Raw genomic sequence first — 68,238 nt, 5'->3', positions numbered from 1 at the left:
CAAAGGTTGATATGCCCCTTTGGCGATGGTCAAGCTGAGACTTCCTGTCTGGTCTGTCCCTGGGAGATCGCAGTTCCTTCGCCTGTCTTCAGCTTCTCTTGTAAATCTGTCCTCTAGGCAGCATTCAAGTAGCCATCCCAGAAGTGACCTTGCCAAAAGACGCTCAAGATCCTCAGATGGCTCTTGGAGCCTCAAGTCCCATTTCCTTAGTCTCCGAGTCCTCTACAGCTGGGCCTCCGCCTTTCAGCCTCTTTTTCAGTGCCCAACCCTCACCCTCCAAACCCTTGTTACAAACCCTCAGATGCCCCTGTCCTTTCACAATTGCTTTTGATCCTGCTCTATGTTCTGCTAGAAAACCCATAGCCTCCTCGACCTGTCCAGCTAGCATCCTCTCAGCTTGTCCGCCGTCTATCCCTCTTGACCTTCTGACCTCTCTGCAGCCTCCTGACCCCTGGGCAGAATCCTCCTGTGTGGCTGCCATCAGCCTGACTTGAGGGTCAGTCATGTGCCCACTCTGTGCCCCCCACTAGGCTTTGGATTCTGAAGAACAGGAACCTGGTTTTTAATAGCAGGACTCGGGGGGTGGGAGAGATGATGCCTGGAGAAAAAAATTAAGCATCTGCAACTCTGCGGGACAACAAAAACTCAAAAGAGTCTCTATCAGGAGGGGCTCTTGATAGACCATCCACAAATCTTATCTTGCACAGAGCAAACACTTCCAAAAACCCAGAATGTCCTCCCAATTTGTCTGTGTCTCCACCTCACCACACCTGGCTAGGTGCCCTCTGTACCCAAAAGGGCACATAGTAACCCTTGGAGGAATAAAGCTGAGGTGTTCCTTAGGCTGAGGCTCAAGGTGATCAAAGTGAGTACAGTAAATCATGGAGGAATAGATGTGAATGGCCACAAACCCAGTCGTTTTACAGATAATTCCAACTCTGGCAGCCTCTGTGGATTTGTTCTCCAATCAAACACTGAAGAAGTGGCCCCTGACTCTTCCTAACTCTTGGAATGATTGGATTTCTTTCTCTCACTAGATGTGCTGTTTTCCCTGAGAAAGCTGTCTTTGAGCTCCAAGGGCCAATCCAAGTGAAAGTAAAGTCTTTGCCAGGTACTTCAGTCATGTTGGACTCTTTTTGACCCTATGGGCTGTAGCCCACCAGGCTCCTCTGTCCATGGGAGTTTCCAGGCAAGAATACCAAAGTGGGTTGCCATTTCCTCCTCCAGGGGGATGTTCCCGACCCAGGGATCAAACCTGTGTCTCTTACAGTCTTCTGTTGGCAGGTAGGTTCTTTACCACTAACCCCACCTGGGAACCCCAGGTACTTCAATAGTGATCTTTTAAAGCAGTGCATTAGTTACAAAGGGGCTTCCCAGGTGGTGCTAGTGGTAAAGAACCCATTTCCCAGTGCAAGAGAAGTACAGGATGTGGGTTTGATCCCTGGGTGGGGAAGATCCCCTGGAGGAGGGCATGGCAAACCACTCCAGTATTCTTGCCTGGAGAATCCCATGGACAGGGGAGCCTGGTGATTTATAGGCCATAGGGTCGCAAAGAGTCGGACACAACTGAAGCGACTTTGCTAGCAAGCATGCATGCACATTAGTTGCAAAGCTATTGAAAGAACTAGAATTACAAGCAGGAGAAGGTGAGGCAACCCCGATATCAGCAATTGCTAAGTCCATCTCCTCCCCTGGGGCTGGAGAGACTTAAGGGAGGAAGCTGCCAGGACCATGAAAAGGCTTGTCCAGTGGGAGCTGGAGCCATGAAGGAAGTGTAACTATTGCTGGAGATGATTCCCAAGCAGACAGAGGGGAAGAAATCCCCTGAGGGTGGGACAGGACAGGGTCACAACCTCTCCAATAACAGATCATAACAGTGAAGTCAGAATGGCTCTGAGAGTGCTCTGGACTTGGGTGCCTCAGTTGGTTACCTCTAAGACTCTTCCTGTGGGCATTGGGTTCTGACCCAGGCAGTGCAGACTTTTTCTTTCCAAGCCCCAGAACTCTTTCTTTTTCTATTTGTCCTTTGGCTTCCAGGTCTCCTTCTGTCCTCTTCTCTACCATGACTCCCGTATGCTTCCTTTGTTTTGCTTACTTCTCTATCTCTGGCTCATATGTTTCTCCTTGTGTCCCCATAAACCTCCTCCTGACCTCTCTATTTCCCACTGAGCCTCTTCCCACCTCTGCCTGCCCTACTCTTTCCTGGGCAGGAGGGCAGCCTTCTTCTGCTTGAAGGAGATGAGCAGGTTCCTCTGTAGGTGATGCAATTCAGAACTATTATATTGTTGCTTCTCTAGACACTATGCTAGATACTTCACCTATGTTATCTCATTTAATCCTTACCTCACACCTACCTGCTGGGCACCACTTAATGGGACTTTGGTGGCTTCATAATTGCCCATCTGAGGAAAGGGTTTTGTGGTACAAGTCACCAGTGATACTGCTAATGGTCCTCTTAACCTTCCTCATCTTCAAGTGTCTCCCTCCACCCTTTTTTCTCCTTATCCTACATCTTTCCTTTTCAATAACACAAATATTTTTCCTAGATCTCAACCCTCAACAGTTTAATACATCTCCACTCTAAATCTCCAAAGATTGAAAATGGATATTTGAAGAAGGTTGCATTTCAGTTGGCTTTTGAAAGCTGGACAGGATTTCAATAGATGAAGATTGAGGAAGGACATTCTTGGTGGAACAGTGAACCATATGGTCCAAATTGACTTAAACACAGAGATAGCTATGAGATAAGGTCAGATTTCATAAATTTGTCTTTAGAGCTCAGTACTGTAAGACCACTCAGATATATCATATAATTCATGTAAATAGAATCATAACATTCTAAAGCCAGAAAGCAATCTAGACATTGTCTGACCCAAGATGTCCATTTTTAAGCAAACTGAGCCTTCAAAGACTTAGGTAAATGAAGTAGTTAAACATGGGCATTCGAGTCGACCACCTGTATTCAAATCCCTGCTTCGACAAATGTTAGGTAATATGATCTTGAACTTATCTGTGTTCCTCCTGTTATAAAATAGGAAACTTGACAGAACCTACCTCAGTCGTTTGTTGTAAGAATTAAATGTTTTTACAAGTAAACACATAGTACAGTATCTGTCATACAGTCTGTCTTAAGTAAATATAGGTGAGTATTATAATGTTTTCCTATGGTTATTCACTAGCAAATACCGAAGCCAGAACTGGTCCGCCAAATCTTTTAAGCCGTGGTTGAGTACCCTCTCCATTGCTAGATGTTGTCTCAGGGTGCTTGCTGAATGCCATCTATGGGGCTGTGGTATTGCCCTAGTCTGCTGTCTGTAGAAGTTCTCAGTTATCTTTCTAGCTCACATTCCTCTGCATTTCTACCAGCCTCAGCAATCTCACTGCGCAGTCAATCCTGTATATGTGAAGTTCCTGGAGAGGAGAGGGACATGAAAATTAGCAATGGGCATGTATTTCATAGTCAACAATACAGTTGAGAACTTTTTATATCAGCAGATTTTACTAATTTAAACTTCAAAGGGCCAAAAAATTGTTGAATTTAAAGGAGTGGGAGTGATCTGTTATTCTTCAGCCTGTAGAGTGTCAAACCTACCAGTTTAAATTTTGGTAGTTCCTTAGGAGAACCCACTGGGATCAAGAAAAAGCCTTCCTTGAATTTGAGTGTCCAATCCTTCAACAAAATTGTGATGGTAGAGAATCTCTTTTGTCCCTCCACCTTTGCTTTCTGAGTCCCTGGTCCCGCTTTTCAAAACTCCCTAGCTCTATGAACTGCATGCTGTCCACTCTGGACTGTAAGCATCTTGAAGTGATGAACCATAATTTACTCACCTTTTCATCTCTGGAATGTAGCTCGAGATAACAGGTCCACACATTGTTGAACTGACTGATGTGAGCAATGCCACACACACCAAGAGGATCCCTTCTGCCTCCTCTTCCAAAACTTTGTCTCCTCGGTTGGTTTGTCCTTAGCTGGTTGTCAGCCTGCTACACTAACTCACCAGAGAAAGCATGAGAACAGCTAAATGTGAAATAAATGTTCATTTTATAACACAAACTGCATTCAAAGGTGTTTTAATAGTAGAAACCCAGGCAGTATTTATGAGGGTCAGAACAGTATCTGGGGGGCAGCTGGACTTCCCTAAAACCTTCATATCACACCGCACAAACTGAAGCTTATCTCTTCTATAAATAAAGGCTACTTGACTTTGATTGTTACACATTTTAATTTAGATTTATTAGGTTAATTTGGAGATAGCCTCCATTCTACATATTCATTATCCCACCTAAGTAATTTCTTAAAAGGCACAGCTTTCTTTAATCTTAAAAATGTCAATCATTGTCTCATTTTCCTCTTTTATATCAAAGCCAGGCTGATGACCCAATACCTTGAGCACTCACTGACTCTTTAAGCCCTCATATCTTTCTCCATTTCCTGTACTTCATTCACATGCTTCCTCTAGGAAGCTGGAAGGAATCCAAAGGGTTAATTCTAGATCAACTCCTCATTTTGTAGGAGAAGAAACTGAGGCACGGAGACGTCAGTGACAGAATCTTGAATTCCCAGTCATCATTCCATGCTCTGTCCATCTAAAAGTAAACTATGCATTACCAACTGCCTTCCTGACTTCTACCTGTCACCATGGTCCTTTGAGCCCCTTAGGATTAAAATGGGTGTTTTTTTGACTCTTCTTTTTCTTCAGGCTTCCCCTTCCACATCAGGATATCTCTGACTTGTCTTTCTAGTCTGAGCTGCCCCATGACTCAGGGCTTTTTCTTTTTACAACTGTATTACTACAATAAGTTGTTAAATGGTTTCATTGTCTCTCTCCAATTTCCTCCTCCTATACAGAGTCAACCTAGTAGAACCATCTTAATATAACTCAAGTTTTTAAAAAATTAATTTAATTTGAGGATAATTGCTTTACAATATAGGGCTTCCCAGGTGGCACTAGTGGTAGAGAACCCACCTGCCAATGCGGGAGATGTAAGAGAGGCAGGTTCGATCCCTGGGTTGGGACGATCCCCTGGAGAAGGGCACAGCAACTCACTCCAGTATTCTTGCCAGGAGAAATCACGTGGAGAGAGGAGCCTGGTGGGAGTCCATGGGGTCACACAGAGTCGGACACGACTGAAGTGATTTAGCATGCACGCACTTTACAATATTGTGATGGTTTTGGCTATACATCAACATGAATCGGCCACAGGTATACATATGTCCCCCACATCCTGAACCTCCCTCCCACTTTCCTCCGGACCCTATCCCTCTGAGTTGTCCCAGAGAACCAACTTTGGGTGCCCTGCTTCATGCATCGAACTTGCACTGGTCATCTGTTTTACATGTGGTAATGTACGTATTTCAATGCTGTTCTCTCAAATCATCCCACCCTCACCTTCTCCCACTGAATCCAAAAGTCTCCTCTTTACATCTGTGTCTCCTTTGGTGCCCTGCATGTACGATCATCAGTACTGTCTTTCTAAATTCCATATATACGTGGTTTTTAATAGTTATAATAAAATGGTGACATTTTGCCATGTAAAGTCAAATTCAACAGGCATTTAGACTGTCCATGAGCAAGTTTATTATTGTCAAGTCTTTCCAGTTCTGAAACCTATGCTAGTAACTAGCCGTGCAACCTTAGGTAACTTCTATGAACTGTCATGTCCTCGGTGTGTTAAGTGGTGATAGTATCAGTACATGTGCCTAACTCATAGGTTTGCTTGAGAGTTAGGTGAAATAATAAATGCAAAATGATTAGTAACAGTAGTTGTCATAGGTAATATTTGTTGAGTCCATAATGCCTATGGAGCAGGCATTATCCTAAGCTTTTTAAATGAATTGTATCATATTGACCCTTTAACATAGATCCATTATTATTTCTAGATGAGAAAAGTAAGGTCCAAAGGAGTTCAGAAACTTTCCAAAGATTAGCAAGCCAAGAAGTGACTGAACCAAGATTCAGAACTGGGCAGTCAAACCTGGACAAACCTGTATACCACAGACTGGTAATTGGAAGCACTTAGTAAATGGTAATTATTTTATTGTTGTTTTTATTATGAGTATTATTACTTTAAAGGGAGGAGAAATCCTTTTTTCTGCCTTCCTTCCCAATTTCTTTCAGAAGCTGAGCCTTAGCATCACAGTGGGAATCCATGTTGCTGGGTACCACGTATTTCTGCTTCCCAAAGAGAGGATGGAAGGATGATCAGGGATTCTTGTACTGCTGGGGCCCTGTAATCACCCTGGTCCTCCCCATCCGAGTAATATTCTTGATAAAATGGGACTTCTGCGGGCACTCTCTAGCTCAGGAAGAGTTCACAGAGACAGGTCAAAGATTTGTTCTCTGATGGTGCTAGAGTTCCTTTAGGGCTTTCTCATGGTTGGGACCAGAACATTCTCTCTATCTAGCGCTGCTTGTTTTTCCACCTCAGAAGACAATTTAGGGAAGAGAATTTCCCCAGTGGCTTCCCAGCAAATAATTCTTTTGGTCTATATTATAGTATTTCATTTCCTTCCCTTAGGGCACCTTTTGCATCAAATGGTCTGATTTAAGTCTTCTTCCCTTTGATGATGCTAAAAACCAAACAAGCCCCCTCATTACTGGTTTTGCTGTTCCTTCCCAGGTACTCCTTGCGTTCTTCTTTGGCCCACTCAATTTCTGCACTGGGTTGACACACCAGGCCTTTCCTGCTCCCTTGCTTTCCTCAAGTGTCACTGCCCCCTAAGCATCTGGCTGTTTATATTTGAACATCTGGTCTTTCTGATTCATAGCATTTGACCTTGGCCTTCCAATAATGAGATTTTCATAGATCCTGGAATCATACAATGTTAAAGCCAGAAGGACTTTTGTAGATAACAGATGCCATGTGAATCCTTTTACAGTGAAGAATCAAGACCCAGGGAAGCCAAGTGTTGGATGTGCAACTACACAGCCTATGATGGGGGAAGCTAGAACCAGACCCGAGACTTGCACTTCATTTATTTTCTGTGAGTTAGATTATGATGCCTGGAAATAATAATATAAGGAATTTACAAGTGTCTTCTCCCAAAATGTTTAGCTTTTCATATCAGTGGTTTTCCTAATACATTTCCAGGAGGCTCAAAGACAAGGAATTCCACGACTGAAAAAAAACGCAGCCATAAGAAGACATGAAGGACTTCCCTAGCGGTACAGTGGATAAGAATCCAGCTGCCAACGCAGGGGACACGGGTTCCATCCCTTGTCTGGGAAGATTCCACATGCTGCAGAGCAACTAAAGCCCATGCACTTTAACTATCGGATCCTGCACACTCTTTTAAGGGCCCACAAGCTATAAGTACTGAGACCGCACACCACTACTACTGAGTCCATGTGCTCCAACTACTGAAGCCTGTGTGCCTAGAGCCTGTGCCCCTCAACAAGAGAAGCCACTGCAGTGAGGAGCCTGTTCATTGCAACAAAGAGTAGCCCCCATTCACTACAACTGGAGAAAGCCCTCATCCAGCAACAAAGACCCAGCATAGCCAAAGATAAACAAATAAATAATTTTTAAGAATAACGAAGACATGAGTTACAGAGCTGGGAACCTGTCCCAAAATGATCATCTTTCTTTTCTAGTGTACTTCGTACAGTGTACACAGCAAATCCTCAACAGTGATGATGATGAATGAGGACCAGGTCTCATGTTTCTCAGCTTTCAATTCTTTTTTTTTTTTTTTTTTTTTACCATTTTGATCTCTATGTGTGTGTGTGCTCAATTGTTCAGTTGTGTCTGACTCTTTGCAACCCCCTGGACTGTAGCCCACAAGGCCCCTCTGTCCATGGAATCGTTCAGGCAAGAATATTGGAATGGGTTGCCATTTTCTACTTTAGGGGATCTTCCAGACCCAGGAATTGAACCTGGGTCTGCTGCATTGCAAGCAGATTCTTTACCATCCAGGGAATATAGCCCAGCTATTTCTGGGTTTCCAGACTTTTGGAAACCTGACTCATTCAGTTTAGAGTTCTTATGATGAGTGGGTATTCAGTAGCTGCCTTTCAATAGTGATGATAACTTCAAAGGGTTAGAGATCTACCCCGAAGCACACATAGGTATTTTGAAACTTTTCTAAATTTGAGGAAGTGTGCTCTCAAAATAATACCAACTACTGCATAAAAGAAGCATTCTCTGGTCAGGTAGTTTGGAAAATACTGGATGAAACAGAATTAAATTGTTGGGTTGACTTGTTTTGTTTGTACTGGATCTTTAAAGCACTCTGTGAATCCTAAATTCCTAAAGGAGGACAGTAAAATATGTAGAATTTCCCAGACATATTTGACTGTCAAATCATTTATTCCTTGAACATCTTTCTCATGTCGGGTGATGTAACATGGAACAAACTTTGGGAAATGTTAAATATCCTTTGGGTTTCAATTAGAGTATACAGTGCTCCATTTGTTCTAAAACTGTTTCAGACGTTCAGATACCTTTCCTGAGGGTTGTTATCTTAGATATAATGACTTAGTCTGTGCTGCTGCTTCTCATATCATTTCAGGACTTAGACGCTGTTATTTTTCAGCCTGAATTTCTCCAGACAGAGAATCGTAGCTTATTTAACTCTAAATTCATATGTGAACTGCCCAATTTCCAAGATTGTTCCAACTGTCCTGCTGTAATCTACAGTTTTCAAGGTGCAGGGTCAAAAAGTCAATGATAACTATAGTATTGACAGCCAGCATTTTTCAGTATGTATGATAGGCCACTTATTGTGCTAACAGCTTTACATGTAACAGCCTGTCACCAAAATTCTATGAGGCAGATTCTTTTTCCATCTTACACTTGAGGAAACTGAAGTCAGCTTATGTAACTTACTTTTCCCAAGAAGATCCCAGGTAAGGAGGGAATGCTGAGATTTCAACCTGATTGTGTTCAGCTTTTAAGGATTACTGTCCACTGCCCTTCCCATGTTACTTTTTTTTTTTAATTGAAGGATAATTGCTTTACAGAATTTTGTTGTTTTCTGTCAAACCTCAACATGAATCAGCCATAGGTATGCATATATCCCCTCCCTTTTGAACCTCCCTCCTATCTCCCTCCCCATTTCACCCCTCTAGGTTGAGACAGAGCCCTGTTTGAATTTCCTGTGTTACTTCTATTTTTAAATATATGCACTGCCTTTTCAACCAGAATCCTTTAAGAGCAGAGACCACATGGTCCAGACCTCAGTACAGTCTCCTGTCTGACAGCTCCTGGCATGCTATAGCCACTCCTCCTTTGGATATAAAGCTTATGCAACTGGCCTAAGCCACTGGGCTAGTGAGGTGGGCCTGAGATTTGGAAACTTCCTCCCCCAACCCCCTCCCCCGCTGCCCCCACATTGCAGGCATTGCATTTCATGAATTTCTCACCAGACCACTCAGGGTGCATCAAGAGAGCCTTCTCCTTCCAGGGCACCCTTGCCAGGCTTTCCAGCATCCCATACAAGCTTTGGGCCCCACAGCCTCCAACGCATTCATTCTGCTTTCCCGCCCCCCCCCCCGCCCCCCCAACAGACACCGGTCCTACATTTGGTGAACTATTTAATAAATTTACCCTTAAGCCTAATACCATGCGAAGCAAGTTATTGTGTGCTGAGTTTGTTGGTGGTGTTTGACCCCCGTTGAATTCCTTGGTTGGGAAGATGCCCTGGAGAAGGGATAGGCTACCCACTCCAGTACTGGTGGACTTACCCTGTGGTTCAGCTGGTAAAGAATCCCCCTGCAATGAGGAAGACCTGGGTTCGATCCCTGGGTTGGGAAGCTCCCCTGGAGAAGGGAAAGGCTACCCACTCTAGTATTCTGGTCTGGAGAATTCCATGGACTGTGTAGTCCATGGTGTCACAAAGAGTCGGACACGACTGAGCGACTTTCACTTTCACTTTCTTTCTCAACCGTTTGGAATCCTTTCCAGACACTGAACTCTTTCAATGTGAAATGCAAACGCAGTGCTCCCCAGGGAGCGCTGGGCTGGTTTGTGGTGAGCCTCCTCCAGGGCTCCCGTCCCCCAGGAATCCCATCTCCCATCCCCATGCCTTCCATTCCCAATGTCTGTTCTGCGGGAGCGGTGCCCCCCACCGTACCCCCACCAGCAAGGATTCTGATGCCCCACCTGAGAGCAGCAGAAATCCCAGCCGCCTGCCAGGAGGTGGATGGCTGGACACTGCCTGGCAAAGGCTTTAGCCCCAGCGTTTCTCTTTGTGGCCTTGGCCTCTGCGGCACTCAGGCCCAGCAGCTGCCCCATCTCAGCTGCCTGGAGCACATTTTCCTCACACGGGTTTCCTCCGAATTTCATCATGTCAGTTTCAAACAGCACTGCTTAAAAGCGCCACAAGAAGGCCGGGATGTCACCATACCCGGGCTCTCAAGTGGAGCGAAGCCAGGTTCCCAACGAGAAGGTGAGCTGGCTGGTTGAGTGGCCAGAGGACAAGCCTGTCCAGTACACTTCTGGCTCAGTCTTGGCTGACCAAAGTGGGCAGACCCTCTTTTGGGTGAAAGAAACTTCTCTCCCAAATTTAACGAAAAGGATGGGCCTGTTGAGAGAAGGAGCCAGAACAGTTGGTATGAGGTTGAACACGGTAGACCTAGAAATCCTGCAGGTCGGACAGGGCTGGCTGGCCGAGGGCTTTGGGGCGCTGGGGCCCCAGTCATGCTGCAGATCCCACCTTAACCAGGTGAAAAAAAGGATAGCAAGGGAAAGAAAGTAACCCATCCTGTTTCTGGGAGAAATATCCTGCAGTTTGTAGCCATCAAAAGGAAGGACTGTGGGGAATGGGCCATCCCAGGGGGAATGGTGGATCCAGGAGAGAAGTTTAGTGCTGCACTGAAGAGAGAATTTGGTGAGGAAGCCATGAACTCCTTATAGAAGTCCGGAGCAGACACACAGGAGCTGGAGAAACAGTTGCACAAACTATTCAGCCAGGAACGCTTTGTGGTCTACAAAGGCTACGTGGATGATCCCCGGAACACAGATAACGCATGGATGGAGACAGAGGCTGTGAACTATCATGATGAAACAGGGGAGGTCATGGATCTTCTTCCCCTGGAAGCTGGCAATGATGCCGAGAAAGTGGGATGGGTGGATATCAATGATAAACTCAAGCTTTATGCCAGCCACTCCCAATTTATTCAACTTGTGGCTGAGAAACGAGGTGCCCACTGGAGTGAACACTACCATGAGTAATGGCGTGGAGTCTCCTGTAAGCCAGAAGCCTTCGGATGAATACAGGTAGATAAGAAGCAAACAGCCCAGAACTCACCTTCAACAGGACAGGGAGGATCATTCCTTTTGGCGATGATTTCCCAAACTGTTCACAGGCTGGAGGCTTTGTATCAGATAACAATACTAGACACATATGGAAAAGTGGAATCACAAGTGTTGGCTTTCCAATTGGAAGAAGAAGAATGTAGTCACCTGTTGTATATGTTACATATATGACTTTAACCAAATTATACAACTAATGCTCTTTGAAGAATTACAGGTAAAACAAAGATAAATTTTTATCCACCATATCCTCTACTTTTCATCCAGCTTGCATTTGTCAGTTCTTTCTCTTGATGTATTAGACTGTGGTTTAACTTTAATGTACAATCTGAGTTTTAGAATAACATTTATTTATCAAATTTAGCTTTATGTGAGCTTACATTCACTGCTTTCAAGTACAGAAGTGCTCTGGTTATTCTTGTTTTTAGAACCTTCAGTTTTATGGGAAAATTCCATCCCTATTTTAGTCCATAAGGATCAAGTACTTATGATGAACCAGAAGCAAAAATGCAGTGACAAAATGAGTTTAATATCCAGCCTTCTCTCTGGTTATCACAGCTGTTTATTCTGAACAGAGTGGACTAAGCTAAAGACATTTGTTTCATCTCAGAAGACCTTACAAATGCCAATTCCTGTCAGGAAAGAGTCTATCAGGAGATGTACGTAATCGCAGCTTAATAAAAATTACAATTTACATCTACCTTTCTCCATTAAAAAAAAACCCAATATATAAATAGAGAAAGTGTTTATAGTTAGTTTGCAAACGGAGATACCCCCTGATAATCACCAGTGAAGGGATCTCAGTAGCAACAATAGGCCAGAAATACATTTCTTCCCTCTCTTGTCACCTAAAACAAGCCAGTTTTAACTTTATTTGTATGCAATACAATATATGGAAAATTAACTCAAACTACTGTGATGAGACTTTTATAGCTAAAGGAGAAAACTATTTGTAGTTTTTTAGGCATTGATAATCTCATAAGAAAACACTATTGTAGGCATTGATAATCTCATAAGAAAATACTTCCATAATCATAGCTAACACTTATATTCCACTTACCATGTGCACATACTCTTGTAAGTGCCTTGTTATAGTGATTTACTTATTCCTAAGGATTCCCCTAAGAGGAGGAGGGTACTCTTTTTCTTCTATAATATCTTTTATTATTTTTAAAAATTTATTTATTTTAATTGGAGGCTAATTACTTTACAATATTGTAGTGTAGTGATTTTTGCCATATATTGACATGAATCAGCCATGGGTATACATGTGTTACCCATCCAGAACCCCCTCCCACTTCCCTCCCCATCCCATCCCTCAGGGTCATCCCAGTGCACCAGTCCTGAGCTTCCTGTCTCATGCATCAAACCTGGACTGGCGATCTGTTTCACATATGGTAATGTACATGTTTCAATGCTATTCTCTCAAATCATCCCCCCTCGCCTTTGCCCACAGAGTCCAAAAGTCTGTTCTTTACGTCTGTGTCTCTTTTGCTGTCTCGCATATAGGGTCATTGTTACCATCTTTCTAAATTCCATATATATGTGTTAATATACTGTATTGGTGTTTTTCTTTTTTACTTACTTCACTCTGTATGATAGGCTCCAGTTTCATCCACCTCATTAGAACTGATTCAAAGGCATTGTTTTTAATGGCTGAGTAATATTCCATTGTGTATATGCACCACAGTTTTTTTTATCCATTCGTCTGCTGATGGACATCTAGGTTGCTCCCATGTCCTGGCTATTGTAAACAGTGCTGTGATGAACATTGGGGTGCACGTGTCTCTTTCAATTCTGGTTGGAGGAAGGTACTCTTACCTCACAGGCTGGGCTCTCTAGGGAGCAGACTCTGAGATGGTGATTGACATTGTAAGAATGTTTCTCAGGGAGAGGTCTTGGGATCCACTCTTGGGGAAGGGAGGAGAAAGAAGCAGGGTTGGGTGGGGTGAGAAGTTGAGGCGGAAGCCTGGTGAAGCCCTCAGTCCACCCCATAGGGAGCTCTGGAGCTGGGAAGGCTCTACCAGCTGCCCTGAATTAGGGCGAAGGTTCAGGCCTTGATACTCTTTGTTGATCAGTCACTGGATGTGGGCTGCCCAGGGAAGGGGATGTGCCCTAAGGAGAGACCATTTCCTCAGCCAAGGCCATACCCAGAGAGGGCTCCCAGATGAATGACATCTCTTGGTAACTCCCCAGCAACTGAGAAGGGGAATCTGTGGAAGGCAAGGGTTAGGCCCCACAGGGTCCACTACATATTGTCCCCCTGGTTTACAGATGATATGCCTGAGGCACAGAGAAGTCACGGAACTCACAAGTTATACCACCAGTGAGTGCTGGACGTGGGATTAAAACACAGATTTGGGGGCTCAGCCGCCCATCCCCTTGACCACAATACCACAGCCCCTCCAATCTGGAGGGTAAAGAATCCGCCTGCAATGCAGGAGACCCCGGTTTGGTCCCTGGGGTGGTAAGATCCCTTGGAGAAGAATATGGCAACCCACTCCAGTATTCTTGCTCAGAGAATCCCATGGACAGAGGAACCTGGTGGGCTACAGTCCATGGGGTCGCAGAGTTGGACATGACTGTGTGACTAACACTTGAAGTCCCCCGGTGCCCTGTGTTCCTTTAAAACAGAAAAGAAAAAGAAATCACCACGACATCTCTTTCTACAAGCACATTTGGTCAGAAATCCTTTTTCTAAACCTGAAGGTCATGTGCATGGTTTTATTTATTTTCCTCTTGAAGGATGTTGCATTTACACGGAATGTGACAACTGTAAAAACATTCACCCCTGGATGCCCACCATTGTTCACGCTCAGGAAAAAATTTAATACATTGCTTTTCTTTGTGGATTCTATAACTGCTTGTTTTAAGGATGGAATCATCTGTCCTATATATTAGTCTCAACTCAGTAACTTTTCCAGGTGAGATATGCTCCCAGTCTTTATCTGAATAATTGGGGCACCTGGTTGGTCTAACATTATTTTGAATGTTCCTAAGTCTACATCTTTATTTTTTTTTCAAAATGTAATAAGCTTATAAAAAAATAAATATACTTACACACACACCCACACACTGTAATCATTGCAAAGACCTGAAATGATGAAGGTCCAATGTCTTAAACTTAATGTATCCAGGACAGAATTTTTTATTTTTTTTCCCCAGGAAAACTATTCTTGCATTACTCTTCTGAGGTAATTGGCACTAAAATCCACCCAAGTTGCACAAGAAAACAAGGAATTAGATTTCTTGCTTTCTTTCACCTCCCATATTCAATCCATCTGCAAAATTTAGCTCGACCTTCAACACAGTGTATCTGGGATCATTCACTGCTTTCCACCTTCACCAACCATCCTAATCAAGCCATCACCCTCCTTCTCTAGACTATCCTATTTGCCGCCTAACAGGCTCTCCTCCTCCCATGCTTGACCTCCTACAGTTCTTTCTTCACAAAAAATGAAATGACCTTTTTAAGAATGTCAAGTCGTATGTCCCACCCATCTTGAAAGGATCCAGTTGGTTCCTTTTTTACATAAAACCCAAACTGTTTACCCAGGCCTACCTCTTACAGGTGATGCCTACACTCTAGTCTGACTGAGTCACATTCCACCCTGCCTCGTCAAGCCTGTCTCTTCCTGGCATTCTTCATATTTGCCCTGGTTCGTCCCTGCCTAGAATATCCCTTCCATATCTTCACAAAGCTGGTTCCTTGGGTCAGTCAGATCTCATTCAAACAACACTTCCCAGAAGAGTTTTTCCAGTCACATAATCTGAAGTAGCTTGTCCAATCCATTTTACTCCTTCACCCTGTTTTATTTTCCACATAGTATTTAGCACCAGCTGAAATTATCCCGTATATTTCTGTCAATTTACATGAGAGTCTAGAGATTTTTCTGTCTTGTTGACTAGCATACCACCAATGTCTAGAATAGTGCCTGGCATGTCAACACATTATTTGCTGGTTTTTTAAAAAACGTGTATGTGTGTGTCTATGTATGTATGGGTGTGTGTGTGTGTGTGTGTGTGTGTGTGTATACATATATTGGCTGCACTGGTCTTTGTTGCTGCAGACAGGCTTTCTCTAGTTGCAGGGAGTGGGGACTATTTGTTGCAGTGTGCAGGCTTCTCATTGCCATGGCCTCTCTTGTTGCAGAGCATAGGCTCCAGGTGCCTGGGCCTCAGCAGTTGCAGCATACAGGCTCAGGAGCTGTGGCTCTCGAGTTCCAGAGCACCGGCTCAGCACATGGAATCCTCCAGGACCAGGGATCGAACTCATGTCCTGTGTGTTGGCAGGCAGATTCTTATCCACTGCACCACTGGGGAAGTCCCAAGAGTGTTTTATATACTCTTCTCTCTTTAAATAAAAATTATAAATGTGATCACTGTACCCTTGGCCTATCTTTTTTATTTAAAAAGATTTTTATCATGAAATAATTTTAGACTTAGAAAAACACTGCAGAAGTATACATAGAGTTCCCATATAACCCTTCACCCAGCTTCTACAAATATTAAGAACTTATTTATAGAGTACAATTATTGAAACCTAAAATTAGCATTGATTTAATATTTTTACTACTAACTACAGATCTTATTCAAACTTTGCTAATTGTTCCACTAATGTACCTTTTTTGTTCTAGAACCCAAATTCCATTTAATTGTCATGTCTCTTTTATTTCTTCCAATCTTGTAAAGTGAAGTGAAGTCGCTCAGTCATGTCCAACTCTTTGCTACCACTTGGACTGTAGCCTACCAGCCTCCTCCGTCCATGGGATTTTCCAGGCAAGAGTACCAGAGTGGGTTGCCATTTCCTTCTCCAGGGGATCTTCCTGACCCAGGGATCAAGCCCTGGTCTCCTGCATTCAGGCAGATGCTTTACCATCTAAGCCAGTCTTGTAAAGTAGCTCAATTTTTTTTGTCTTTCATGACCTTGACACTTTTCTAGGTACTGGCTGGTTTTTTTGTTCTGTTTTGTTTTTTAACTAGAATGTTCCACAATTCCACAATTTGGATTACTCTGACATTTTATTATGCATTGATCAAGGTAATGCATTTTTGTATGAATACCATATCTGTGATGTTGTTTAGCTAAAATTTTATATTAAAAAATTGGGGTAAAATTCTCAGTGTAATCACTACCAGATAGTAATCAGTATATGCTCTATTTTAAAATGTCACTGTGGAATTTCCAACCACCTTGTATTACTTTTGGCCTGTATTTTTATATTTTTATGTGTTTTTGTGCACATGCATGCACAATCAAATACATGTATGCTAACCCACCCCTCCTCTGAGGAGAAGTAACTAGGAAGCTCTGAATTTCATTCATTATCTTCTCTATCATCTTCCTTCAAGTTCCAGGGGTAACAATCAAATACTGTGTATCCCACTGTTACCTATTTCTACAAAAAAAAAAACGGAAAAAAAAAGGAGCCCTGCAAACCATTCCAAAACACAGTGGTTTAAAACAAAAATATCAAGTTTGTAAGTTTGAAGGTGGACCACAAGGGCAGGACTTGACTGCGTGGTTTTTCTGGTCATGTCTGAGAGTTGGCTGTCTTTTGCCTAATCTAGGATGAACTTGGAATGATGAAAGAGACTCTGCTCTGCACCATAGGTCTTTCATCTCTTATTAGGCTAGTCTAAGCATGTTCTCATGGCAATGGCCATGGAGCAGAATTCAAATGGAAACATGCAAGGGTTCTTGAGTCCCAGACTCAGGACTGGCACCAAATCATTTCCCTGCATTCTATTAGAAACAGCAGGTCATAAGGTGAACCCAGATTTGATGGGTAGGAAAATGACTCTATCTCTTCAGTGAGAGGAAGTGAAAGGCCACGTGGCAAAGGGCATGGACACAGGTGTGAAGTATTGAGGCCACGTGAGCACTCAGGAGTCCAACATCTACTGTGTCTTTTAGCAGTTTCATTGAAATAAAACTCACACACCATACAGCTCACTCATTTAAAACGCACCATTCTGGTTTTAACTATATTCACAAGATTGTGCAACCACCACAGTCACCTTTAGAACATTTTCACCATCCCATCAAGAAGCTGCATGGTCACAGAACTCTATCACAATTTCTTCTTCTTTTTTTTTTTCTGAAGCCAAAGACTGTGTCTTAATCATTTTTACATCCCCAGTGTCTAGTACAGGGTTTCTTCCACAGTGGTAGTGCTAAGTCAATTCAGTCCTGTCCAACTCTTTGTGACCCTATGGACTGTAGCCTGCCAGGCTCCTCTGTCCATGGGATTCTCCAGGCAAGAACACTGGAGTGGGTTGCCATGCCCTTCTCCAGGATGTTCCACAGTAGGTGCTCAATAAATGTCTGCCAAAAAAGAATCGAAGAACTAGCAGGTTTTGCCTGCTCAACCCCGAAGTTTACCTACTAACATTTCTCAGGATTCTAGTGTCAATCCTGAAGTGTTTGTTTCGGTGCAACTTTCTGCCACTTCCTCCCCCTGGCAAGGGTTGGGCAATTGTTCCCTTTGATGAATCATTTCCAGTTACTCTCAGAATGCTGCCGAATGCTCTTTTTTTCTTTTTATCAGGGTTTTTATCAAACAGGATGACAAACGGTGAAAGTAGAATTATAAGTAATTACGAAGTCATTGGGCGGTGAGGTTTGCTTCATCCTTTGCTTAAAGTTTGGTACATACTGTCTCTGGGAGCCTCCCTTGTCCTTTCTGTATGGTAATAGCAGGTAACAGGTACATTTACTCTGTGCCAGGCACTTTGCCTGTATTATCATTGATGCTTTCTTATCAGAGCCAAATGAAACATTTCCAGACAGCCTTCTATTGAGCCAAGACAAATTTATCTGTGCCACTTCAAACTAGCAGCTTTTTGAGAGCTTTCCTTCTTTTTTCATCATCTCCTATGGCTGCATGTGTATTTAATAAGCTCCTGAGTATAAGAGCTAAACACCATTTTCTCCTTTCTTATTTAAAAAATTTAGAGTGAAGGAGTCAAATACAATAAAGCCATTTGATTCAGCTCTGATAAGTTTCATAATGCTAAAGTTCACATATGGCAGGTCACTTTCTAGGTAAGAATATTTTTCCCTTTTGGGAGTTCTTGAAAGGTTTTGATAGTATACGCTTTAAAAGTGGAAGATCGTCAAGACTTTCCTATATGTTATGCGAGTGTGAAAATCACATTTCGGTGTGGGAAGTTTTGTTCTTGAATTTGTCACAAGCTAGCTGTAAGAACTTGGACAAATCACATCACCTATCCAAGTTTCCTTGTAGCTTATAATTCTTTAAGTGTTAAATTGACAGATACTTGCAATACTTTTACATGTACACTATTGGAAAGAGTATGTAGACTTACACATTTATAAATATTATATATTTGTAAAAAAGTAAAATTATCAGAACAGGAATGGGAATTTATATACAGGAGAAATCTGAATCCTGTTATGACTGTATTTTCTTTTAAGAAAATAGTTTAAGAAAATTGGTGTATTAGTTATCTATTTCTACTTAGCAATATTATCTCAAGTATACTTAAAACGACATATCACAGTTTCTGTGGGTCAGGAGTCTGAGCTCGGCTTAGCTGCCTTAGAATATCAAATGGCCACAGTCAGGTGTTGACTGGGGCTGCTGTCTTATTGGAGGCTTGACTAGGGAAGCATCTGCTTCCAAACTCATGTAGTCATTGGCACCATTTAATTCATTTCAGGTTGTTGCACTGAGGGCCTCTTTCCTGCTAGCTCTTTTTTTTTAATTCCCATTTTTATTGTTTTTGATTAGAGGATAATTGCTTTACAGTATTGTATGAGTTTCTGCCATACATCAATATGAATCAGCTATAAGTATATATATGTTTCCTCCCTCTTTAACCTTCCTACCGCCCACCCCATCCCACCCCTTCAGGTTGTCACAGAGCCCTGGTTTGAGTTCCCTGAGTCATACATCAAAGACTGCCCTTAGTTGCTGCCACTCGGCTGTCTTCATGGGCTAGCTCATAATAAATAGCTTACTTCTCCAAAGCCAATGAGAGAGGAGAGTTTCCTAGGGAAAAAAAAAATAGGTTGCAACATTATGTAATAGAATCATGAACGTGTGTTCACGTACATTCTGTTGCATTTGCTACTTTCCACTGGTTAGAAGTACATCACAGATCACAGGTATCAATACACAGGGGGAAAGGATGACGCAAAGCATGAGCACCAGGAAGCTGGGATCGTGGGGACCACCCTAGAGTCTGCTGGCCACAACTGGAAAATTACAAAATGTGAGTAAGCAGTAGAGTAGGATTAAATTCTAGGAGTGACTCCCTCGCCAAAACATGCATCCTGCTTCTCTCTTATTCTCCATTTCAGAAAATGCTGCCAGCCCTAGCTCAGTCCTCAAACTAGGAGCTGTCTTTGACACTTTGCTCTCTCTTGCCAGCCCAACCCTCAATTCAACCCATCATAAGATACCAAACATGACCCTTCATTTCCACTACTTCGCCAACATTCCTGGTTACCACTGTCTTTTCCCCAACGTTGACTGCACCTCTCAACTGGCCTGGATCCCACTCTTGCTCTCCTTTGTGATCCACTCTTCAAATGTTAACCAGAGTGTTTTTCTTAAAACATAAATCAGATTGTGTTACTCTCCTGCTTAAAATCTTCCACTGACTTCCTACTGAATGTGTCAAGTCCAAACTCCTTTATCTGATTCATAAGACCGACATAAACTGACCTCTACCTGTTTCTTTAACTCCATCATTTCTATAACATTTCTTTTTGTGCATATCTGCATACTTAATTTGTGATAATAACAAACTTTTTATTTCATAACCTAAAAATAAGTTGTAGTAAATAAAATTAGTGCTTTTAAATAATTTAACAAAGAATATAACTTGAACAGGGTAAAGTAAGTTTTAATAAAGCTAATCATTTCAAGCTAACTTTTTTTTTTGAAAGACGAAAAAATTATTTAGCAATTTTTATGAGTGATCCCAATGTATCATCCATTTGTGGGTAATCCACTGCCTCATGTATCAGATAATTTGATTCAAAATGAGATATCCTAAAATAGATGAACTTCTGAAGCAACATGAAATTCAAACTTAAACTACTAATATACACTGAGACTAAAATAAGACAGCAGGTTTATCCACAAAGTGATGAGTTTTATTTTTGGGGGAGAGGGGCAAGCAAAAATTTATTATATAGGCAGCTTATTATTTGAGCTTGATCAAAATATGAAGTTACAAAATCATGTCTATAATAAAATCTAAAAGTAGGATTACACATTTATACAAGGCAATTTTCTTATATTTCTTATCAGTTAAAACCAGGAAAATTCACTTTCTAATTATCTGGGCCCAAATTATTCATTTATCATAGACTGCAAAGCCACGTGGGTATGTTCACTCAGATAAGATACAGTAGGAGAGCAGCCTTTAGAGACAGACTGACTGGAATTGAATCCTGTAGCTCAGTAGCTAAATGACCTCATTCAGTATATTCAAACCTTCCTAAGCCTCAGTTTCCTCATAAGTAAACAGGGATAACAATGCCCACCTCTCAGAGTTATTTTAAGGATTATGGTGGTGATTTCACTAAGTTGTGTCTGACTCTTGTGACCCCATGGATTGTAGTCTACCAGGCTCCTCTGTCCATAGGATTTCCCAGGCAAGAATACTGCAGTGAGTTGCCGTTTCCTACTCCAGGGGATCTTCTTGACCCAGCGATTGAACCTGTGTCTCCTGCATTGCAGGCAGATTCTTTACTCACTCAGTACATGACATTTTTTTTTTTCTTTCTTTTTCCATCACTGCTTGGCTAACAAACCTAAAAGTACTGTAAATGGATCCACTTTCTATTTCTATTCCCATTATGTTAGACCTAGGATCAACTTGGGCAGAGAATTAGGAAAGTATCATAAGGACAGACTGTTCAAGACTTGTCTGACATAAAGGGAGAATGAGGCAGAAGCCACATGTGAGACTAAGATTTCAGCTGAAATGATAAGTTACATAGGAATGCTGAGGGAGTTTGTGTTTGTTTTTGGCTGGGCAAATCATGGACATCTTCAGGACACTTTTTGGTTAATGATATTATTTACTTACCGAATAAGTTATGCTGCTATTCCCCCCACCCCCACACATTTTGAATATAATGAATATTAGTATGAAACGGAAAACCTGTGTGGCTGTATTTTAGAAAAACTGTTGACTCAAACGTAAATTCATTACTTATATTTCTCACCAGAAGTAGTTGTTTTGTTAGATGAATATTCTTTCACTATTATTTCATTTCCAGAGCAACAGGACCCTTGATTTTTTCAGATTACTTTTGGGAGAAAAGACATTGCGGTGACTTGTAATTTAATGAAGAAAATTCTTTTATGGCTTCTCACTTTGGGATGCTGTTAGATTGTGTTGGCATGGTGTAGGGAGAATCTTACATTTATAAGTTCTGCAAACTCTTGGTGGTTTTAATGTTATTATAGATTCTACAATATCACTGTATAATTTGTGTCATGGAGAGGCACTGTTTCATTAAGTAAGCTTGATTTGGTTAATAACCTACCAAAGCAAACTCAATGAAAAATTTCACTTTGTTTTTAAATCCTGAATGTAGCAGTTTATTCCTTTGTTAACCACGGTGGGAGATAATAGAAAATATGTATCGATTTCTGCCCTCAGTTCCTGGCACAGAGTTCCTAAAACCTTCCTAATTCTCTTAGTAATTAGAGGACTAGAAGCACCTTTTTTTTCTAATGGGATCACTCTAAGTGGGCTCCTGGATGGCTCTTGGACAGAGACTGGTCACCAGAAAGACCAAGCTGTAATTTGGGATTTTCAGATCCATTCCTCATTCTATAGAGAAGAAAGATGAGCTGCAAATGGAATTAATAATCAATCATACCTGCTCGAGGGAGCCTCCATAAAATTCCAATAACATGGGGTTTGGGCAGCTTCCAGGTGGGTGAATATATCCACATTGGGAGAGAGATGTACCCCACCTCCATGAAGACAAAAGCTCCTGTGATCAGGACCCTCTCAGACCTCACCCTATGTATCTCTTCATCTGTATCCTCTATCACATCCTATCATATGATATGATATCATATGATAATCATATCACATGAGTTCTCTGAGCCACTCTAGCAGCTTAATCAAACCCAGAGAGAGTTATTGGAACATCCAACCTATAGCTGGTTGGTCAAAAGCGCAGGTGATAGCCTGGCTTTCAACTGGCCTCTGAAGTGTGAGGGGGTTAGGGGTGGGGGAAGCGGCAGGGACAGACTTGTGGGACTGAGCCCTTAACCTATGGGATCTGTAGATATTGCCAGATATCCTATGGGATCCCAGTAGATATTGCCAGAATTGAGTTAAATTGTAGGACATCCACCTGGTGTTGAAGAGAATTGTTCTGTGTGGCGGGGGGAAACCTCCACATATTTGGTGACCACAAGTGAAGTGTTTTGTGTCAAAAACAAACAAAAATCACCGGGAGTAAGTACACAGTACAAAGGAAATAGACTAAACTGAATTTTTCAATATATGGAAACACTCAAATTCTCTCTTCCACTTGGGTTTATTGATAACTAGGGTGACCAAATATCCCAGTTTGCTCGGGACTGTCCTGGTTTTCGCATTGAAAGTTCCATGTCCTCAGAAGCCTCTCAGCCCCAGGCACACCAGGATGGTTGGTCACTCTATCAGGTTTGCTAGGCAAAAATATTTATTGAGTACCTACTTTGTGCCAGGCATTAGTGTTACAATGGTGGGCAAGACATGCAACAGTCCCTGCCCTCATGGATCATAAAAACATACAACTAGTTCACCCACATCACATGGTCAGGATTCCTATTTGCATGGGAGACTTGATTCCTGGGATAAATGTTGAAGGGATATTGAAGCTAATAGTGAGATTCTAGGATTCCTTGGGTCATATAGCTCAACAGAGAGGAGATAGAGTTTCCCAACCTCTGGGGTCACTCTGCCTCCAGAAAGGCAGAACATTTACTACATGTGGAAAAAAATACACTTATGAGTGCTCAATGCATATGATGATGACTCTCAGGTCATCTTTCCCACCTCCATCCCCACTCTGCAGAACTTGATCCAAGTCCCTCTCCTGGGGGTTTTAAGCAAGAGATAGGCCACTGTAAGTGCTTGAAAAGAAATGTAATTGACTACTTTTTCAGACCTCAAAGACTAGATAAAAATATTATCCCAGATTCTAGAACTTCATCAATGATCACAATTAGGGCAGTAAAGCCCAGCACCAAATGTACTGGAAAGCATGGTCACACTATTAGGGTGCAGTGGGGCTCTGGGTGTGTGTTAGAAGAAGCAGTACAGAATGACAATAGCTGAAGAACCCATCAGAAGGGTGTACTTGGGGAAGTATAGGGTGTCAAATATGGCCTTTTGAAGTGGACGGACACAAATGCCCTTGCACTTATCATCAGAGCCTTCTAAATGCCAGGACGGATATAACTCAGGGAAGCAAAATCTATACAAAGAGTTTAATAGAGACCCTCAGGACTTCCGTTGTGGTCCAATGGCTAAGACTCTGTGCTCCTAATGCAGGGGGCCTGAGTTCCATTCCTGGTCAGGGAACTAGATTCCACCTATCACAACTATTAATGAGTTTAAATACTGCAACTAAGAGTTTGCATGCTGCAACTAAAGATCCTGCATGCTGCAACAAAGATAAAAAAGTCTCATGTGACACAACCAAGACCCGGCACAGCCAAATAAATGTTTTTTTAAAAGACCTTGAAGGCACAGTTAGCTTCTGTAAGCCAGCAATGGTACCGTGGTTCCTGCCAGTCTCCTTTGTGCTCCCAAAGCAGTGTGCTAGTCCCCACGGGAGTTGCTCATGTCAGCCTTGGTCTCCCCCATCAGAATGGACTCCTGGAAGATCAGATTCCAATGTGCACCTAGGCTTTTATATCATCTTTCATATTTGTGTCCCCAGAGTATTAATACTTATTCCAGTGTGTGTTAAACACATATTTATTGGACTGAATGATGATTGTGAGCTATTATTTGGAGTAAGAAGGGAAGCTACAAAATTCAACCAGATGATAATAACCAGGGATCGACCATCAAAAAGGCTTTTACTCACATTGTAGCAATTCTTCCTGAATCAGAACCAGATATAGAAATAAAGTGTGGAATAATACAAATTCTTTCTTTAAGTTAGTCTTGAAATCCACAGGAAAGAAATATATTGTGTTTTGTCCTGAGTGGTGATCAGGAATAGCTACAGAAAGTAGCTGTGGGTGAACTGTTATATAACAGTGACAACATGATTGAATTCAGGATCTAGAGAGAGGAAAAGGAAGGAAAAAAATCCATTAAGATGTTTAATTTTAAAAAGGAAATAAGACCAAATTGCTAGATTGAAATAAATACCTGTAGTTCATTTTTTAAATATTACAAAGAATTTAAAAATACCTTCTTAAGAAATGACTATCACCAATTTTACAAGTTAGATGCTGCAGGAAAAATCCTATGTTGTTCACTAGAGCAGTAAATGAAAGCTTACTCTAGGGGTAAAGGGTTTCATGGGAGAAGGGAAACATTCCACAGATGACAGAAACAGGAAAGCATTTTACTTCTGTCAGATGAAATTCACATCAAAAATTAGTCAGAAATTCAAGGATCACATAGAACAAGGAACACTGTTTTCACATGAACCATCTCTGAGTGACTAGGCCTCTGAAATCACTCAAGCTGCAAGATCAAGGACTCCTGAATCAAGCATAAACTATTTGGGGAAATTGTTCTGTAAGGAGAAAGTATGCCCTAGGTATTTTCCATACCCTAGGAATCCCCCATGGGGTCACATGTATCTATTTGAGAATGGGGTCTCCGTGGACGTGGTCAATATTGACAATGATTAGCTTTTCTCTAGATTGCATACCATAGACAATCCTGATGCTAAGATTTCATGAAATGTTTAGTCAAGGGCATATGTCTTTGAGACATTACCTTTCAAAAGTAATAAGTACAGAGGGATATTCTTCTCAATATTTTTATGAATGACCTGGAAGGGCAAAACCTTCAAATTTTCAAGAAACACTAAGCTCCTCTGAGAAGTGGATTGAAGATACTCTTCAGTTATGCCTCTGAGCCATCATAAATGCCACCATAAACACCACTAGGAGCCTTACCCTAGTAGGTAAGGGTCAGATGTAGGTAAGGGTCAGATCAGCCACATGGATTAAAAATAATCTGGTTTATACTTTAAAGATGTTGGGTTTATATGTTAAAGATGTTATGCCCTTCTGGTAAGTTATGGTCAAAGAAGACCTGCAAATTGAGTTATCCTAGACTCAAACCTTTGGCTCCCAGAACCAAAAAATTAAAATTTATTGAGGACTCCAAAGAGCTATTTGTTAGTTTATTTTTAAATTACAATAAACCCATCACAAGTTAACATAAATAAAAATCTTTAACTATTTTTTTCCAAATTAAAAAATTAGTGAGAAGAATGGTATTTTATATTTTTAGAAATCTTTTTAATATATGATTTAGGAGAACAGAGTGGATGATTATATTTGCTTCTGTATTCAACTATTGCAATGCAGTTTTGATTGAAGTAGATGAAGCAAATATGACCTCAGAGAGATATATATTTAGAAGGGGAGTATATTTGCATAGCCTTTTTAAGGTAATTGTGGATATTCTCTGATACTACACTAAAACTCACTAAGTGATGACATTTTACAGGTTAGTTGCAATGTGGAATCTGAAACCATATTAACTATCTTATGATGTTAGGTTAAAATCCATTGACTTACTTTACACGTTGATTTAAAAAAAAATGAAACCCATGCATAATTTGTATAAATAGTGAATTATTTATGTGGAAATTATTGATAGACTGAGTTCTGTAGATCCTCCAAATGTTGATGGTTTATTCTACAATATAAACACCTACATGAATCAATATCAGCATGAATATCATCAGAAAAGTCCTTCTTAGGCATTGAGAAGCTGTCCAATTCTTGTTGAAGGATACATGTTTTCTAAAACTCTAATTTTTGCTTGAAAACGCCAATTTTATCACTGGTAACAAATATTGTTTAAGCTGGTTTTAGAAAAGGCAGAGGAACCAGAGATCAAATTGCCAACATCTGCTGCATCATCGAAAAAGCAAGAGAGTTCCAGAAAAACATCTATTTCTGCTTTATTGACTATGCCAAAGCCTTCGACTGTGTGAATCACAATAAACTGTAGAAAATTCTAAAAGAGATGGGAATATCAGACCACCTGACCTGCCTCTTGAGAAACCTGTATGCAGGTCAGGAAGCAACAGTTAGAACTGGACATGGAACAACAGACTGGTTCCAAATAGGAAAAGGAGTATGTCAAGGCTGTATATTGTCACCCTGCTTATTTAACTTCTATGCAGAGTACATCATGAGAAATGCTGGGCTGGAAGAATCACAAGCTGGACTCAAGATTGCCGGGAGAAATATCAATAACCTCAGATATGCAGATGACACCCTTATGGCAGAAAGTGAAGAGGAACTAAAAAGCCTCTTGATGAAAGTGAAAGAGGAGAGTGAAAAAGTTGGCTTAAAGCTCAACATTCAGAAAACTAAGATCATGGCATCTGGTCCCATCACTTCATGGCAAATAGATGGGGAAACAGTGGAAACAGTGTCAGACTTAATTTTTTTGGTCTCCAAAATCACTGAAGATGGTGATTGCAGCCATGAAATTAAAAGATGCTTACTCTTTGGAAAGAAAGTTATGACCAACCTAGATAGCATATTAAAAAGCAGAGACATTACTTTGCCAACAAAGGTCCATCTAGTCAAGGCTATGGTTTTTCCAGTGGTCAGGTATGGATGTGAGAGTTGGACTGTGAAGAAAGCTGAGTGCCAAAGAATTGATGCTTTTGAACTCTGGTGTGGGAGAAGACTCTTAAGAGTCCCTTGGACTGCAAGGAAATCCAGCCAGTCCATCCTAAAGGAGATCAGTCCTGGGTGTTCACTGGAAGGACTCATGCTGAAGCTGAAACTCCAATACTTTGGTCACCTCATGAGAAGAGTTGACTCATTGGAAAAGACCCTGATGCTGGGAGGGATTGGGGGCAGGAGGAGAAGGGGAAGACAGAGGATGAGATGGCTGGAGGGCATCACCGACTCGATGGACATGAGTTTGAGTAATCTCTGGGAGTTGGTGATGGACAGGAAGGCCTGGTGAGCTGTGATTCATGGGGTTACAAAGAGTCAGACATGACTGAGAGCCTGAACTGAACTGAACTGAACTTAACAAATATTATCTGTTTTATTTCTCTGAAGGGACAGGCTTACTTCATCCATTTTGGAGAAAGTATCTGCCAGAGACTGTAGCTGTATTTGGTCAAGCATCCTTCAAGTAAAAGAGGTGTCCCATGAAAAAGTACCAAGAGTAGCTCATAGTTTGATCACATGAGTGCTCTTCCTCAAGACAACTTTCATTTTTATAATGCAGCAGAAGTTACATAGTTTTCATTTTGTCATACAAGTTAGTAAAAAGACATGTTCTCAAAGGTTAAAACTGAATACAGCTAATAGTTTTTACTGCATTATCAAGGACATTCTTAAGTGAAATTGGCTTTCTTTTTTTAAAAACACGAGTGCATGGTGATGAGGAAGACAATGACCACAGAGCTGAGGAGATGGCAGTTTTACGCACCATTGTTTTTGCATAATCAGTACTAATCCAGCACAGTGACACATGCAAATAATTTCCCGGTATTATTATGAAAATAATTTTTGCCTTGCTGACCCTCTGAGAGGGTCTCAGGGACACCTAGGGCTTGTATACCACACTTTGAAAACCGTATTCTCAGGCCAATTCCTGAATACATTGTCTCACCTTAGAAGGCCAAGAAGATGCTGTGTCTGACCAGCCTAAATTTGGAAATTAAATACAAAGTATTTCATTAAAAAAAAAATACCTGTGTCCCATATGGAAGCAACCTAAATATCTATTGACAGGAATGGATAAAGAAGATGTGGTACATATATACAATGGAATATTACTCAGCCACGAAGGAATGAAATAGTGACATTTGTGGTGATGTGGATGAACCTAGAGACTGTAATACTGAATGGAGTAAGTCAAATGGAGAAAGACAAATATCATATGATATCACTTACATGTGGAATCTAAAAAAATGGTGCCAATGAACCTATTTACAAAACATAAATAGAGTCACAGATGTAGAAAACATACTTTTGGTTCCCAAGGGGGAGAGTGGGGGAGGAGGGACAAATTGGAGGATTGGAATTGATATACATGCACTACTGTATACAAGATGGTTAATTAATAAGAACCTGCCGTAGAGTACAGGGAACTCTACTCAATACTCTGTAATGACCTATATGGAAACAGACTCTATAAAAGAGTGGATTTATGCTATGACAGGGAGACTTCTGGAGCTCTTAACCAGTGTCTGATCCTTGGTGTTTCTGGCATCTAGGGCATTTGTAGGACTGTACTTCAGAAGCTGCTTGAGGAGACACTCTTCCTTTCTTTTGTGAAAACCTGAACATTTAAACAGAGGATTATGCCGAGTGGCCTGGGTAGTGTTCTAGATCAAATGCTTGTGTTTCCCTAAATTTTGTAAGTGGAACCCTAACCTGCAATGTGATGGCACTTGGAGGTGAGGCTTTGGGTGATTAGGTTATGAGGCTGGGGCCTGCATGAAGGGGATTAGTGCTCTTATAAAAGCTATCCCTGAAGAGCTCCCTTGGCAGAGCTCTGTTCTACAGCGTGAGGACACAGAGAAAAGATGAACATCTATAAATCAGAACAGACTCTTGCCAGACACTGAATCTGTTGGTGCCTTTATATGGACATCTTAGCCCCCAGAACTATCAGAAATATGTGTTTTTTTAAGTCACCCAGCTTATGATATCCATTACAGCAGCACAAATGGACTAATATGTGCAGGAAGCGAGAAGCCAAAGCAGGTGAAAAGAAGTGATTTCTGAAGATGGGGTTGAAGTTGGTGAGGAAGAGCTGGGGACATATTAATACACGGTGGGACCCCAAGGCGGGGGTGGTTCTGGGCCACCTCAGGAGGTGTCTTTGGGCTTTTAGCTAACATTTATATAGCTACCACAGCATGCCAGGTACTGTGTAGAGAGGACGTTAACAACAAGGACGTAACTCCAGTGAAGAACAGTTCACTTCATGAACTGGGTCTGAGTTCTGTTGTTTAACTTCCTCACCTCACTACACATGTCTTTTCTTAAAACCTACAACTTGCTAGACAGCACTTTGTTAGCAATCCACCTCCTCCACAATGCTTATACCACATTCTTCACCTAGATGGCAATCCCCATGTTGCTTTCCAAAATAGCTTTGTTTTGGGACTTCCCTAAGGTCCAGTGGCTAAGACTGAATTCTCAATGCAGTGGGCCCACACTGGTCTTTGGTCATGGAACTAGAGCCCACATTCTACAACTAAGAGTTCACATACAGCAACTAAAGCTCCTGTGTGCTGCAACAAAGACTGAAAATCCCTCGTGCTGCAACTAAGACCAGGTGCAGCTAAATGAATAAATAAAATAAATATTTTTAAAAAATAAAATAAAGTTAACTTAAATTCATACTCTAAATGCATTTAGAGTTACAAGAAAAGAACCTAAGATTCCTCTGAGGTGATCCTGAGGTCAACCGGGAAGGTTTGCAGGAGATACAGTCTAATGGTCCTAGTGTTGAACACAAAGGAGAGAGGAAACAGAACGTATTTGCACACAGGTACTTTCCCAAGTGGGATGCTCTGATAAGGTCCAAGTCACAGCAGGTCTAGAGGCTGTGGAACAGCAAGCGCGTGAAAGCTCGATTAAAAATTCCCATCACGGTTTCAGTTGAACGCCTGCTTTGTTTATCAATGTGATCAGAAAATGTCTTAGGCCAGGTTGCCCTGGGTTTGCTGTGGTCTGTAAATAGTGCCACCCTGATGAGAACGAAGGAGAGAGGAGGAGAGGGAAAGAGGAAAGAAAAGAACTGAAACTGAAAGGTCTAGGGGAGAGGTGGTTTTCCAGTGTGTATGTGGAAGTGAAACTGAACCCTACTTTTTACTCCATGCCCCCCAGCACCCTGCAGGTCTTGTGTCTGCTAATCAGCCCCGCTGAGGAGCTGGAAGCTCACTCTATCGGCTAACTCCATTCACTAACTCTGTTCCTGGCTCCTTTGGCCTCTTCATGGTGATGCAATTTAAAGAACTAAGGGCCTTGCCTAAGAAACTACGATTCGTATCTTTCTGGGCATGTTTGGAAATGGTTGAGCCTACTGGGGGTCTATTTATGTGAGTGTCTCTAGCCAGATAGAAAGGAATTTTTCCCAAGAAAAGAGGTGAGGTATGCAAACTTGGTTCAAGGATGAGGGGTAGAGGCCAAATTTATATTCATTTTGAATATAATGAAGGGTATACCAGGGTGACTTTAGGGAAACTTAAGGTGGCAAGTGTAAAAAAATGATTCACTAACAAGGAGAAGACATTTTTTCCCCTTTGACTGCACTGCACGGCATGTGGGGTCTTAGTTCCCTGACTAGGAATTGAACCCACATCCTCTCCATTGGAAATGCAGAGTTTTAACCACTGGACTGCCAGGACATTTGCAATACATTCAAGTAATAAGTGACAGTATTCCAAGTGAATAAATACTTCGCTCTCTTTTTCTTTTTAGTTTCACAAATAGCCGAATACCATATACAAAGCCTGTGTGTGCCCAGCAAGGGGGTAAGGTAAAGGCTGTATCCAAGGATTAAAAATAAAAGTGGATAAGATACCATGAAATGAAAAGGAGAAAAGGGCAGTGGTGGACACCTGGGTGTCCCAGTCATCGGGGCAATGAGCCTCCTTTGGGGCAGCACTAAGGTACAGAGATTGTCCAGGGGGATTTCTTCCATGAACCTGTGAGGGGTCTCATCCTCTGACTTGCTGACCTCAGCGGAACAGAGCTGAGAGGGAAGTGAACAGATGAGGCCTGAGGATGACTGCCAGGACCCAGCTGTGAATGTGGTGAGGACCTCAGAATGAGAGAACCCTGGAGAGGCAAGAAGATGGATGTAAACAAGAGATGAGCAGATGCATAGAGCAATGCGAGTATGTATCAGTCAGCAACCCAGCAGGAGACAGAGGGCACACCCAAGCCGGGTCATTAAGAAGAGTCTAAGAATCACTGCAGATGGTGGTGATTGCAGCCATGAAATTAAAAGATGCTTACTCCTTGGAAGCAAAGTTATGACCAACCTAGATAGCATATTAAAAAGCAGAGACATTACTTTGCCAACAAAGGTCCATCTAGTCAAGGCTATGGTTTTTCCAGTGGTCGTGTATGGATGTGAGAGTTGGACTGTGAAGAAAGCTGAGCACCAAAGAACTGATGCTTTTAAACTATGGTGTTGGAGAAGACTCCTGAGAGTCCCTTGGACTGCAAGGAGATCCAACCAGTCCATCCCAGAGGAGATCAGTCCTGGGTGTTCATTGGAAGGACTGATGTTGGAGTTGAAACTGCAGTACTTTGGCCACCTCATGCGAAGAGTTGACTCATTGGAAAAGACCCTGATACTGGGAGGGATTGTGGGCAGGAAGAGAAGGGGATGACAGAGGATGAGATGGTTGGATGGCATCACCGACTCGATGGACATGGGTTTGAGTAAACTCCAGGAGTTGGTGATAGACATGGAGGCCTGGTGAACTGTGATTCATGGGGTTGCAAAGAGTCAGACACGACTGAGCGACTGAACTGAACTGAAGAATACAAAGGAACTTATCTTTGAAACAGAAACAAACTCACAGAGAACAGACTTGTGGTTGCCAAGGGAGAGGGGCAGTGGGGGAGGGATTGACTGAGAGTTTGGGTTAGTACATGCAAACTATTACATCAGTTCAGTTCAGTTTCTCAGTTGTGTCCGACTCTTTGCAACCCCATGGACTGCAGCACGCCAGGCTTCCATATCCATGACCAACTCCCAGAGCTTGCTCAAACTAATGTCCATCGAGTCAATTATGCCATCCAACCACCTCATCCTCTGTGGTCCCCTTCTCTTCCTGCCTTCAATCTTTCCAAGCATCAGGGTCTTTTCCAAGAAGTCAGTTCTTCGCATCAGGTGGCCAAAGGATTGGAGTTTCAGCTTCAGCATCAGTCCTTCCAATAAATATTCAGGAATAATTTCCTTTAGGATGGACTGGTTGGATCTCCTTGCAGTCCAAGGGACTCTCAAGAGTCTTCTCCAACACCATAGTTCAAAAGCATCAGTTCTTTGGTGCTCAGCTTTCTTTACAGTCTAAGTCTCACATCCACACATGACTACTGGAAAAACCACAGCTTCGACTAGATGGACCTTTGTTGGCAAAGTAATATCTCTGCTTTTTAATATGCTCTTTAGGTTTGTCATAGCTTTTCTTCCAAGGAGCAAGTGTCTTTTAATTTCATGGCTGCAATCACCATCTGCAGTGATTTTGGAGCCCAAGAAAATAAAGTCTGTCACTGTTTCCACTGTTTCCCCATCTATTTGCCATGAAGTGATGGGACCGGATGCCATGATCTTAATTTTTTGAATGTTGAGTTTGAAGCCAGCCAACTTTTTACATACAGAATGGATAAACAACAAGGTCCTGCTGTATAGTTAAAGCAACTATATCCAATATTCTGTAATAAACTATAACAGAAAAGAATTTAAAAAAGAGAAGAGTCTAAGAAAAGGTTGATTTCAACCTTTCAACAAATTTGACAAGGAATGGTGCAGAACTCAGGAGCAGTCATAGTGGGGAGCCTTTTTCACTCCCAGGCCCACAAGGACAAGGGAAGAAACCTATTACCAGGACGCTAGTGGTAAATGCAGGAGAGGTAAGAGACGTGTGATCAATCCCTGGGTCAAGAAGATCCCCTGGAGTAGGAAACGGCAACTCACTCCAGTATTCTTGCCTGGAGAATCCCAAGGACAGAGGAGCCTGGCAGGCTACAGTCCATAGGGTCGCAAAGAGTCAGACACGACGGAGCCACTGAGCATGCACTCGCAGGACAAAAGGAGAGAAGTTCACAGAACCGCTTGGTGGAAGCTGCGGAGCTGTTGTTTTTGGCAGACCCTGCTGCACTCAATTTCCCTGACTTGGGGTTGGCCAAATCCAGCTGATGCCAGAGGGCAAAGGAGCCTGCTAAATGCAAATCTGTACAGATTAGTCTACAGAGCATTGTAGAAAGAGAGTGGATCTAGAGAAATGATTGGGAGATCTCAGCAGAGAGCATATTCCTAAGCTGCTCCATATGGCTGGCTTTGCATCTTCCTCCCACAATGAGGCTAAAAGACAGCATGAGGGGCTGGGGCTCAGAGATAGTGCCTGGTGTGGTCATTATTTTTTTTGTAAAAGAATGCCACTGGGGAGAAAAAATAATTTTCCTTCTAACCTTTTGAGTTCTTAGCCAAGATCCTTGTCATAAGACAGATTAACCAGAGAAAGACAAACAGAAATTTATTAACATGTACACCTCATTTATACACAGGTGATATTCAAAGAAAACTGAGTAACTCCCTGAGGTGGCTTAGAATTCAGGCTTAAATACCCATCTTCAAAGGGAAAGAGGAGTATAGGTGGGGAATAAATGATTTCTAGGAAAGATGAATGGGTCTTTAGAGGGATAATTTGGAGGTGTGACAGTTTGTGACAGTTTGCTTCTAGGCCTCTCTCCTGTGATAGCTTCCTTTGTGGCTCAGTGGTGAAGAATCCACCTGCAATGCAGGAGATGAGCGTTCAATCCCTGGGTCGGGAAGATCCTCTGGAGAAGGAAATGGCAACCCACTCCAGTATTCTTGCCTGGGAAATCCCATGGATAGAGGAGTCTGGCAGGCTACAGTCCATGGAGTTATAAAAGAGTTGAATAAGACTTAGTGACTAAACAACAACTCCTGTGATGAGTCAACCTTCCCTGGTCGATGGATCTCTCAGGGAAAGGACTTAGTAACTGAGTGCTTTTTGCAGGATCTGTCTTTAGGCAGAAAAGGGGAGTTTAGAGAAAGCCTTTCCCTGAATTTGCTGTTTTTCAAGTACCTAAACTCAAAATAATCAACATACCAAAGCAGTTTATTTTGGAGTTGTGTATCCCAAACTCCAACAGTCATATTGTGGGGTTGAAGATTATGATCCCCACCAGTGTTATTTTTTTTAATCTTAGAGAAAAATGTTTACTGTTTATTATTAAAAGACAAATATATATGTATTGCAGCAAATCTATACAATACTGAAGATATAAAGAAGGAAACAAACCATGCTGGTAAGTCTATCACCTAGAGATAATAACCATTTGCATTTTGGTGTATATCTTTCTAGTTTGTTTTTTTTTCTGTGTGTGTGTATGTGTGTGCATGCACAAAGTGTGTGGGTGTGTGTTATATATCTTTCAGGTTGATTAAAAAACAATTGAATGAATTATAACATTCAATACACCGTGTAACTTCCACCTGTAGACATATATCAAAAAGTTTTATGCTTGTACTACTTTAATTCATAGACTTAAGGAAATGAAGTAATAAATCTCAGTGGTCACTTTAACTGCGGTTGGTGATGCTAGGATGAGTTACACTGTAGAACTGATGGGTGCAGTGTGGTGAGAGGGACACATACTAATTATTTGTAAGGGTAGAGAAATGGATTTTGATTATATGTTGATGTATGACTTAATTATTACATAATTCCCTTTTGTAAGTATTCATCTCTTTTCAAATAATTTCATATTTTTAACACTGCTGTTTAGTCACTCAGTCATGTCCGACTCTTCTGTGATTCCATGGACTGTAACCCACTGGGTTCTTCTGTCCATGGGATTTCCCAGGCAAGAATACTGGAGCAGGTTGCCATTTCCTTCTCCAGGGGATCTTCCCAACCCAGGGATTGAAACCGTGTCTCCTGCTTGGCAGGCACTTACCACTGAGGCACCTGGGAAGTTTAAGGTCTGTCATCTGTACAGTTTATATCCTGCTCTTTACACTTGCCATGAGATCCTGACTGTCTTCCTGTTTCATGAAACAGTGTATGAAAAGTATTGTTTCCCTCTCCACAACCCCTGGAAGGGACAGCTCTGATTACCACACAACCCTGCTCACCTTTCAACCTTTTTATTCATTGCCGATTGGACCAGAGGTAGGCATTTGACACAAGCCGAAAAATCATACATCCAGCTACAGAAATTAGTTAATCTCACTTAAGAATTTAGTCTGAGGGACACAGGCCGCAATGAACATCTTGTTCATAAACGTGTGTGTGTGTGTGTGTGTGTGTGTGTGTGTGTGTGTGTGTGTGTGAATGAAAACTTCCTTAGGGCACATCCCTAGAAGGTCAATTACCTAGATAGAAAGATCTGCAACATTAAGCATCTCAATAGATATGGCCAAGTCCCTCTCTAGGGAAGTTGTGTGTACACCTATATGCATTGTAAAATGCCTGCTGCCAGTTCCTTTCAATCTGCATTAGGGTAGAAATGATAATTTATTTGAAAGATCTTCCATTGACAGGGTTCCAATAAAAAGGTGGAAGCCCACAAAAGGAGCTTAGTCAGGCTATGTGTTTCCCTATTATTGATCTGTGTACATTAAAGAAATATATATTAATGGAGCCCAAGTTGCTTGAAAGGTTAGTTTCAAGTAGTTGCCATGGTATCTAGGGTGGGGAAGGAAGAAAGAAATGACCTGTGAAGATGCCCTAGTGAGGAAAAGGAAAACTGAGGTTTTAAGAAGTTAAAATTTCCATTCCTCATAAAAGGGTGAAAGCCAGGTATCTGACCAGAGAATCTGAAAGTTTGATTGTGGACTCTGAGGAGTGGTCAATGGACATTTCTCTACAATGTGCTTTAGGCTTTCCTGTCTTCTCTGGTCACTGTATCATGCGGAACCTCCCACTGGTGTGGCACAGGAGAGAACATGGAAAATGCCTGGTGTAACCCATCCCGAAGCAAGTATTCAGTAAATGCTAGCTAATATGAGGATGAAAATCTGATCATTAATAATGAAGTGTCCAAATGACTTAATTATGTCCCATACCTGACAAACTATAATTGGTTAATTTATCCTTAGGACAAATTCTCATTGCCTGTCACACCCACACACACACCAACACACACACTCTCAAACCAGAGTGTACACATATATGTATGCCTATACCTTCAAGGGTGTGACCTTGGGTGCACAGCTCATCTCTGTGCCATCTTCTCCATCTGGGAAACGGCAGCATCCTTGGAAGTTTAAGGAGGTGGCACATGTTGGTGGACATCCCCCATTCTCATCATCTAAGTCTGTTTTTGTGGGTCATAAGGTAGAGAGGTGGCGCTAGTGATAAAGAAACTGGCTGCCAGTGCAGGTAGACATAAAGACCTGGGTTCGATCCCTGGGTCGGGAAGATTTGCTGGAGGAGGGGATGGCAACCCACTTCAGTATTCTTGCCTGGAGAATCCCATGGACAGAGGGGCCTGGTGGACTGCAGTCCATGGGGTCGCAAAGAGTCAGACATGACTGAAGTGACTTAGCACACATACCTTCAAGGGTTTTATCTTGTGATAAAGCCTTTTCCAACATTCCCCCAGCCACTCCCAAACTGCACAGTGGTACTATTTTTTCTTTTTTCCCTCTCCTTTCAGGGTATCTGTTCCTTTTGATTTCTATCATGGCTCTAATTTCTTCCAGCTGTTGCTGCCACACCTCCCCTCCCTCCTTCCTCCACCACTTCCCCGATCCATCTCATTTCTAATCTCTCTGTAAAACTCAGAATGCTGTCTGTCCCAGGAAAGAGAAAGGCTTTCTGCATCAGGAGATTTGACATGCCGGTGCTGCAGTAAGTGGGGCAATATAATGACACCATTACTTTTCTGACATTTAGATGCCTTTTATGAGCCATCTAGCTTTGTGGACTCTGTTTTCTGTAATCAGAGATTCTTAAAGGTGGAAGAGAGTTTATAAAGCATTGATGTCAACCTCATGACTGTTGTTAGACTCTCTTCTAGTACATCCTTAAAAGATGGGTACCCAGGCTCACCTGGGTACTTTTGGTGACTAAGGGCTAACTATCTCCTAGGGTAATCTCTTCCTCTGTGAGAAACTCCATCTTGAGAAACATCTTTCCTTTGCTGAATCGAATCTGCTACTCTGTCACCTCTATCCAGTGGTGTCAGGAATCAAATAAAAGAAGTCTAGCCTACTTTCATGGGATGGCCAATCACACCTTTGTAGAAAGTCATTATGTCTCCCTAAACCCTCAGTCTCACCCTTCAGCATGAATGTCCCCATCGCAGTCCAGATGGCTGTCCTTGGAATGCATTCACTGCGTTGTCACTATCTTTGAAATCACCTAGAGCAGCGCTGGACAGAAGACAACGGAAATGGTCTGCCCAGCGCCAAATGTGGTTTTGGACCATCTAGTGTGTCCTTGTAGGTTGGGATGAAAGGTAAGGAAAAACCTAGAGAGATATCTAGAATATAACTATATATATTTGTGTGTGTGTATGCTCAGTCACGTCTGACTCTTTGCAACCCCATGGATTATAGCCTGCCAGGCTTCTCTGTTCATGGAATTTCTGAGGCAAGGATACTGGAGTGGGTTGCCATTTCCTTCTTCAGGGGATCTTCCTAATCCAGGGATCAAACCTGAGTCTCCTGCATTGCAGATGGATTCTTTACCGCTCAGCCACTGGGGAAGTCCCCAGTTATATATATATTATTACTAATTAATTGCAAGAGTTGTGTGATCCTATGGCAATCATAAATACATGAAAAACACTGGAATATTCCATTAAATATAAGAGCTTTTTGAGGTAGAAGAAAAACGCACTTCTCTTAAGAAATAAACAAGGCAAAATTGGGCCAAATGGTCACTTTAGGTAGGAATTGCAGACATCTGTGAGAATAATGAACACTAGGTAATATATAAAACGAGTTCAGGAAAATGGGTTACTTATCCTCCCTTCTCCTTCTTCTACCTTATAAACACTTTGACGTTATGCAGTCATTTCCACTAAAACTAATTGGGTTCAAAGCATTCCATCAAGTTGTCCAAAGAAGAAAATGCAGACCGCTCCCCCAGCTGAAATCTCGGATCATTTTGTAATCTCATGCAGAAGCCTTCACCACAGTACAGGAGAAGGTAGCTCTCCAAACTGTATAACATAGTTAACTTAAGGGTTAAACTCATTCTATCCTTGGAAAGGTTTAGAATTGTGTAACATGTTTTAAGAAAATCAAACCAAGGATATTAATATTTTTACATCAAGGAACGGGCACATATTTAGTATTTGGTATATTTGCAGTAATTAGAAAAAGTTTTTGAGGGGCAACTTTACTACTCTAATTTAAAACATGTAACTTCACTCAACAATTTTAAGTGAAAATCTTACCAAGTTTATATACAGTATTGAAATATTTGAGAGAATTTGGGTCATAACATTTATAAATATAATTTATTATCTTTTAAATATACATATTTAAAAATATAACAGACTGCATTACATTTATAAGCATAGTTTAAATATTGAAGTTCTTTAAGTTAATAATTAGGGCCAAATATTATTCAAAGCCCCTTTAAAAATGATTGTTAAATTTACTAGAATTGAATGATAGATTTTATAAGTTTAATTTAAAAGCTTAAGAGCTAGATTTTTTAAATAGGTATTGTAAAACATTTTACGTCAAAATTTAAAACCAAAATTAACCCCAAAATAGTCTTTTCAAAAAATCACTTCAAGGTCAACAACAGCAACAAAAAAAATCCTCTCATTGAACAATGATCTTCCTGATCTCATGATAGCCTTCTAGGCTGGGTTAGGAATTTCAGCAGAGGCTGAAAAATTCTTACTCATACTGAATTTACAATCCAATCAATTGGCCCCTAATTTTCCTCTTCCTGGATTTTTCACTTGGACTACCATTAGTTTAGGGTTACCTACCCTTGAATTTGTGCAGTGGACATACACACAGGACTTCTCACCACTAACAGCTGCCATCTTGTTGGCTGGGGCCCTGTTTCTCAGTAAGATTCACTGTTGGCTGGCTGAGCTCCTGTCCTCTCTCTCACCAACCTAGTCTTCTATACTAACTCTTCTTCCTTTGATGTTCTGGCTGTGGGTGAAATGCTCAGCTCTTTTCACATTTATCCAAGTCAAATCCTCCTGAGGTCATTGTCAATTTCTTAACCTCAACTCTTACTGTTCTTCCCTTCTCTGATTTCCTGTAGCAAGTATGGTCTACCAACCATTTTGCCCATTAATCGCATGATACATGCATTGACTTAACTTTCCCTTCCAAGTTTTAGCTCCTGAAGGGCAAGGGCTTTGACTTACCTGTTCTTCAGCAGCTAGCACAGAACTTAGTAGATGATCAACAGACATTTGTTGAATGAAATAATTTTCTTAGAAGCATCATTGCACTTAATTTTCATTACTACTTGAGTGCAGATACCTCCTCAACCATATAAATATGACTCACTTGTCAAACTCTTGCTAGGCCATCTCTCTCATTGTAGTAGTAAGAGTAGTTAATATTTATTAAATTAACTTATGTGCTAGACACTATTTTAAGTGATTTACTGGCACTAACTCATTTATTTATTTTTTACAGCATCTCTATGAAAGAGGTAGTATTATTATTTCTGTTTAGTCAAGGGACAGATGAGTAACATGTGCAAGGTCACTAGGTGGTCAGTGATAAGACACACTGCAATCTGAATGTCAGTCAGCTGGCTTTAGGATGTGTGGTTTACAAGATGCCTAGATAGACGCTTAAATGAGGATTACGTATATGGAACCTTATCATGAGAAAGGGCTTCTGGTATCCTTTAGTCCCAGTGATCTTTAATCTGGAGCATTTGTATTTCTAGGGCAATGAGAAGACTTTTCATTGGCTATTTGAAGAGAATCTATTTTCACATCCTTAGCTTCTATATCATTATTATTAAATTTTATCTTTTTATTAAATATGATCTTCCTGAGAAGTGACATTTTTCTACTTTACAAAAGACACAGTCCTTGTTTACCTAAAGTCTCCCTTTGATGTCTTGCTCCAAGGTGTAAACCCTCCCACGCACCAGGCCAAAGGGAAACCTTCATCAACCAGGGCACTGTGAAGCCCAGGACAGTCAATCTTTGGGGGAACGTTTTCTATGTAAGCATTTCCGGCTAATTGCCGAAAAAGGTAAATATCCACAAAGTTTATCCGTGATCCTAAACTAGTTAACGACAGAGCTGAGAGAAAAGTTAGGTCTCTAGCCATGGATGTAAATTTCAAACTAAGGATTTACAGGGAAAGGATAGGTTTTGACAGAAAGGAGTAGAGTGGACATTTCGGTCAAAAGATTGGTGAAGGGGGAGTTTAGAGGTTGTAATGAGCAAGCCCTATATTAGAGATCTATAGATTTGCTAGTCTAGGTCTGACCTAGGGAAGAAGGAGAAAATGGGTTAGTTTGAAGATGGTGAAGGGATTTGGAACCTATCCTTGAAGAGACATAAAGCTGCAGTTTAAGTTCCCAAACAGAAGAACCCCAAATATTTTAGCTGGAGAACTGGGTGGGATAGAGATCTTAAAGGACGATGTGTAAGAGGCTGTCCCAATAATTTAGGGGTGTCTTGACTTGATAGAGGCTAAAGAACAGGGCAAGAAAGAGCAAGTCTGAATGAGGGTATAGGAAAACTCAACAGGACTTTGGGTTTCCCAGGTGGCACTAGTGGTAAAGAACATGCCTGGCAGTGCAAGAGACGTAAGAGATGTGGGTTCAATCCCTGGGTCAGGAAGATCCTCTGGAGGAGGAAATAGCAACCCATGCCAATATTCTTGCCTGGAAAATCCCATGGACAGAGGAGCCTGGTGGGCTACAGTCCATGGAGTCGCACAGAGTTGGATATGACTGAAGCGACTTAGCGTAGCACATCACAACAGGACTTTGGAATGAGTCCTAAAGGAGAAGCAAACATGGCACCTGAGCTCTGAGGCTGGTGATTTAAGAGCACGGTGGGGCTGTGCTGACTTTGATAAGGAACTGGTACAGTGGCAAGAATATGCATCCATTCATTCACTTTTCCATTCAACAAGTATTCGTTGGGCAAACAGAATGTGCTAGTCGCTGTAGTAGGTGGTGAATAAAGCAGATTTTGTTTCCCATCCTCATGGAGTTTGAATCATAAGTTACACAAATAGAAAAGTTGTAGCTGAGCACTATCAGGAAAAAAGATTGTGGGAAGTAACAGAGAATGACAAGAGGCAGAGTTTCTACTTAGAGTGATTGGTGAGGTGACACGTAATATTTAGGTAATATATAACATGAGATTGAAGGATGAACCGAATTCCAGATTTTTTTTTTTGTCCTAAGAGGAACAAAGAAGGGGGTAACATTTGTTGGGCACTGAAGAATACCAGAAGGTTTATATCACATTACTGATTCCCATTTTACAGAAGTGGAAAACTGAGGCTCATGAGGCTAAGGAACCTGACAAAAGTCACACAGGATTCAACCCCATGAGCTTAAAGCATGTGCTCATGTCGATCAATACTTTGTAAATATTCCTAAGGAGAATGAATCATCAAAGAGAATAATCTTCTGCAAAGAACTTGAAATTGACATCGGAAGGATGATAGCAAACATTATAAAGTAAGGGCATGCAGCTATTTTCAGATGAGTTCAGGTGTTTGCATTGAACAAATCCTAGATACTGAAGGAGATTGGGGTTGTAAAGTGGAGCTGCTGTCAGAAACCTCTGAGGAAGTATGGGGAAGACATTAGAGATGAATAAATGAACCCCTTTTAAAAAACTGCAGTGGCAGAAGCAGTGCTTGGAATAATAGATCTATAGAATTGACATTGCTCTCCCAGCAAAATTCTGGGCAAGTATGCCAGCAGAGAGGTTAAGAACCCAAGCTATAGCATCAGATAGACTTTGAAGGAGCAAATCTCAGTTCCTCCACTTTGTAGCTATGAACATACCACTTACCCTCTCAGAGCCTCAGGTTCTTCATCTGCAGACAGGAGATGATAGTGATCCCTTTGTAGAGCTGTGTTGATGAGATAATAAACTCATCTATGTAAAGCATTCCACGGTAGGTGGAAAGCATTCACGAAACTATAATAATTAGAATCACAATTTCTCCAATACATTATTAATCAGATGACTGGTGAGAGCTTGGAAAAGGAAAAGGAAATAGCCAATCTATTGCTCATTCTACACATATTTACAGATCTTTTCCAGGGAGAAAAGAGAAGACACAAAAAGGAATTGTGATTTATATTCTGTCTGAAAGAGAAAGATTTGGCTTATTCATTAACTATCCCAAGTCTCCATTACTGGTTACACTGTGTACAGTTTTTTCTGCTTGATCTGACCAGGAGGCTGTAATTCTGCATTTTTTGTGTGTGGTATTGCAATCTATCTGTTGCCATGGAGAGATAAAGTGAAAAGAAGGCAAACCCTGGTTTCAATACAAACAGTGTCAAAGAACAAATATAGAAAAAAAGTAATGAAAACAAATGGAAAAAGCAAAATGGCTTTCTGCTTGAATGTGTATATGACAGCATGAAATCTCTTTTGTCATGAGGTAAAATAGGGAATAGAATCAATACTCCATATTTTAAATATTGGTTAATTTAAATTCATATTTTTAAATACATTAAACTAGCTATGAAGACTTCATAAGCAGAATAGTGAATATATTAATTGCAAATTACTTCTGTACTTTATTTTCCTAGATGGTTAGAGCTAATTTTATAGCCATATTTTACTCTGGGAACTTGACACCTGGGTTGTTTGAATTGCAAAAATGATATAAGGATGTGTGATTCTTTTTTCTTCAGACTTGCAATAGCAATTTAAGAAATTTTTGTTATGGCGTTTAATTTCACATTCTCTTGTTCCAAACACACACCGTCATGTAGAAAGGCAGAATCCAAGGGATGGCATTACAGACAATAAGGCAATCAAGGTCTATTAAGCACCTACTACCTTTTATACATTTTTATTACATTATTTCACTTACTACACACAACACACTCAAAAGACTCATATTAGGTAAAGAAACTAGGTTCGGAGAAGCTGTGTGATTTGTCCATGATCTTACTGCTCGTGGATGTACATCAAGGATTTGTTACTCAAATCTTCAGACTATAAGCTTGGACTCTGACCACTGCATGATGTTACCTCCTATCAAACAAAGTGGTTTAGAGGCTGGAGTACAAGCTGGGAATGAGACCCAGTTCTCATTCCTAATGTTAAAAGCAATGCGATCTAGAAAATGGTATAGCTGATCTTATTTGCAAAGCAGAAATAGAGATACAGTCGAAGGAAACAAACGTATAATACCAAAGAGGAAAGAGGGGGTAGGAGAAATTGGGAGATTGGGATGGACACATATATATTATTGATACTATGTATAAAATAGATAATGAGAACCTACTGTACCTACTGTGTGGCCCAGGGAATTCTACTTAATGCACTGTGGTGATGGGAACGGGAAGGAAATCCAAAAGGGAGGGGAGGGCATATATATATATATATACATGTTCAGCTCAGTTCAGTTCAGTCGCTCAGTCGTGTCTGACTCTTTGTGACCCCATGAATTGCGGCACGCCAGGCCTCCCTGTCCATCACCAACTCCCGGAGTCTACCCAAACCCATGTCCATTGAGTCGGTGATGCCATCCAGCCATCTCATCCTCTATCGTCCCCTTCTCCTCCTGCCCCCAATCCTTCCTAGCATCAGGGTCTTTTCCAATGAGTCAACTCTTCGCATGAGGTGGCCAGAGTATTGGAGTTTCAGCTTCAACATCAGTCCTTCCAATGAACACCCAGGACTGATCTCCTTTAGGATGGACTGGTTGGATCGCCTTGCAGTCCAAGAGACTCTCAAGAGTCTTCTCCAACACCACAGTTCAAAAGCATCAGTTCTTTGGTGCTCAGCTTTTTTCACCGTCCAACTCTCACATCCATACATGACCACTGGAAAAACCATAGCCTTGACTAGACAGACCTTTATATATATTATATAAATGTATGGCTAATTCATTTTGCTGTGTGGTGGAAACTAACACAACATTGTAAAGCAACTATACTCCAATAAAAATTAACTTCAGATAAATAAATATTCTTTGACAAGAGTAAAAAAAGTGATGGGACAGTGGGGAAACTACTCCTTTGAGGTCATTTTCTTATTTGGAAAAGAAAAATAAAGCAATCAAATACTTGGGATCATCCTACAGTTCCTTTCACAGGCCTGTGACTTATGGTCAGAGGTGGCCTTACTGTGAAACTAACACACCTGGAGCTTCAGAGCCCCTCCCTTATATGGCTTCTGTGAGTGCCGGTGGTTATGGGGCAGCACAGGGCGGGGGGCACGCTATAGAATATTCTAGGTAGAGAGGAAAAGCCAGGTTGCCTGGAAGCATGTTTTCATAAGCATCTCTGGGAAATTGAAGAGGTTTCAGAGGACAGCCCTGGATTTTTCTGATTCCAGAAACTTGAAGCCTAAATAAAGATTTGCTTTCCTGCCTAATTTGTGTTCACATTTTTCACCTCTTTTCCTAAGGAAGGTTCACAAATTGTATAAGTGTCAGGATATGCCTCCGTGTGATTCTGTGTAGGAAGAAGGGACAGAAGCAGGGAAACTAAGGCAGATGCTTCAGAAGTCTCCCCAAGCCTCCAGGTGCCAACGAGGCTCACTTTGTACACTTACAGTCCCGCCTGGAGGTGGCAGGCACCACGCACCCCCCCCCTCCCCCAGCAGACACAGGACAACATGGGACAGCTGCTGTCCCAACTTAGAAGTACCTGGGATGTCACCCATGCCCACGGAGCCTGAGTGCAGATCCTCTGTGAATGGATGTCCTTGATAAAAAACGCCTTGTGGAAATCCCCCGGAGACAGCGGCAAAGGGGATCTCTTGGGAAGGAGGTCCTGGAAAGGAAAGAGTGTCGTGAGAAGCAGAGTTTCCGCAGCCTTTTGGATCTAATCTCCGAAGAAGCAGCTGATAACCAAGACCCTTTTCCACACACTTTGCCACCTGCAATGTGGCTGTCTTTACCATTGCTATCTCTTCTGGGTCTCATGTCACATTAAGGGGACGTCACAAGCAAGGATGGGCAACATATTTTCAGACTGGGTCCACATAAGAATCAAAGCCATAATCTGGAAAATTCAGGGTAGAAAACTTCCTTTTGCATCACCCTTGCTGATAGCTTAGTATTTTTCTCTTTGAAGTGTTCTGATAATTGCTCCCAATTTCCACTTCACTATAAAAGGCAAGAAATGCCCTAAGAGTTCCTTTCCCAAGCAGTTCAGCTGGGGACTTGCTGCAGAAATACCTGTGGGCTGAGGCCTTTTCAGAGCATGTTGCCTTGTTTCTTGGAAACGTATCTTGATCTTAAAGCAGACAGGAGCCTGCAAAATCTAGATGCAAGGTCCGAGTCTGTCCCCATCTCCTTCCTACCCTCCTGACCACTGCCTCTGTCTCTACCCTGACATCCACTTTCGATGGTCTTAAATCTCTGGGGGCTCAACTTCTTCTACAGCTGAGGCCTCAAGGCTCAGAAAGGGCTGGAAGGAGGGTACCAGAGTCATGGTAAACACCAGAACTGCCCAGCAGAATTTCCTGCTATGTCAGAAATGTTCCATGGCTATGCTGTCCAGTGTAATGGCCACTATTCCTATCTGACATTTGGGTATTTGAAATGCAGATAATGTGGCTGAGCAACTGAATTTTAAAATTTTATTTAATTTTAATTAATTTAAATTGAAATAGGCTTAAGTGGCTGGGCCACCCAGGTGGCGCTAGTGGTAAAGAATCAGCCTGCCAATTCAGGAGACACAGGAGACTCCGGTTTGATCCCTGGGTTGGGAAGATCCCTGGAGGAGGGCATGGCAACCTACTCCAGTTTTCTTGCCTGGAAAATTCCATGGATAGAAGAGCCTGGCGGCCTGCAGTCCATAGGGTTGCAAAGAGTCGGACACAACTGAAGCGACTTAGCATACATGCATGCAAGCTTCTGTGGTTAGTAGTGATCACATTGGATAACACAACCCGAGACCCTCAGACTGCCTATGCCCCAAGCCTGTGGATTCATTTGGTTCCTAGTTTTCAGAATCAAATGTGATGAGGTAGGTATGTTAACATACTGTGAATGACAAGAAATTGGTGATACCAGACTTTCCAAGAACATCTGAAATGGGTTGCTTTGCCCTATTGTTCTGTGATGGATATTACAGTGACAGGAAATTTCAAAGTGAGAAGCAAACTCATATTTATTGAGTGCCAAGCATCTTAAGTACATTATGTGTGTGTGACAAAAAGATCCTGCCACCTCCTGCCTCCCTAGGCCCTGAAAATACCTGGTAGGCTCATCTGAGTAAAGATAAGGGATACTAGGGAATCATCTGGTGGTCCAGTGTTTAGGACTCCACGCTTCCACTGTAAAGGCCCAGGTTTGATCCATGGTCAGAGAACTAAGATCCTAAAATCTGCATGGCATGACCAGAAAGAAACCACCAGTCCACCTGCCCTCCCCACCCCCCCAAAAAAAGACAAAGGGGATGCTAGGTTAAAGAAACAAGAGAAGCAGAGGAAGGAGCACATAACATTGCCTATGAAAGAGCAGACAGGGAATGGATCAAAGGTGACTGAGAGGCAAATAGAGGCATTAGCCAGGCAGACACGAGTGTTAAGGAGAAGAAGAGATGAGAGGCTGGGGAAGCTGCTACCCAGTGTGGGGCCTTAGGGACTGACTGACTTGGATCAAAGGTTTTAAGGCTGTTTGGCTCCGTGTCACAGGCTGCAGTAATAGCTACTATGGCTTTTTATGCTATATACCTTTTAGCCTATTCCCAGGTGCTGTTCTTTATATTTCAGTATCAGTTCAGTTGCTCAGTCGTGTCCAACTCTTTGCAACCCAATGGACTGCAGCATGCCAGGCCTCCCTGTTTAAATACATTTAATTCTAGACTCTAGGCCTTGGCTGGAGAAGAGGCTAAGCCCCTAGAGGTTCAAGACTATTGGTAGTGGATGTCAGAGCACAGATAGAGGTGGTGGTCAGGACGATAGGAGGAGAAAGGGGACAGACTCGGCCTGCATCTAAATGCTGCGAGCTTTGACTAGCAAACCTCCAGTCAAAATAGGTTTCCAAGAAACAAGACAGCAGGCCTGGAAAAGATTTCTTCTGCTAAGAACTCCGAAAACTTCTTGGAGTTTCTAGTCCTGTGAGGAAAATACTATTATCACCTTCATTTCACAGATGAAGAGACTTAGGCAGAGAAATAACCTGACAACTTTCCCAAGGACACACAACCAAGAAGTGAGGGAGTCACCATTTGAACTGAAGCAGTCTGGCCCTCAAGTCCATGGCTTAGTCATGCATGTCCTGCTATGTGGAAGTCCTGCTGTCATCTATAAACAGACCTCTATACGGATAGACATTGCTTTTCAAGATATTTTGAAACTGATTTTTTTTTTTTTTTTGAGTCTGAGGTTCTGCTCCGCCTAGGCAGGGTGGGAAGAAGAAAGATTTTTTTCAGTTTTATTGAAGCCAATATATGACTCCCAAGAGCTCTGAGAGGTACCTGTGATGATCCCTATTTTATAGATTCTGAGGGAGTGAATGACTTAGCCAAAGTCACATCACGAGGATTTGAAGAAAAGTCTGTTGACTTTTCATGTTCTTTCAGTTATGCGGATGTGGTTTGCCTCCACACCTATATCTACAAACCTCTCTTAGCTTTTGAAAAAAGTCATTGAACTTTTTGGTGTTTTTTCACCTAAATGTTGGATGGGTGAGAAGACATTGAGAAGGTTTGACAGGAAGGAAAAAGGCCACAAGTTCTGTCATTCTGTCTCCTGGAGCTGGCGGGCTCTTACAGGGCGACTCCACGTTAATTATGACGGATGAGTCCCAAAGGGGGCCACGACAAAATGAAGATAGTTTGCAGAAAATGAGATTTGTGAGCAGAGGCCAGAGGAATTGGATTCGTGTAATTGAAGCAGGTTTCACAACTCTTCCTCTGTGAAGATGACTTGGAAAGCTTTAAAAATGAAGATGCCCAGCGTCTAAGCCAAGGGTCCCCATCAGTAAGTCTGGGAAGTGGCCCCTGGGCCCTGGCTAGGTACAGATGTACCTGTAACAGGTGTGAGTTACCCTCCATGGCAGCTCCAAGGCACACACCAAAGCAGCTGTGGTTTCCTAGGCACTGCGGGCTCAAGATCTGGGTCCAAACTCTGATTCTGGCCCTTAGGATTGTGTGACTTGGACCATGTCAATTGATTTTCTCAAATTTTAGTTTTATCATCTAGAAAATGGGGGTACTTTGTGACCTTTCTACTACCTGTTTCATGGAATGAGCTTTGAAGATTATTTAAAATAATAATTGCCAAATTAACCGGGCATACAGCAGGTGCTTGCTGGCTTTCAATAAATATGACTGAAGGATAAACTAAGAAGAAGAATGGAAATAAAAATGTCTGTCAGACATAGGAATGCACCACCAGGAGAAGTAATAAATTTTACTCTGGAGATTTTAAATACTTTATGATTTTCCTGGCACTGAGTACTGCCTTATCCTTTAAAGTTTCTTTATAATTAAATAAATTGGCCAAGCCATTATATTTTGACTAAGAAAAAAAAAATCAATTATAAGACATATCTTTAATTTTTAAAGGAATTTTCATTAACAGTACCCTTTTATCAATGAGTAATTATATTTCTTAATTGCACAAATGTCTATCATACATGATTCCTTTCAGATGCTACAAAGCATTGGTCATTTCCTGAAAAGTCTGTTATCTGTTAAATGACTGCCATGGAAGTTCTTTTAAAGGTTGAGTAAAAAAACCAGACCTGCATTAAAACGCTTTAGAAGTATCAACAGAAGAGCTAATTAATTCTCTTCAAAGACATTAAAACAGTTTAGAGTTATAACCGTAACATTGAAGGAAACGAATGGCTGTTGTTCTAACAAATAATTACTCCTCATACAAGCAGAGAGTAAAGTTATAGAGTGCTAATCCTTCCAACTTTACAGCAGAAATACCAAAATCTGCAAGTGGGCACATGCATTCTTGGGTTTCATCCGCTGAAGTAAAAATGTGTCCTAATATGGAGTTTGTCCCGCTTGTTCAGAATGTGGTCAGCCAATGTCCAGGGGTGACCACTGGGAAATTCGCCTGTTTTATCCTGAGTTTTCACAAGAAACAGAAAGGACCTTTTTCCCAAGGAGAAGTTGAACTTCGTGGAGCCTGAGTGAGCTCACCCAGGATTCCCTGGAGCCTGTCTTAGGGCTGGTACAGTTGCCAGTCGGTCCAGTCAGTCAAGTCCCAGTTGATTTAAACATCTGCCTCCTTTTCTCCATACCAAGAGGGCAAAGCTGCTTCTGCCTTTTCATAAGCCTGCTCAGCTGCCTCAGTTTGCCTGCTGTGCCTAAGAGAGCTTCCCCGGTAACTCAGATGGTAAAGAATCTGCCTGAAATGCAGGGGACCAGGATTCGATCCCTGGGTTGGGAAGAACACCTGGAGAAGGGAATGGCAACCCACTACAGTATCGCTTGGAAAATCCACGGACAGAGGAGCCTGGTGGGCTATAGTCCATGGGATCACAAAGAGTCAGACATGACTGAGTGTCTTAACACTTTCACTTTCACATCCCAGATGGAAGGACAGGTCTTTTAGTTCAAAGAACAGAGGATTCCTGAGCCAGTTGGAGCATATCGAAAATACAGTGACACCATGCTCACAACTCAACTCATTGGTTCTTTTTTTTAAAGGAAAATTTTGTTATATTTCATTCTTATTTTTTTGTAATAATAAATGTACTTACTTTAATATATAAATTCTCCAGTAAAATATATTAGAAAACTTAAGTAGTAAGATGTTTATCGCTAGGCTTGTGGATCCAGTGCCATATACGTGACACTTTAGGTTTTTTTGGTATGTCTGTGTGTCAAAGTTGCTCAGTTATGTCCAACTCTTTGAGACCCCCATGGACTATACAGTCCATGGAATTCTCTAGGCCAGAATACTGGAGTGGGTAGCCTTCCCCTTCTCCAGGGGCTCTTCCCAACCCAGGGATTGAGCCCAGGTCTCCCACATTGCAGGCAGATTCTTTACTAGCTGAGCCACAAGGGAAGCCCAAGAATACTCAAGTGGGTAGCCTATCCCTTTTCCAGAGTATCTTCCTGACCCAGGAATCAAACCGGGATCTCCTGTGTTGCAGGATTCTTTACCAACTGAACTATCAGGGAAAAATTAATTTTTATTAGAGCATAGTTGCTTTACAATGTTGTGTTAGTTCCAACTGTACTTATTGACACGTGGTTCTAGCAAAGTACTTACCATCACTGTGAATGGATTACGTATTAAAGAGCTTTAAACTAAAAAAAAAAAAAAAAGACAGAGAAGGCTCATCATTAGAGACTGAATTTGACCTTCTGGGTGGGCCTTCATCAGAGACATTCACACCAAGTACTGGTAATGGGCCCCAGGGTAACAGTAGGTGCTTTCATTTACGGTCTATATAATATGATCCATACTGCTACCCATGCCTCCTGACCATGCCAAACCAAGGTCATTGACATCACTAATTTGGAAACAGCTTGATTTTTGACGTCAGAGAGACAGGAGTAGATCTGCTGATTTCCAGCTGTGTGACCTTGGGAGGGTTAATGGACCTCTTTAAGCTCATATTTTTTTCTACCTACACAATGAAGATTATAAATTAATTTAATGGAAGGATTAAATGAGATGATGCACACAGCCCACAGAGGATAATAGGCCAACCTTAGGTCAGAAACATAATTTTTAAAAATTAATTCTTTTTGTTTTTGTCCCACAGATAGTCACTTGTTTGGTAAATGACACATTAAATTACAAAAAGTTAAGAGTGTAGTATAGGGAAACCTGTATCTCTGCAAAATGATTGAACTATATCAAAAGCATAATAATCAATGCCTTAGAAAAGCAGCTTATAAAACTGCCTGTACTTCTCATGATTGTTATAAAAGCACATACCAAACGTATATAACCATATTAATGGGAAAAGTCTTGGAGAATGTGCAATCAGAGATTATCAATGGTTCCTGTATGTGGTGAGATTTTATCTTTTTGCATAAATAGATTTTCTAATTTTTCTTCAATGAATATGCATTACCTATGAAATTAAAATCTACTCCTAAAACCATTTTGTAGTACTTAAAAGGCATTGTTTATTTAAAATATACCTTTATCCTTGTTCCTTCTTTCCCGTTAGGACTTTGGGGCTCCTGGTGGCCTAGAGGCTATTCTCCTTGCACAGCAGCGTGGGGATGGCAGGTGCCCAGGCCTGACCCCTAAGATCCTGAGTCTCGAGACAAGAGAGAGAGGACCTAGTGAAGGGCCAAGGAGGAAAGCCTCTTTGTTATCCTGCTGCTGGGGAATGGCACTGCTGGACTGAGAATGCCTTCAGGAAGCAAAACAAAGGACTTGTTCCTGAATAGCATCAGGCAGGAAGAGGCGAGGCCAACCCTAGGAATGGTCTCACAGGCAGGAAATCTGTGTAGAAGAGATGTTTACAAAGTGTGCAGGGGCAGCCAGGCAGGTCTGTTACTCCTAGTTTTCACCCAGTATCTCTACCTTTTATTGCCTACACTCAGGGCAGCCCACCCACACCACTTCAAGTGCGCTTGCTCCTCCCCGTTCCACCCCACTGAAACTCCAAGGCCCTCCCAGAGCCACACAGAATGAGCCTATTAAATCAGACCCCGCTAACTCACATCTTATCTGATGGAATCCTTCCAGCACCCTAGGAGGGTTGGTCTCATTGTAAGTGCGTGCTCAGTTGCTTCAGCTGTCTGACTCTGCGACCCTATGGACTGCAGCCCACCAGGCTCCTCTGTCCTGCCCCCACCCTTTCCTACATGACACTCTGGCCTTGAGAATTAGCAAATAAAACTGCACCTCTCCCACCACAAGGCCACCCTGCAAGATCCAGGGTCAATTATCATCTCTCCCAACCCTCCCTCCATCCCTTACCTACTCCACATGCCCACCCCCAGCCCCAGTGATTTTTGAACAAGGAAGGGTAATTCAGGAGCAGACTCGTTCCATTTCTTGGTACATTTAACAGTGAGGCAGGTCTAGACTGGGTGCGTGGGTGGGTAGTGTTAATCACTTAAGGAAGGCAGAGAAGAAAAGGGTACTTGAAATAATCTCCTTTTTGATCAGAGCCTCTCAGCCAAAGTTCTCCCTACAGTTCCCCTGGTATTTCTGTCTGTGTCTTCTTCCCAGAAGTTTGCAGCTCCCCAGGGGCCATCTCCCTGGAGGTCTCTCCAGCAGTGGTTCTGCTCTGCAGTGATGCTGGGCCACTGGGATGCAGGCGGGCTCATCCTAGAAGGCGGGAGTGGATGCTGCAGGCAGAATAGAGGAATTGGACCAGGAGGTGCGGTGGGGGTGCAGCCGAGGCAGGCTAATTCAGGGGCCACAAACTCAGTCACATGAATTCAATGAATGAAGCTGACTGGTGTCAGAGGAAAAACACTGTATAGCCTTCCTGCTTTCTAGAAGTTCAGACTTTCTCACTGTACTATTCATTTTCCCACATTGGGTGGGCACATGACTAAAAATAAATATTTCTTTGACCTGCATTAGAAAGACAAAACACTTGGCTCTGTGATAAGGAGACAACCCGGAAGGCAAGGATAATGTAGACAGAGGCTGGCTTGTCCCTTGTGAAGGGGGTGTCTGCTGCACTCTAGGCATCGCAGCAATGAGGGTGAATTGAAACCAGGGCTCCTGATTTGACAAGAGAACCCGGAAGCCTGGACCATTCCATGAACTCTGCTAATATTTGAACGTTGATTTCATTGCAAACAACAGCGAAGGCCCTGGAGTACCAGAGAAAGCACACCCGATGTGGCTCTCAGGCCACTTGTTTTTGATGTCCGCATCAAAGCTTGTTTTTTGTTCCCCAAGGGAGGTAAGATAACAATTTCCTGTGGAGGCCAGGCCTTCCTGGAGTGGTTGCTGCTGCCTCTTCCTCCCTGAGACTGGTCAGATCTTGCAGTCAGATAATGACCCCTTGCAGTCCTCCGGGGAGGATTCCAGGGTAGCAAATGGCAGTGCCCTTTTCTGCTTGCCTTTACTCCTCCTTGGGTTGAAAACCCTTCTTGTCAGGAAGGCCACAGCTCCAGAAGGTCTATTTAGAAGGGATTTAGTGTTACTCACTCCCTGACAGCTCAGTTGGTAAAGAATTCGCCTGCAATGCAGGAGACCCCGGTTTGATTCCTGGGTTGGGAAGATCCTCTGGAGAAGGGTTGGCTGCCCACTCCAGTATTCTTGGGCTTCCCTTGTGGCTCAGCTGGTAAAGAATCCGCCTGCAATGCAGGGGACCTAGGTTCAATTCCTGGGTTAGGAAGATCCCCTGGAGAAGGGAAAAGCTACCTACTCCAGTATTCTCGCCTGGAGAATTCCATGGACTATCTGTGAGGTCACAAAGAGTCGGACTCAACTGAATGACTTTCACTTCACTTTACTTCACCTGATTGGAAGAAAGCGGGGGCGGGGTACTTGAAACTGCTTTTGCGTAGCACTTCATATTAAGATGGAGAAAAAGCTGTGAATTGTTCTGATTGAATTTTGAAGCGAGGGCTGCCTGAGGCCATCATAATGTCACCGTCTCCCTGGTGGAAACAGTCAGGATACAGCCAGGATACAGACTGGATACAGCTGGCTACATAAAGACATTGATACACGACGAGGTTTTACTGTGGTATCTTTCCCAGGGATAGCTGTATTCTGGCAGGAATTAAGCCAAAGGAATTAATCTTTATTAGCGAAATGCCGATCATGACACCCTCTGTTTAAAATCCTTTCAGGATTAAGTACAAAGACCCAGGATCACTTACAAAGCCCAGTGTGATCTGGCTTCTGCTTGCCTCACTGCCCTTATCTCCCACAACTCCTCCCCATACTGGATATTTTTTGCTTCCTTGAGTATGTGTCAGTCTCTCTGGCATGTCTTCATCTGGCTGATTCTACCCTCCCTTCCGGAGAAGGCAATGGCACCCCACTCCAGTACTCTTGCCTGGAAAATCCCATGGACAGAGGAGCCTTGTAGGCTGCAATCCATGGGGTCGCGAAGAGTCGGAAACGATTGAGCAACTTCACTTTCACTTTTCACTTGCATGCATTGGAGAAGGAAATGGCAACCCACTCCAGTGTTCTTGCCTGGAGAATCTCAGGGACGGGGGAGCCTGGTGGGTTGCCGTCTATGGGGTCGCACAGAATCGGACACGGCTGAAGCGACTTAGCAGTAACACCCTCCCTTCAGGCCACTTGAGATGTCACTGCCTCTGAAAAGCCCTCCCTGCTCCCCTGCCCTCCCACTCCTCCAAGACTGGCCTACGTATCCTTCCCATGGACTCTGCCCAGTCAGAAGTGTGTGCATGCTAAGTCTCTTCAGTCTGTCCGACCCTTTATGACCCTATGGACTGTAGCCTGCCAGGCTCCTGTATCCATGGGATTCCCAGGCAAGAATACTGGAGTGGGTTGCCATGCCCTCCTCCAGGGAATCTTTCCGAACCAGGGATTGAACCTGCACAACTGAGCTGTATTCTATCCTGATGTTGCAATTTGAGGTCTCCAGGAAGTAGATGCAGAATTGTAGTTAGGAGCAGAGAAGACAGGGAGTGTCTCTTGTGAAAAGAAAAGGGGAGTATATTAGTCTTCTGTGACTGTCAGGACACAAATGTGATGGCCTGAAACGATAGGAATATTTTTCTCTCACAGTTCTTGAGGCCAGAAGTCCAAAATCAAGGAGTCAGCTGGGCTGCACTTTCTGTGACCGGCTCCAGGGGAGAATTTGCTCTGTTACTCTTCCAGCTTCTGGGGACTCTTGATATCCTTGGCTTGTGGCTGCCTAAGTCCAGCCTCAGCCTCTGTGTTCACACTGCCTCCTCTGTGTCTCTCTCTTCTGTTGCCTCTTCTCAGGATGCATGCGATTACATTTAGGGCCCATCCTGGTAACCCATGACAATCTCCTCATCTAAAGATCCTTGACTTATTCATATGGGCAAGGACTCTTTTGTCCAAATAAAGTAATAGTCACAGATTCCAGGAATTAGGAAGTGTGTGTGTGTGTGTGTGTGTGTGTATGTATATATATATATATATATATACATATATGTATATATGTATGTCTGTATATATATATATATATATATACACACACAGCTACTATTCAGCCCAGAAGAGGGAAGAGACATCCCCGTTGCCATCAGTGAGCCAAGTTCTATGGTAGATTCTGTTGTCAGCCCTGGCCTCAGGGAAGGGCCATCACTGATCTCCTTAGTGATGCTGGCATGCCCTTCTCTCCAGCACATTCTCAATGACCTTGATAGATGGTGTGTCCTCTGATGTGTCTTCTGGCCTCACTAATACATCCATCCCTGCAAGCTCATTCCTTCCGCCTTTCATTCTTCCCCTGTGTCTGCATGTCCACCATTCAGCAAGGGCCACACTTTCTCCTGGCTTCTAGGAGCCACCCTAGCAGCAAGTTTGTGTTGTATCTTAAGAGTGACTAAAAACACTCTCCTTTATCTAGACGTATGTTTTAGTCCCCTTGATTAACCACTTGATCCCATCTTGTAGTTCTTTGGGGCTGTGACCACTTTCTTCCCTTTTCAGACCCAATATATCTCTGTCTGGGTTATGCTGTGACTTAATCCTGATGACAGGACTAATGCTGAGGAGAGGAAGGGGGAATGTGCTACCTTTTCATGGCAAGTCCTTTGTATGGTCTCCCTGCACAGGAACATGCTAGTTCTTATCTGAGATGGGTGAGCCACCAGTCAGGCTCAGAAGGTTCAAACGAGGCTGGGGAGCATCCACCCAAATGCTCAGTCCTGTGTGTCATTGGGGAAGGAAATGGCAACCCACTCCAGTATTCTTGCCTGGAAAATCTCATGGACAGAGGAGCCTGGCAGGCTACAGTCTATAGGGTCACAAAGAGTCAGACACGACTGAGCACACATTATGTGTCATGGTCCCAGGTTTTGCCAACTAGGCCCTGCCTTTGGCATAACAGCCCCACTTTGGTTGAACAGTCAATGTTCTCTGATGTTCAGTAACACTATTGAAGCTTGTGCTCCATCTTTAGCTTTTCTCTTCACCCACAGTGCAAGGGCTTCTTTGCAGAGTCCGTTCACACTTGGTTTTAGTTGTTAACTGTTCTCAGATGTTCAGTATCTTCCGGGAGGGCCTCAGGAAATTTAATGATAATTGTCCAATTTCTGGTTATATTTATACACTTGACAAATCCCAATGTTCATATCAAACTCTTGAAACAGTGCATCTCCCCCCACCTACATGCCTTCCCATCTCACCAGTTATGAAACTTGAGACAACTGTACCACCATCTAATGCCAAGGGCTGTCTGCACACCACTTACACCAGGGATGCAGGTCTTCATATGAAGTGATGGTGGGTGGTGGCTGGTGGGTGGTGAGTGATTTAGTCCCCAGACCTTTCTCAGGTCATTCTTGATACTAACTGTTGAACTTGAGTTCTTTGAGAAGCAGATGCTGAAGTGTAGTTAGAAAATTTATTGGAGAGTAATACCTATGAAAGGAAAAGAGGACAAATCAGGACTGTGTAAAGAGACATGAAAGTGAAAAAGAAAGTGTTAGTCAAGCTCAGTTGTGTCCGACTCTTTGCGACCTAATAGATTGTAGCCCTCAGGCTCATCTGTCATGAGATTCTTGGATAAAGGCATGACAAAGTCTTGGCCAACCCAGTAAGAGCTCTGGAGCAAAGACTGTGTATTAATATTGTCTGAGATTGAATGTACTACTGCCTTGCTCAGTCATAGCCTGGGGAGTAAGGCTGCCAGATAAAACAGAGGGTGCTCAGTTAAATTTGCCTTGTAGATAAATAATTTGTTAAATATATACTTGTCCCATGCAATATTTGGGACATACACATACTAAAAAGATTCACTGTTTATCTGCAAGGCAAATGTAACTGAATGTTCTATGTTTTCTTTTGCTAAATCTGGCAACAATAGCTCGGAATCACCCTAAGAAGTTCACGCACTCAGCCACCACTGCTGTGCTCAGCCATCATCTGAGAGCTGCTGTGGGAAAAGTCTGACCTTGGCTTGCAAGCTGAGGTAGACCTGAAGGCGCTAAGTGCTGGAGGCTGTTAGCTAAGCAGGTTCTTGATAGCTGGGAAGCAAGTCCTTTCCTGAAGGGAGAACTGAACTGAAGACCTTTGCATCCGCTACATTTCTTTTCCATTTACCTGTTGTTTTCCCAGCTAGATGAAAGACCTGAGAGGATGAGAACATTGTTCCTCTAGTTTATCATACTCCCAGTGCCTAACACGGCTGCCAAGGTGGCCCTAGTCAAAGAATCCGCCTGTCAATGCAGGAGACATAAGAGACTCGGGTTCGATCCCTGGGCCAAGAAGATCCCCTGGAGGAGGGCATGGAGACTCACTCCAGTGTTCTCGCCTGGAGAATCCCATGGACAGAAGAGCCTGGCTGGCTACGGTCCACAGGATCACAAAGACTGAAGCAAAACTCAGCACACACGCGCGCATAGTGCCTAACACAGGACTTGAACCATGCCAGCCGCTCAACTCTTACTTGTTCAATTGTATTGTACTTAAGGCCTCAGGGACCCAGGGGGACAGAAGGAAGGCCTCTGTCTTGTCCCCAGAATCACACTCTCCATTCAGCTGCCCCCTTGATGGCTCTCCACGCCGCGTGTGCAGGAGGCAGAAGGAACATGTGGAAGGTTGGCTTCCAGTGTAGAGTCTGAGTTCACGGTCACTGAATTCCACCTCATAGCTAATTATTCATGGAATTAAATGCTTTCTAAGTAAGTAAAGAAAGCTCTAATTGAGGAATTTCAAGAGAGGCCTTGTACATTAAGGTTGGTGTTTCGTGCTAACGTGCTGTTTAACTCCATGCCTGTGTCCCGTAGAGGCTCAAGCTCAACAGACCCTGAACAGAACTTAGGATCTTTCCTTCCAGTATTGACTCTTCCACCCTATCTCTTCTATAGGCCAAAAATCCTTGCCCCACCCCACTCTAGTGTGCAGTTTCCCACCATGGAGGAAGCACTGCAGATTTCACCTCATTTCCTCTCTGAAAGCCAGCATCTTCCTCTCCACCCACTCTATGCCTTTTGTCATTTAGATCTCCATCACCACTGATCAGAATAAGAATTTGTCTCTCTGCCTTTGGAATGAGCCTCTCTCCAATCCATCTTCCACACGTTGTTAGGCATTGAGCTTTAAGAATTGAAAATAAATCACATCACGTTGTTGTTCAGTCATTCAGTCGTGTCCGACTCTTTTGTGACCCCATGGACAATAGCACGCCAGGCTTCCCTGTCCTTCACTATCTCCCAGAGTTTGCTCAAACTCATGTCCATTGAGTCAATGATGCCATCCAACCATCTCATCCTCTGTTACCCTCTTCTCTTTCTGTCCTCAATCTTTCACAGCATCAGAGTCTTTTCCAGTGAACTGGCTCTTCGCATTGGGTGGTCAAAGTGTTGGAGTTTCAGCTTCAGCATCAATCCTTCCAATGAATATTCAGGGTTGATTTCCTTTAGGATTGACTACTTTGATCTCCTTGCTGTCCAAGGGACTCTAAGAGTCTTTTCCAACACTACAGTTCAAAAGCATCAATTCTTTGGCACTCGTCCTTATTTATGGTCTGGCTCTCACATCCATACATGACTACTGGAAAGACCATAGCTCTGACTGTATGGACTTTTGTCAGCAAAGTGATGTCTCTGCTTAATATGCTATCCAGGTTTGTCATAGCTTTCCTTCCAAGGAGCAAGCATCTTTTAATTTCATGGCTGCAGTCACCATTCACAGTGATTTTGGAGCCCAAGAAAATGAAATCTGTCACTGTTTCCACTTTTTCCGCTTTGATTTGCCATGCAGTGATGGGACCAGATGCCATGATCGTAGTTTTTGAATGTTGAGTTTTAAGCCAGTTTTTTCACTCTCGTCTCTTACCTTCATCAAGGGGCTCTTTAGCTCAAGTCACATTCCTCTTTCTTTAAATTTCTCTGGGATTCCTCTCCTATTAGAATCATGTCTAAACTTCATCTATTGTTTGGCTTGTCAGAAAGATTTCTTACTCTGCTTTCAAACGTGCAATCTGATGTTGTCACACTCTTACTTTACATACTTTATTGACTCTCAGTGCCCATAGGATAAATCCCATGGGTGGATGGATCTCTGCATGGATCACAAGGCCTTCTGGGGGTTGGACCTGGCTTCATTCCTGCCACGTCCTCCCTTACACCCTCTGCTATGGCTTATAGTGTCACAAACAGATCACGTGCCATAATAACTGCCAGTCTTTGTTCAAACTGTTCCCTCTGCCTGAAATTCTTTTTCCTCTGTTCCTCTTGTTGCCTAGATCAGTACTCCCTAAAGGTTCCCATGGCATCACCTTGGGATCATGTTACAATTCAAATTCTGATTCATTAGGCCTCAAGAGAGGCTATGGATTCTGTATTTCCAGACACTGATGCTACCAGTCCATGGACTGCACTTTGAATAGCAAAGGCCTAAACCACACTGGGGCTTCCCAGATGGCACTAGCGGTAAAGAACCTGCCCATCAATGCAGGTAGACTTAAGAGACATGGGTTCAATACCTGGGTTGGGAAGCTCCCTGCGGGAGGGCACAGCAAACCAGGCCAGTATTTTTGCTTGGAGAATCCCATGGACAGAAGAGCCTGGTGGGCTGTATTCCATAGGGTCACACAGAATTGGACATGACTGAAGTGACCTAGCACACACACATATAGACCACACTTGGCTTTCAAATGTCAGCAAAGGATTATTTTCTCTCTGAAGCCTTTCCTGAAACTTCCAAGAAGAATTGATTCCTTTTTTCCTTTCCACACCTATAGCTTCCCATGACCTTTATTAAAACACAGGTGACATTTGATCACATTTTAACTCAGTGTCCATCTTCCTTTTCTAGACTGTAAGCTCCTTTCAGGCAGGGACCTTGTCTTAGTCATCCTTGGATTGCCAGCCTCAGCGCAGTGTCTGGCAAGGAGCTGGCAGTCAGTTCAAGTATGTTGAGTGTAGAGTCATCCTCAGAAATGTGAAAAGTATATTTACATTTAGAATTTTCTTTCTCCTCAACTTTCTGATAGAAGACTTAAGTATACTAAAATAGAACTCCTTTGGCTGCAAATACCCAACTCCTATTTGCTTTCTCAAACTGGCTCAAGTAGCTGGGAGGGAGAGACTCTGAGAAGCTCAAAGAATTGAAGAAAGAGACGGACAACCAGACCTTAGAAAGGCAGGGCCCAGCGACCTCTGACTCAGGGACTCAATGGGCTTTTCCCAAGGAGGCTGAGTTGGCTTCCATGCATCTTTTATTTCTGCTGGTCTCTGCTTCTTTTTGTGTTGGCCTTTGAATCCCCTACTACAGACAGGCCTCTTCCAAGCAATTGTCCTCCGGGCCTTCAGAAGACTCATTTAGCATCACTGCAAGAAAGTCTTGTGCCCACCTCTGTGGCCGTGGCAGATGTGAGTGTAGAGTGATCAAACAGTGGAAATAAGGCATGCGTGTGCACGTGCATGTGTGTGTGTGGGTATGTATGCCTGTTTACAAGTATGTGTGGTGGGGAGGTGGAATGGGGATGAGGATTGAGCAACAAGGCCTTTTAACAGAAGAAATGCAATGAAAATCTTGCTATTGTAAAAGGACTAGCTACTCTAGTCAGCTAAACAGCCTAAAGTTCAGAAAAGCTGTCATTAACATAGAGCAGGGAAAGAGGAGAGAGATGAAGGGGCAGAAAGGAGGCCAGATACAGGGTGGTTGTATTCATCTTCCCCCTAGGGGCAAACACTTTGTTTCTGTTTGGAGCATTTGAACCAGATTTCCATCCAGAAAGGCAAATCATCACATCCCATGCAGCATTCATTGGTGGCATGCTAGAAAGCTCACAGCAGCAACACATGACTCTTGAACTACTTACCAGCTTTGGTTTTCTCATCCATGAGCCATGACTAATACTAGTACCCACCTCACAGAGGTGTTGGGAGGCTTCAACAGAATTATGCATATGAAGCACTGATATTTACTGAGCTGAAAGTAAGCATGCAAAGCAGGGACCGCTGTTCTTATTTAGAGGTTCTCAGAGATTAAGTAACTTGCCTTAGGTCACAAAGCTTGTGGATTATAGAGTGGAGTTTTAAACTTGGTCTGTCTGATTTCTGGGCCTGGTCCTCTTTTCGCTAGAGCTGTGAAGAGAAGTCACCTCATACTGGGGTTCAAGGAGAGAGGAGAAATGTCTCCCTACTTGTCATGGCCTGTAACCACACAGGAGCACAGTTGGACCACGGTTCCCCTGAGAGTCCCTGAGAGGGAGGAGAGAGGTGTTTGCCCAGGACCGCCTAAGCAAGCCTGCCTTTACCATGGTGTCTTCACCTTTAAAAGAAGCTACAGATGAGGGAAAACTCCTGGGAGTACATTTTTGTAATAGTAGAAATAGTTTACCGAACAGAAATGCTTCTCTATGAAAAGAAAATCATCTAGCAATATGCCACATTTAAATACTGAATTATTTGCCCAGCAGTTGTTCTGTTGCCAGTTTTAAAACTCTGAACCAACTCCCTCCTCATATCACTATCTTGTACCAAGTATCTGGTTGGCTCAGGGAATACTAATAGCTAATATTAGCCTAAGCAAAAACATAGCCAAGACAAGTAACTGGTTGCTAAAAAGAGATAACATTATACACACTTAAGCCAATGAGGAAAACTTGGGGGATTGTCCATCAGTTTATATTAGTCCCTTCAGGACTTTCTTCAGATACATGGAATCTATCTATAGAGAAGTCATATGCTGTTTTTACCTACCTCAGTTATTACCTATGACTTTCAAGGACCTTTGGAGTAGAGTGGCACCATAGCTAGACAACTCTAGCCATTACTCTATCACTATTCTCGTAACTAACTTTGAGATAAAAACAAACAAAACAAAACAAAACCCACCCAGAAACAACAAGATAAAAGGGGAAAAAATAACAATTCACAAACATTTCTTTTCTTTCTTGAACCTTGTTTTATGATTATTTTTACATATTTTACATGTTGAGAGCCGACTCATTGGAAAAGACTCTGACGCTGGGAAAGATTGAGGACAGGAGGGCAAAAGGAAAAGGGGGCGACAGAGGATGAGATGGTTGAATGGCATCACTGACTCAATGGACATAAGTCTGAGCAAACTCTGGGAGATAGTGAAGCACAGGGAAGTCTGGTGTGCTGCAAGTCCATGAGGTTGCAAAGAGTCAGATATGACCAGCAACTGAACAATAACAACATATTTTAGAACGATTTTATCTTTAGCATGATCTTAATCTAAGTAGCCATGAAGAAAAAATAGTGACAGTAAACACGTATACTTCTCCTCTGATTTTCTTTAGTCACTCTGAAACCATTTCTGGAAAAATCTAAGTTGAATGGTTTGTCAGTATGACTGCCGACTGAAAACTCAGACTCTCGAGTATCTGAAGAGATACCCAGAGCAGCTCCCATATCCTGGGCACACATGGGTTCCAGGCAAAAGCCAGGACTTTTGTATGTTTCAACTCATTCAATCCTAACAGCAACCCTATCAGATAGGGTTTTCCTTATGCCTATTTTACAGATGAGCAAATCAAGGCTTGCCTAAGTCATCCAGCTAGTAAGTGAGGAGCTGTGATTTCAACCCATAATAATGATAAAACAATAATTAACATTTATTAAGCATTTATCATCTTCCAGGAACTCTTCTAAATGCTTTACCCACCTTAACTCACTTAAGTAAAAACTCATTAAGGATGTTGCTTTATTAACATTGCCTTTGCTGTAGGAGGCCATGCTCAGTGCATGGGGTCAGGCCAAGAGATCTTCAAGGTCATTTCCAAGTGGAAAATCAATGTCTAGAAGGAGCAGGGGCCTAAGGGCCCAGAAAACCTAGTCAATCGTGGGGCAGTACAGGCACTTTGGCTGCTACCGGATGTCATTGAGCCTCATCAGATGTTAAAGGCCAGTGCATACCAATGTTGGTTATATTTACACAGTGGGCTAAAATTAGCTGGCATGCTCTCCTGGCAACTGGGAAGATATAAGGCTCTCATTTATCTAGCAATGCTAATTTTGGCAAAACCAAAAATGGTCCTTCTGCTCTTCTCAGCAGATAGGCATTCAATAACAATAACATCCCTTTCCTTCCTCTTCCTCTTCTCTACATTTTAGGAAATTTCAAATATAAATCCCAGCTGACTTTGGTTGAGGACAGATACTTATAGACATGGAAACCTATTGGGGATCCTGTAGGCAGAAGGATTTAGGGAGTCCTCTGGGTTAGAAACAGAACAAAAATAAAACAAAAATATGTTACTTGCTGTTTTCCATCAACACAGGAAGATCAATGAACTTAGAAGGGCACTAGTTGGAGCACCAGCATCATGAGTTCAACTGAAACATTTGAGGGAGGACTGCATGAAGGCCCTGAACTCCATGGTAAATGCCACCCAGGTGGAAGCTGACCTAGATCCATTCTGGGCAGGGACTGTGAATGTTACCATCTCTTTGAAGTGTGAAGTCTGTCTTGAAAAGAGTGAAATTTTATGGGTTCAGCAGGAAAGAGTGATGTGATCAATTAGTGATTTCTACCAAGGAGTAATAGCAGGAGATATGGCAGGTATTTGACAGACCTACTGATTGGAAATGAGAAGAAGCCAGATTGAGGAGTTAAATTGATTTGTGTTCCTGAGTAGCCTGTGAAGGCAGAAGAGAGTCAATTTGAATTTACTGCTCAACTCTAGACTTGTCTTTAAAGGATGCTATGGTATGAAAGTTTGTGCTCCCCTCAAATTCATATGTTGAAATGCTAATGCCTAATGTGGTGGTATTAGAAGGTGGTACCTTTGAGAGGTGCTTAGGGTGGAGGGTCCTGAGGGTAGAGCCCTCATGAGTGGGATTAGTGCCCTTATAGAAGAGGCCCCTGAGAGCTTACTCATATGTTCTACCATTTGAAGACACAGGGACAAGGGCCATATATAGACCAAGAAGAGGCCCCTCACTAGAAGGTTAGCCATGGTGGCGGTACCTTGATCTTGGACTTCCCAGCCTCCAGAAATGCCAGCGATTAATGTCTGTTCTTTAAAAGCCATCCAGTCTGTGGTATTTTGCTACAGCAACCCAAATAGCTTAAGACATAGGTTATCAGGGAAAACCAGCAATGGTAACATTTGTATTGAGTACTTGGTATCTCAGAATGGCTAAATGGATAAACAGAGACTATCCAGAAGGAACATCTGGAAAATTAGTGAAGTTTCAATAAAGTGCTAGAATGATCATATTAGGGGTGTTAGAAGGATAGAAGACTGGGAAAGGAAAGCAAATCATCTTGCATCAGGAGATTTAAAAATATATCTGAAAAACAAAACTTTGCATATTTTTCCATCATTGGCCTTCTTTTGACTTGTACTTGCCATTATCATGTTAAGCTTTGTGGAAATAGATACTCCCTCCACTTTGCTATTTATATTTTGGCTTTACAGTGCTGTCTCTTGACTTGGCTTCCCAGGTGGTGTCAGTGGTAAAGTATCCATCTGCCAGTGCAGGAGACACAAGAGACTCGGGTTCCATCTCTGGATTGGGAAGATCCCCTGGAGTAGGAAATGGCAACTCGCTCCAGTATTCCTGCCTGGAAAATTCCATGAATAGCAGAACTTGGCAATGGGGTCTCAAAGACTCGGACATGACTGAGCATACACTCAAACTGTACTGCACTGCACTTGGCACGTAAATTTGTATTATATCTGCACATGAATATTTTTAGAGTTAAATTTATAAACCTACACTTAATGGCTGAGCTTGTGACAAACTTGGAGATATCTCTTTTTCTGGTACTTGTACGGGTTACTTTCTTATTCGGATCTTTGGAATTTATTTTGGTGTATGGTGCAGTCCGTGGATTCAGTTTTACTTTTCACCAGCTGGCTTCCCATTTGTCTGAGCATTGAATGTCTGTTGCTCAGTTGTATCCAACTCTTTGCAACCCCATGGACCAGAGCCTACCAGGCTCCTCTGCCCATAAGATTCTCCAGGCAAGAATACTGGAGTGGGTTTCCATTTCCTTCTCCAGGTCTGAGCATTATTTGTTGAATAATACGTTTTTCTTACTAACTTGAAGTGTCCCTTCAACAACTTATGAAATTTCTCAATTTATTTGGATCTGTATCTGGCTTTCTATTCTGATCCACTATTTACTCATTCACTTACCATACTGCCTAAATTATTGTAGCTTCATAATATGCATTACTACACACTTCAGTTTCTTTTCTTTTTTTAGAATACTTTTGACTAATTTTTTCTCATGGAAAATTTAGAACTAGGTGTCTAGTTTCAAATAATTTCTATTAGCAATTTTATTGGGTAGTTTTTCAAAAGTATAGGCCAACTTTGGGAGAATTGGCATTTTTATGTCCTAATGCTTCTTATCCAAGAACAAGGCATATGTCCTGTTTGCCAAAGTCTTCTTTTGTGTCTTCCAACATATGTCCTCTATCATATTGTTTCTTATAAACAATATAGAGTTTGGTTTATCTTTTATAAATAAATTTTATTGTGGTAAAATACATATAATGCAATATTTACAATCTTAATGATGTTCAAGTATATGGTTCAGTGGTATTAAAGACATTCATAATGTTGTGAAATCATCACCACCATCCATCTTCATTACCCTTTAATCTTGCAAAACTGAATACAGTTTTATATTAACAGATGATTTTAGCCCATTTACAATTGTCAATATGACCGATATGTTAGAAATTAGGTCCTTCATGTTGTTTTATATTATGTGCAGTAGGAATTATAATGACTTTATGCTTTCTGTTTTTAGAGCTTAAATAAAGCCCTATACTGTATGATTTGTGTCTTCTTTGCTCTATTTATCTTTGTGTTAGTGGCATACTATTTTGAACTGGGATCTCCTGCATTGCAGGTGGACTCTTTACCAGCTGAGCTACCAGGGAAGCCACTATTTTGATTACTTTTAGCTTATGAGTAAGTCTTGATGTCTGGTAATCGAAATCCTCCAATTTGCTGTATTCTTTTTATTTTTTATAGCTAGTGAATTACATTTGGGTTCAAGTAATAGATACAAATTTACATGCATATACTTGCATATACATAAATAAATGGTGTTCTGAACCCCTGCTTACAAGTTTGCTGTGATGGTTCTGTGAGTTCAGGTAGGTTAGGACATTTTGCAGGAACCTGATTCCACACCTCATTTTCTATCCCTGATTAAAATAACCTATGCATGTGCTTAGTTGCTCAGTAGTGTCTGACTCTTTGTGACCCAAGGACTGTAGCCTGTCAGCTCCTCTATCCATGGGATTCTCCAGGCAAGATTACTGGCGTGTGCAGCGATTTCCTTCTCCAGGGGATACTCAGGGAATCGAACTCAGGTCTCTTGTATTGCAGTCAGATTCTTTACCATCTGAGGTACCAGAGAAGCTCAAAAGAATCTACAGTCAAAGACAAATCAGGAATTCCTCTTCCCCAAAGGCTAGATATCTGAGAGTTGGAGGGATAGAAGAATAGCAGAGGAGACAGGAGAGTTGTCATAATTGTTAAAGGGAATCAACCTCTCAGGAATTTTCCAGATCAGTTACAATCTAAAGAGGGTCAGATTTTCAAAACTCTCTCAAGACAATGGCCATTCCAATTAGCCCAACTGCTTATGGGTAATTAAATTATTTGTAGTCAGAACACCTGGCTAAAATCCAGCTCTTCCACCTCCTGTGTGACATTGGGTGAATCATTCAACCTCACCGATTTGTTATCCATAGATGGGGATGTTATTATTGTTTTTTGTATATATAATAGGATCGCTTTAACATAATCACATATGACAGGGGACAAGGATGAGGAACAGGGCTATGGGGAGAATGTTTATGATGTAGAGAAGACATCACAGAGCTACAGTCAAAATTGCCAGTGTTAAGGGTCAGGAGTGGAGTTTATGGCAGGGCTCAAGAGTTGCCACAAAACTGGGTCAGCGTAGCAGAAGCTGGGAGCAGGGTTTAGCCCAGTAATTGTGTGGTGGAAAGCAGGGAGCACAGGGAGAGTAGCACATGCATGTACACCACAAAAAATGTCCTGGTAGTCAGGGAGAGACAATGAAGCAAAAGAAAAAGCTGAATCATAGGTAAGATGAGAAGGAGAGAAAGGAGGGTGCATATTTTTTCATTTGAACCAGGAGGCAGGAAGCAGCAGTTAGGGGCAGATGTTTTAGGATGGCAAAATTGCTTATGGAAAGAGAGTTCCCACCCAATGTCTTCTGGTTTTCCCAATGTAAAATCAAACAAAGTCATCAGTTGAATATAGGGATGGAGTATTGAGAAATGGAGGAGGGCATGGCAACCCACTCAGTATTCTTGCCTGGAGAATCCCCACAGACAGAGGAGCCTGATGGGCTACAGTCCATGAGGTTACAAAGAATCAAACAAGACTGAGATATGGAGAACAGCAGAGCATTGAGAAATGAGGAAAGATGTGGTGAATAACTTGCTTTTTGTATAATTCAAGGGTAGGGGAAGAGGCTAGGCTTTATTATTTTAAAATGGTAAAGTGTAAAAATCTTAAATAACCCCCTCATGCTTGACTTTCTATTGCCCCAATTTCCCTTGCTTTCTTCCTGCACGGCTTATTTTCCCTCCCATCCTTTCCAGTATCCACTTCCCTTTCTCAGTTAATTCCTCTCTTTCTCACAGCCCTCTGCCCCTCTGTCACTTATGTCTTGCAAATCAGTCCCTCAAACTTCAACAAGATTTATTTTTAATATATTAAGACAATATAGCTTGAGGAGTAATTGAATTTTCATAATTTCATCTTATTTTCCTTGTTGGTTTGTTAATTTTAACTCTTTGTTTTATTTTACTGATTGCTTTAGGGTTTATAGAATTCATCATTAATTTATCAGAATC

General features: G+C 42.2%; 1 long non-coding RNA gene and 1 pseudogene across 2 annotated transcripts; one reads left to right on the top strand and one right to left on the bottom strand.

Moving 5' to 3' along the window:
• The first annotated feature begins 10,144 nt into the window (after window positions 1-10,144).
• LOC122708545 lies at window positions 10,145-11,175 on the top strand (annotated as a pseudogene).
• A 7,959-nt stretch (window positions 11,176-19,134) lies between these two features.
• On the bottom strand, window positions 19,135-51,634 carry LOC122709274. Of its 2 annotated transcripts, XR_006345456.1 has the most exons (5): window positions 51,446-51,634; window positions 45,020-45,145; window positions 42,195-42,255; window positions 24,344-24,543; window positions 19,135-19,274 (listed from the first exon to the last, which is right to left on the bottom strand). It is a non-coding gene; the product is annotated as an uncharacterized LOC122709274 (long non-coding RNA). The 2 variants fall into 2 exon arrangements; XR_006345457.1 differs by lacking the exon at window positions 24,344-24,543.
• Between the last annotated feature and the right edge of the window lie 16,604 nt (window positions 51,635-68,238).

Source organism: Cervus elaphus, chromosome 15 (genome assembly GCF_910594005.1).
Source record: "Cervus elaphus chromosome 15, mCerEla1.1, whole genome shotgun sequence".
Taxonomy (NCBI): domain Eukaryota; kingdom Metazoa; phylum Chordata; class Mammalia; order Artiodactyla; family Cervidae; genus Cervus; species Cervus elaphus.
Note: the sequence above shows the minus strand (reverse complement) of the source record. Positions and strands in the feature narration are given on the sequence as shown.